Here is a 56737-nt window from a genome sequence, read left to right as displayed (position 1 = left end):
TCACAGTATTGTCAAGCTCAAATATCACTCCTTCATCACCGTCTCTAACTATTCCATTCGAATAAACCACCACAAAAAATTATTGATTGTTCTCCATCAGAGCAAAATCGAAAGAAGACAGAAAAAAAAGAATGATTTGTGAATTGTGTGAGGAGAGGTATTAGGATGGTCTCTATAAATAGATTTATTGTACAACATATCTTGGGTGCTGAGACCCTAATTATAATCTTGACTATATCTCAGATGCAGTGTCCCTGTTTTGCTTCCTTACACATATCTCGGACGCAGTGCCCCATGTCAAAATATGAGCATGTCTCGGATGCAGTGTATCCGATATGCTCTCTTGTTCATATCTCGGGTGCACCCAAGATATGACCAGCGAGTCCTGTTACACATAACGGGGTCAATGCATCCGAGATACGTTTGATTTTCGGTTTCTCCCACTGCATCCGAAATATGACTCTAAATGTATTTCAATAAATACTTATACATTTATTTAAATCGGTAAATATTATATTTTTTAATTTAAATAAAAAAATCCCAAAGAAAAATCTACAAAAAATATGAAAAATAAAATTTTCGTGCTATAACATAAAAAATTATTATAGTTCAAATTATAAAAAATTTATTATTCTGACTATTATAGATGTTATTGAACATCTATATGCACTAAGAGAAGAAAAACAAGTCGATGTCAAAAAAAAATCTACAAAAAATATGAACAACATGAAAAAATTGTGCAGATTTAAATTATAAAAAATTCTATCAAATTCCATCAATTATACTTATTATAAAAAATTCTATCAAATTATAAATTACTAACTCGATAATTATTATATATTCAAAATTAAATTAAAAGCTGCAAATTAAAGTGCTACAATAACTTTTGTACTATTTGATAAAAAATAAATAAAAAAATTATTAAACGTTACTGCCTTAAATCTAATTACTCTTCAAGTCATCAATAACACTAAAACATCATCTTAATAGAAAAATTTATACAACCTTACATTTATATTAGAAGTCAAAGTAAATGATTCTAACTTTAAAAAATGGCTCTCAATAATATACTGCTATTAAGATATTTGTCCCAATAAAAATACTAAAACTCAACTCCTACTCAATAAATCTAACAGGTAAACTACAAAAATTGTATTTATTCAAAACATAATTTATATTGCTCATTTATATTTTTTATTAATTACAGGAACCAACTTACCAATACTAATATCATCAGATTTAAATAACATACCAAACAAGAGATTAAGGAGAAAAAAAAAACAAATCTAAAGCACTTCTTCAGATGAAGAATATACATGCAAAGATGGAATAAAAAAGACAATAAAAAATGCATATAAGTTAACCATTTAAAAAGAACATATCTTCATAAAAATATAAAAAAAGAAATTAAATAAGTCTAACAACAACCAAAAATAAAAAAAATAGGACAAACACTATATAAAAAGACTAAGTCTGTTAATTAAAACGAAGGCAAAAAATAAAAATAACGAATAAAGATGTAATTTTGTACAACTTCAATATAAAAATTTTTTTATTATAAAAGATTTCAAATAAAAAACACATCAAATTTAATATTAATTTTATATCTTTTAATTAATTTTAAATAATATAATATTTATTAAAATATATTTTATACTATCATTAATTTACTATTCTGCCGATACATTAGCAAAAATCTTAAACCCCTTATATATAGTATTTTGGGGAGGTGTATTTAGTTTATAAGTTGATCGAGTTGTGCACAAATTATACAAGTGTGTGTACTAAAATCTTTTTTCACATTTATCTTTGTCAAATTGTATGACAAGTTGATAATTATCAACTTTATGTAACAACCCATTTTTTAATTAAGTTAAATATTACAACTAAGCTAACTTATTTTTTAAGTTATAAATTTTGACTAAAATTTTGATTATACAAATTAAACAATTTACAAATAATTTTATGAATCTTCTAATTTAATTTGAACCATTTATATTATATTTGATTCTAGATCAAATTTAAATTCTATAATATTCTTTAATTTTTTAAAAAATTTATCATACTATACTTATTTTATTTATAACCTCTAATTATTTTTATTGACTTTAAACAAAAAAAAAATTTGCTGCTTCTTTTTACATAATATCCCAAACCAATTTTGTAAGACGACTTTCACAAATCATTTTAGCTAAGTCCATGTGGAGAAGAATTAAAAGAGAAATTTCATATACACAAAAAATATTATTAAGATATTGTATTAAAATTTAAAAGCTAAGTAGTCTTGTTTGCAAAGGCACAAACAACATAAGATTTTTTTTTTTTTTTTGTCGATGGATTGGACAACCCCTAATTTTAGGTACACAATACACACCTACACACTTCTCACATACTTACCAATTTTTCTCCTCAAATGCAGGAGGTAGAACTCGAACCCGAGACCTGTGAGGTAGGGAGGGGACGGAATGCCATGTGAGCTATGGCTCATTGGCATAAGATATTATATTTAAAGCTTCTAGCTAGCTACTACCTCACTTACTAAGCCCATGTCAAAAAAATTATTAAATAAAATTTTGACATATGGTATAAAATTAATTTTAAAATAAATTTTTTGGATATATAAATAAGATCAATTTATCATATTTTAATAATTTACCGTCAAAAACCTAATTTTTACTTGGGGTATAAACATGTAAGATTGGTTTGGATTTAGAAAAAGAGGCCTGCTATATATACAAATTTTTTTGTCTTATAAATTATACAAGTCGCTCTAAATCCAAGAAAAAAATACGTGCACCACTCCTTTAAAATCGAGTGTCCAACGCACGCGTTCATTATGCCGCACTCTTCCTCTTCTTCCTCAATCAAAACGCCGTCAAGATTCGCACTTTTCCTCAATCAAAATACAAACCGTCAAAATTCAAGGGACATTCGAAACAAAAGACATGTTCCAACTCCCCGCGAAGAGGAGAAGAAATCAAGAAGAAAAGATACAAATCTCCATAAAAAAATCACCAGAAAAACAAAGAAACGTTATTCAAGGTACTATTTTACTGTTCTTTTAGGTTTTTTTTCTAGACTGTCTCTACCATGTGTCTCATCCTTAACCAGCAAAACATTAAAAGATTTCAAGAAGAAATATACTGTCTCCCCCATATTTTGGGTGTATTTCTTAAATTCTTTGGGTGTATTTCTGTAATCTTTTGGGTGTATTTCTGTAACCGTTTTGGTGTATTTTTGAAGTTCCAGTATCTTCAAAATAATTTCAAAGCTTGATTTCAAAAACCATGAAAATCGAAAAAAAACGAAGCAAGAAGGAGATCCAACAAATTTGGCAAAAAATTCGAATAAAGAAACGAAATCTTTTGAAAAATGAAAGTTATATATTTCCACGTTAATTGATTTGAATTGATTTAAAAGTCTGTTAAAGAGGTACGTAACATAAGCAGCGCGTTTAGTGGGTTTTGTTTTCTTCAAACTTGTAAAACTTGTAAGCGCAAAACACTTGTATGTAGAGATTAATTCTTAGAAAAAAAACGAAAACTAAATCAATAAAATATAGGACAATTTACTCAATTAAAATGGGTGTAAAGATTCTTTATTCAAATGCAAACCATATGAATGCAAAAAATATATACTCCATTTACTCAATCTTTCTTTGACTGTGCCTTAATCCAGTATAAATAAACATCTTTTATACTATCTTAAATTGTTAAAAAAGTTATAACCACTTTTCTTATAGTTATCATAAAAATGGAAAAATTTTTGGCATGATTAATTATGAGTCATTTTTTTTCAATTTTTTAGAGAAAAAAATAAAAATAATACATAATTAATTTAATAAATAAAAAAAAGATGCAAAGAGATAAAAAAAATTAATAAAAGTAGACAGATAGCTAAAAAAAGAGAATGGAATAAGAAAGAAAACGAAGTGATTGAAAGTTATGCGAAATATGAATAAGAAAAGCATAAACCGTGGTAGCCAACCAGGTTTTATGCTCATAGCTTTTTTTCATAAACCGTGGTGACCAAGTACGGTTTCTAGTAGCATTTTTCCTTCATAATCCGTGGTAAGTAGCCGCAGTTTATGTACAATGTTTCTTAAGTGTAAACCGTGCCAACTTCTCACGGTTTATGCACAAATTAAAAACCGTGGTTACCTATCACTGTTTACATAATAACCAAAAAAGACACTCACCTAAATGAATTGAAAATGTTGCATTTGAGTAAAGAATCTTCACACCCATTTTAATTGAGTAAATTACCCTAAAATATAATTATTAAATTCGAAATGAATCAATTTAGGAAATTGAATATCTATTAAAAATTAAATTTAAAAAATAAATAAAATGATGAAAAAAATTAATAAAAAAAAGAGAATAGATAGATTATAAATTACAATACATTATTAAATTCATATTTAATTCAGGTTTAGGTTAGATTAAAATAAATATATAAATTAATAGTCAAATTCGCTTTTAAAAGATGATACAATCTCTATTTTTAGAGTTAAGCCTTAAAGTGGTCCTTAAAATTACACTTAAGACTTAAAGTGGTCCTGAAGTTAATAATTACTCAATTTTATTCTTAAAGTTACACTCCAGAACTCATAGTAGTCTGTCAGACAATTTTTGTCCATCACTAGTCGTCGGAAAGTCGAGGTGGACTGGTTCGTGCCACGTGGCAAACGAAACTTTCTTATTTGCAATTTGGTCCCTTTTTCTTTTTAAAATCTTAATCCCCAATTTTTTTCCTGAATTCTCTTTCTCATTATCTTCTTCTTCAATCTCATTCTCTCCTCTTACTCTTCTAAATTCAATCGTCAATAACCTCTAGAGTTAAGTTTTAAAGTAGCATCTGAACTTGCACTTAAAAAAAAAGCGTCGTCATTTTATATTTAAAAAAAACCTCCTTCTTCTTCTTCAACTCTGATATTCTTCTTCTTCAATAAATCACAAAAATAAAAACTAACAATACAAAATATCACAAAAAAAATTAGCATTAATCAGAAAAGATCAATCAACATAAATGGTAAGCATCAATTAACCTAAACAGCAACAAGCATAAAAGATAACAACAATAAAAAAAATCGGTAATAATTATAGAATAGAAAATAACTAAAATTAATCATTGTTATTATATTAAAATAGGATCAGCAGCAACAATCACCCAGAGTATTAAAGAACAATGATTGAATAACTAAAAAAATTAAAGAAAAAAATTACCATGACTGAGAGAGAGAACCGTGTCAGAGGAGAGAAGAGGAAGACCGAGCAGAGATAGAGGCTGGCTGGCGAGCGGCAGCGGCAGCGAAACGGAGGCTGGCGAGAGGCGACGGTAGCAAAGGTTGAGGAGAGCTCTTGTGAGTGTGGGAGTATGATTGGAAAGGGCGAGGGCATCAAATTAGAAAGGAGAAGAGGAAGGAAAAGGATCTTAGGTTGGAGAAGCAGAAGAGGAAGGAGAAGGAAAAGGGCGTCAGGTTGGGGAAGCAGAAGGGGAAGAGGAAGGGTTGGAGGAGAGAAAGGGGACGGGTTGGGGATGGAGAAGGGAAAGGGAAAGGTTGGAGGAGGAAAAGGGGTTGGGGATGGGATGGGGAAGGGAACAGATTGGGAATTGAGAGGGGGTGGGCTGGGGGTTCTACGCTACGCTTTTTTCTTTTTTCTTTTTTTTTTTTTCGAATTGGGGCGTTCTATGCTATGTTTTTTTTCTTTTTTCTTTTGTTTTTTTTATGTTCAAAATGACGTTGTTTCAAGGTTCTGATGAACGGAAAATACTTGAGGGACTACTAAGTCTCGGAGTGCAACTTCGAGGATAAATTTAAATAATTATTAACTTCAAAAATTATTTTGAGACTCGATTGTAACTTTAGAGACTATTTTTGAAATCCAATACATACCTTCTCGACGATGGTGAGTGCAAAGACGATGATGATGAGCGTAGAGACCACGATGGTGACAGCGCGGTGACGGTGAGCACAGAGACAACGATGGTGAGAGACAACAGTGAGAACAGAGACGACAAAGTTGAGCGGTGATGGTGTGCACAGATACGATGCGGGTGAGTAGTGACAGTGAGTTCAAAGACGACGAAGATGTGGTGACGATGAATACAGCGGTGAACAAAGGTGAAGAAGATGAGGAGCGGCGAGTGGTGAGCGAAAGTGAAGTGGTGGTGGAGAAGAGGGGCGACGGGGAATGGAGAAGGGCGAAGGTGAGTGGTAAAGGGTGAAGTGGCAAAACCCTTTCTTCTCTGATGTAGGGTGAAACTGTGAATGGTGAAGCGCAGGTGTGCACTGTACAGGGTACGACAAAAAATGAAACCAAAAATTCACTAAGTGTATGGGTTTGAACCGCATCCAAAATATAAGGAACAGATTATTCTTCAAAAGCGCACTCTTTAATTAAAAAATGTATTAATAGATATTAAGATAAGGCTACGTTTTATAAATAATCTTTATAATATTTAAGGAGAGTTACAATTATATTTTTTATTCTCCTATAAAAAAAATGTGATTGAATGAATATTTTTTTTGTAGTTATTTTTCTCTTTCTCTTCACAAATTTTGGTTCTTTCTTTATTAAAATAAATTAGAGGTGACGGATTGAGAATAATTGAGAGGATTGGGATTAAGGGTGCTTATGAGAGAGGTGAGGAAAAAATTAACTTTATCTCAAGATAATTTTAAAACAAAATTTAGCATTAGAATAAATTATAATCATATCCTAACATTTTATTAATATTTAAAATAAACTAAGTTTTTTAAATGTTTTCATGTGTTTTTTATTTATATAAAATATATTATATATTTTATATTAATAAATTAATAACAATTTTTTAAAATTCATTTAAAATATAAAAATAAAAAATATAATTAGATACACCGACACAATCGTTTAAGAAATAAAGTAACTAAGAGTTTAAATAAAGTCAGAATAATATTAAGACTGAGCACATATGAAAAATATTTATAGAATTAATTCTTAAAGTTAATAATTTTCTATAAATGAGTAATTTCAATTCTCAACAAGAAAGTATTTTCAACTTTAATTCTCTAATAATCTAATCAAATAATAAAATAATAAAGAGTTATATTCTATCTAAAATGAGGTTGAAATTATTGATAATGTTGTTGTTCTTTTTAAAACCGTTGGTTGTGATGAAGTCATTCTTCAAAGTCTATATAAAATTCATACTTGTCATCGTATTAATCGTCTCTAAATCCAATCTTGTAATCCAATTTACTCGTTTAGAGGTATCAGAACCTGGTCCAAAATTACCATACTCTGCAAACATAATATTATTCCTACAAAAAATTTAAATATTTTATACAATCAGAATCATGTGTTTACATAACAATTTAATACATAATTATAATTCTTAAAATATTATGAACTAAATCACATTGACATTGTTGCTTTGAATTTAACATGAGTTAATAATGTTGTTAATAAGATTATTAGTATAGTAATAGAGTCTTACTGAGAGTAATCCCATGGGTCCCAAATAGAGGGTTGAATAATGTTTGCCATGTTTGTGTTGTAGAAAAAAACTCTAGTATAAGGTCTTCAAGGCCTTCCCAAAAAAGTAGAACCATTTTCAAAGACATTGCAATTCTTGAATACAAACCTATTTGAATCCATTAAATTTGTTCTCTCTTGTGCTGTTTTTTTTAATGCCCCTCAAATCACATTTATGCTACATCTTACACTGTTAGTAGAACCGGACTCTATACCGGTCCGGTCCGATGAGTGGACCGGAAAACCGGTGAACCGGTACAAACCCGCAAAGAACCGGTTCGACCGAACCGGAACAATTTAAAATTTTCTCAAAATGGATCAGCTGAGGTTCGAACCCCACCCCTCCAGGAAATAAAAGGAAGCTGCTTCCACCAGGCTAGCTTATCTATTACTAATATTTATGCAAATTAAAATATATATTAATATTATTTAGTAAATAATTTATTTTTATTTAATTTATTTTAATTTTAATTATAAGTTCACTCATTTTTAAATTAATTATATTTTTATTTAACAGTAATTATAAACTCACTTATTATTTTTTTCATAATTATATAATATCTATTAATATTATTTTTCAATAAATACTTGTAGTATATAATAGTATAATAGATATAAACTAATTAATAAATTATTAAAATTAAAAAAATACTTATTTTAACATAAAAATAAAATAAAAATATTTATGATAGAGTAAAATTAATAAAATACTTATTGTTTCTGTTCCATATTGTTTAGAATAGCTAGATATTTTTAAAATATTAGTAAAAATATGTATTTTAAATTTTTAATTCTAAATTTTTTACTATATTTTATTTTTTATTTACATAGGACCGGGTTAACCGGTTCAACCAGTGACCCATCGATTGAACCAGTAACCCAGTGACCCAGTAGCCTGACCGGTTCGATCATCGATTCGGTTCTGACAACTATGATAATACATTTAAATAATCAGCAATTCTCGTTCAATCCATTTTTATTTTAGTGAAGTTTTGGATAATTGTAGTTATAGTAATTACTATGGCTAAACAATTTTAACATTATTTAAAAAATATTATTAAAATTAAATTTATATATTTTTTTATATGAATTTTATATTAAATTTTAAATTAATTTTTATGATATATAATTCTATAAACATTTATGTGATATTTTATAAGACTTAACATAAAATTAAACTAAAACTAAGTATTAAAAATGTTCTTACGATAAAAAAAATGTTATTTTAACTGAAATCATAGACACGATAGCATGCACCTTTTATATTTCAATAAAATTCAATTACCTCAAACAATGATTAAAACTAAGTATTAAAGATGTTTTTGCGACCAAAAAATGTTATTTTAACTGAAATCATAGACACGATAGCATGCATATTTTATATTTCAATAAAATTCAATTACCTCAATAATGACTGCCATCACCAAAAATAAAATCAATAACACTTTGAATGGTATAAAATTTGTAGTAATGTCTTCTTTGATTATTTCATAAAGTGTCTTGCAATATAAAGAATCCAACTTTACAAAAAGAGAATTGTCTCTACTTATCAATGCAGTTACAACAAAAACCCTGAAATTTATATTTATTGAATTGTTGTATGTATTATGTTTCAAAAAAAGATAAATATAAAATTTCTCAAAATATTTAAATTTATTTTTTGAGAAATTAGTTTATGAATTAGACAATATCTTATTAATTTTTAAGATATTTATTTTTAGCTTCCCATTATCTTTTGAGCCTAAAAAAATTGCCGTAAAGTATGAGATATTTAAGTAGGTGCCTTCTATGGTACCTATTGTTTTATTGTACCTATGGTGACTACAAAGAAGTTTTCCAATTAATTGTGGACATCTGGTCACTTTTTTTTTTTTTTTAAACGTATCACTAAAAATGTTGCTTAAAGAGAAAGTGTTACCCTTAATCGTAAACTTGGCTCTGATACCAAATTTTAAACTTTGAATAAAAATAATTTGTAAATTCTATAGTATTGACCATTTCTACTACTTTGATGTATATTTATAACTTTTTAATCTTGTTTTAGTTTATAATATTCTTTTTTGCATGGATTACTGTATATAAAATCTTTTATCTGTTTGTCTTTTTCTTTAATATAATTTCTCAAATCCTCAATTACTTCTTTTATTTCTACACTTTCTCTTATTTCTAAATATCTGTTTAATTTTTCAATTTCATTCTCCATTTTTTCTTTCAGCAGCTTTAATTCTTTTAAGTCGTAATATGGTTTTCCAGGCATTTATAAATTTTTTAAGTTTAATTCCAACTTGTTTATAGTTATTCTTATTTCTATCCTTTTTATTATAAGATCTTCAATTTCAATCTGAAGATTATTTAATTCCCTTTTATACTCCTTTATTTTACTTTTTAATTTTCTCGTCCTATTTCTTCTTATTTTATTTTCTGGTTTTTCAATCTTTTTATGCTTCATTATTTAAGATTTCTGCAAACTTTATCATCGATTCATCACTATTTTCTAGAGATTCTATTAATTTTTCTAGCTCTTCAACTTCTCTTTTTAACTTGTCATAAATTATTTTTAGGGCTTCAAATGCTCTTTGATTTATTTCAGAAAACTGTAAATAATTCAAACGATTTTCTCTTTCAAAGAGCTCTTGTTTTTTGTCTTGATAAGTTACATATATTTCTTCTTTATTTATTGTCATAGTTTAGTGTTTAGGGTCTCATTTAATTTTTCGACCTTTTTTGTTAGTTCTTTTATTTCAGAACTTTCTTCTTTAATTTTTAACTTAGATAAACTTAAAGGGCTATTAATTTTAGATTCTCTTATTTGAAAATTCGATGAAACTAATTTTCCTGATGGTTCTTTTAGTAATAGAAATGGGTTTTCAATAGCTTTATATTTTGGTATTTCTGTTTTTACAATTTTCTGAAATAATTCATCAACATAAATCCTTTCTCTGTTTTTAAATATTATACTATGATGGCTGTTTGTTAAAGCATAATTTATTGCATATGTAATTGAAAAAGGTTCATCGTCTTGTTCCATTAGATTCTTTCTATGAAATTTATAAGCCAAACTTATAGATCTTCCAAGGTTTTCAGTTGATAAAGGTATAGCATATCCAAGATGGGCATTGAATTTAACATTTACGTTTGCCAAGTTTCCATGAACAATTCCAATGATTTGATCTATTGGGTCATCAGTAATTCTTTTATCACAGATTGCTAAGCTTATTGGTGAATTAATTCCTTTCATATATGTAGATTTGATTAAGACTTGTATAGTACTAATATGAATCCATCCAATTTTAGATCTTTTTTGTTGATCCTTAATTTTCTCAATCTGTTTACTCAATTCTTCATCATTTATCAGAGCTATTTCAAGTTCTCCATTGGCAGATTTTATCTTTATAGGGGTTTCAAGTTGAATTTTTCCATAGTATATTATATTTTTTCTATTAAAAACTTCTTTTAAAAGATTTTGTTTATTGAAATTTTCATTTGATTTGAGATTTAATTCTGTTTTTAGAACAGCCTGTTTTTCATTATCTAATAAAGCAGTTAATCTATAATAATCAGATTCTTCTGTTAATTCTAGGCTTTCTAAATAATTCATAACTAAGAAATTAGGATAAAGGCGTACCTTTCTGGAGAAAAACTTCCTTTATTTAGTATATTTTACATAAGATGTTTTTATCTCCAGAGGGGAGATTGTAGATACTAACTCCAGAGGGGAGTTTAGAATTGGTTTTTCCTAAAGGAATTCTTCTTCAAACTATAGAATCGCCTCGGCAGCTTCCTCCTTGCTCTCCTAGCATATGAGTACTCGTAGCCTCCTGCTTTCTATGGTTTGATGCCTTCTACAATTGCCTAAGCAACCTATTTATAATGGTTGGGTCTGATGGACAATTCCCATCCTTACCCTTCTTATGACGTCATTGCTTACGTCATTGATTATTATCTTGCACCAGCTACATTGTTGGTGCTCTATGACCTAAGCGCTTACGTCACTATGCAATAATGTTGAGAGATGCTTCAGATGTGCTGTCCTCCTCTTTCATTATGTGACCTTCAGATGCGTTGTCTTCTTCCTTTATCATGTGGGTTGATTCTGTTTTATTATTGCTTTCTTCAGATGACTCTGAGACACATAGCTGGCACTTGTGGTCTTCTCTGTCTTTTATCAAATAGCAGAAATTCCTCTTTATCCCTTTGGAGAGCTTTTCTAAGAGTCCAGATAAGTTGTAGAATGCTGATTCAAATTTCACTAAGAGTCTCATCTCTCTTTCTTCAATTTCATTCCTTTTACTGGACACAAGCAAAGTATTTCTGCTTTTATAATTGATTCTTGTGTGAGATTCCCTTGTTATCTTTTGAGTTCTTTCGAAGACCCTTGCTAGTGTGCTGGCTAGTCTTCCTTCATGACTGTAGATTGTTAAATCTTGAACTTGATCAATTGGTTGAAAATTTTCTGGGAAGACGGACATGAAGATTACTTGATGTGCTGGAACCAAGCATTCTTCTTCTTCATTAAAAATAGGTTGACTATTCGTAAATTTTAGGGATATATCCCTTGGATTTACGTTGTCAATCATATTTTTAAATCTCTTTACTGCATCAATGAATCCTGCAGGAAACTCACTAATAATTTTCAAATCATTAAAAATTAAAATTGTATCAATTAATCCATACTGGAAAAACTGATTGGTGTCAGATGGGGAAGCATCTGGAAATATAACCAGCTTTGTTAGCTGTTCTTTGGCAATAGGATAATATCCCAAGATTGCCCTTTTTTCTTCAGTCCAATTCAGTACTATGTTAAGGGTTTCTCTGAGATTTGATCTACAGACCCTTTTCTTTTCCTTGATTTCAGCCCTTGTAGGAATGTTTCTTATTATTCCTGTTCTCTGGATTTGAATTGGAGCTTTATCTGCTCTTTTTAGGGTTTGCTCTGGATGAAGAGCTTCATATTCCCTGAAAGATTCCTTTGCTTCTTCCAGTGTTAAAAATCCTCCTTTATGAATTATCCTTGATTGATGTGTAAATGGTGCTGCTTTTTCCCAGGCATCATATATTCCTTTCATGGGGCCATTATAAATTACATAATATTTTTTATCTTGGGTGGATTTTTTGATAATTTCGGCAATTGTTTTATTTTCTAAAATTTTTTCTTCACCTGATTTGTCCACCACGCTTAGCTGGCTGAACTCTGATGGTTTTGGTTGTTGTGTTGATTTCATTGCTTCGATGGCCTTCTTGAGGGATTGGATCTGTGTCCTTATTTGCTTACAATGCTTGCATTTTTCGAGTTCTTGTTCGTATTTCTGGATTTCTTGATCTAATGCGTTGTAGACGAACTCCATTCTCTTGTTAATGTATCAATCGTCCATGATTATAATCAACTTTTAAATTATATCGTATGAACCCTGTTAGGTAACTTGAATCTGTCCTTAATGTAAAATCTCTGGGTAGTAAATCAATTTTCTATTTCTTAAGAGATTTAATTGCTGCTAGAGTTTCCTTTTCATGAGTGGTATATCTCTGTTCTGTTGGAGTAAAAGTCCCTGAAATATACCTGCAAAGTAATTTCTTTGGGGAATATTTAGAATCTAGTGATTCTTTTTCTTGTTCCAAACTTTTTATAGCTTTCTTAGCTTTTAGACATCCTGACCAGGTTATGTCTGAAGCATCTGTTTCTACTATTAAGTAGTCATTTTCTTCTGGAATATAAAGTTCTGGAAGTTTTTCACAAAGTTCTTTAATTCTTTGAATTTGCATACTATCTTTTTCATCCCATTTCCATTCTTTTTTAGTACTTATTTTTGGAAATAAGCTTTTAGTGTATTCTGTTATATTCTTTAAAAATCCTTGATCAGAAATATAATTTATACACCCTAAAAATCTTTGTAATTGTTTTCTATCTTCTATTTTATTAGGAAATAAATTTACCTTTTCTAGAATATTTGGTTGAAGTTTTAGCTTACCTTGAGTAGATAGAATTAATCCAAGAAACTCTATTTCTTGTTTTGCTATTCTTGCTTTCTTTTTGCTAAGAACTAATCCTTTCTGTTTACATCTTTCTAAAACTATTAATAATTTTTGAAGATGATCTTCTTTATCCTGTTTTGTAAAAATTAATATATCATCAATGTATACTAAAACAAATTCATTTAATTCTTTTAGATTTTCTTCCATAAATCTTTGATAAATACCTGGGGCTTGCTTTAATCCGAATGGTAATACATTCCATTCATAAAGCAACACACTTGTTGATTCTTTTGTTGGGCAAGTAAAAGCAGTTAATTTCTTTGTTTCTTCGTCTAAACGAAGTTGCCAATATCCTGATTTTGCATCAAGAGATGAAAACCAAGTTGCTCCCTTGATTTTTTCTAAAATAGAATCTTTTCTTGGAAGTTTATGAGCATCACCAATAGTTGCTTCATTCATTTTCTTATAGTTTATTACCATTCTTCGTTTTCCCCTTTTAATTTCATTATTGTTTTCAACGTAAAAAGCTGGAGCCGCATGAGGACTTTTACTTAATCTTATAATTCCTTTTTCCAAAAGATCTTTACATTCTAATGAGAACTCTTCTCTATCTCTTGCGGAATAAGGAATTTTATTTGGAACATTTATCTCTTTTGTGGGATCTTTTAATTTAATGCTTACTAATTCGTTATTTGTATTTTTAATATCTAAAGGATTTTCAGCACAAATTTCATCCAAAAGTTCTTCTATCTTTATTTCAAGATTATTTTTTGGAATATTTATCTGAAAGTATAAATTTAAATAACATGTTTCTAATATAGAAAATATTTTAAATTTTAAGATCTTATCTATAGTAGTAGTTGGTATTTTTATACGTTTTGATTTTTGATTTATTGAAGAATCGTGTGGGGCTTTTAGAACTATATATGTTAATTCTTGAATGAATGGATGATATAGCTTTAAAAAGTTATTTCCTATGATAAAATCCATTCCAGAATCTAACATATATAGATGGAACAATGAACCTATAATTTTGAATAAAAATTTCAACCATCTCTGCTTTTTGGTCAATTTTATGTATTGATTTGTCAGCTATTCTAACTCTTAATGGTTTCTTTAATTTTTTCCAATCAAGTTTTATATTTGAACTAGCAAAGCATTGTGTTGCCCCAGAATCTATGAAAGCATTTATAAACTTTTCTGTTATTTTTATAGTAATAAATGTAGCATTATTACTCAGTCTCTGAGTCTGTTTCCGAGACATATTCAAAAATATAGTCTAAGTTATCATCAGATTCTTCTAATGGTTCCATGAAACAAGACTTAGCAATTTCTATTTGTTTAGTAAGATCCTTTTTATCCTTCTTTTTCGGGCATTCATTTGCGTAGTGTCCTTCTTCTTGGCAATACCAACATTTACAATTTTCTTTTTTATTCGGGCAATAGTTATTTCTTTGTCTTTTGTTTTTATTATTATTTTCTTTCTAAAATATCTCTTTTTTCTCCAGTTTGGATAGTATTTTCTTTTTCTAAATTGATATTTTCTTTTTCTTTGAAGATTTTTATTAAGACCATATTTTTGAGGTATCTCTTCATTATCCTGACAGCAAATTCTGATTATATTTGCAAATCTTTTTTGAGTTGCTTCTTGCATACAACGTTCTTTTATTTCCTCTTTTATTGCAGAGGTTGCTCCACCAAAATTATTTTCAATTGTTCCTCTATTTATTTCTCTTATAAATCTTCCCATTATAAATTCATTAGCAGGATATGGAAGTTTTGTTATGTACATACTAAGATAATGATTTTTATCTTCTTCTTTTAATTTGTAATAATGTATTCTATATTCACATATATAAGATTCCACATTACATAAATCATATATCTGGATATTAGCTAAATGGTTTTTTGCTTCTTGATATTCTTTATTATAGACTTCTTGTCTATGATCTATAATATTTTTTCTAAAAAATTCTTTATATAGAATCATCATTATATATAATATCTTATCATAAGCTGTTGTTTTTGTTTCTAATTCTTCTATTATTTGGTTTTCTATTGATGTCATATAATCTCTTATAGTTCCTTTAGTATGAAACCCTATGTAATTCCAAATGTCTCTTCCAGATAATTTACTAAGTTTTGGATTAGTAAAGGCTTCTAATAAGAAGGAATTTAACTAGTTTTCGAAAATTTCTTTTTCGTTCTTTTTGCAGTCTAAATCGAGCATTCTTTCTCCTTCCATTTCCTGGATTTTAGAAACGTATTTTGATGGTATTTTTGTATATTTTGAATCTTTATTTATAAACCCTTTTTTAAAAGCATAATTATCAAAACCTGTTTCCCATTTAAATTGAGATTGATTATCCTTAGATGTTCCAACTTCATTTTTTACTTGTATTGGAATTGCTGGTTCTTCGTCACTTGAATAATCTAGAATGTGTTCTTCATTTTCTATATTTTCAGAATTTACTAATTCCTCTTCTATTTGAAATTCCTGTTCCATAATATTATTTTCTTGAGCCATTTTTAATTGTTTAAAAAGCATTGTAACTTCTTCTAATTTTTCTTCAATATTTATAATTTTAGTGGTGGTTTTACTTTTAAATCTGTTATGTTAATTATGTTTTGAAATTTTTTTTCCTTGGGATTCTCTTTTTCCTTATTTCTTTGAAATTTTATGGATATTAATATTTCTTCAAGCATATCTACTATAAAATTTAATTGTGGGTTAAAAGTATGATATAGATGTGGGGAATCATTTCCATGATAACATTTTTTAGAAATTCTGTGTGAAAAATAAGTTTTTTTCAGGTTTTTGAAGTCCTTCAATAAAACTTATAGTAAAATAAAGATTTTGAGAAAAATCATTTTGTATTGATTTTAAGAATTCGGTGTCATTACAGTTAACATTAGTTAAAATCATTAATTTTTGATCTATTAATTTTGATAACTTAATTATTTCTTCTCTTAAATCTTCTAATTTACTTTTTTCCATTAGGTGACGCTTTTCTTTGTGAAGAGCTACACTTTTAAGTTAAAAGTGTGGCTCTAGCCACCACTAATTACCATAGACATAGCCACCAGAGACTTGGCTATTTAAGTATTGGGTAAGTTGGGTCAATTCTCAATTACATTAATTATGTGATATAATAAAATATGGTGATAATGAATCATTTAAATTAGACTTGTTTTAATTTCAAGGTACGTGACATTAAATAAATCTTATTAGTTATTTGTCCACTGAAATTTTGGGGTTTGAAAACCATATTAAATATAATTAAATAAATAAAAAGAATTAAAAAATATTTTTTTTATAATTTAATAAGAAATTGGTTATCCACTAAGATCTATCATCGTAACGTAATAAGAAGGTCACTTATGTCATATATATTAGAGATGGAAGATTTTCAAACATTAAATAATATTTAAAGATGAAATAAAAATAGGCAGAGAATGATATAATAATTATAAATGGTTAGTTACCTTGAAAGAGATGGATTTGACGACGATATTATCAGCCATGGATTGGAACGTGGGACTCTGAGCGGTTGTATTATGGTCACCCCATTCAACCCACGTTTTCTTCTTTCCTGTTCCCTTCAATATTATGTATGGTTTATCACTTGGAATCGTCACTTTCTTCCTGTAATACCAAATTTCTTAAGTCAAATTAAATAAAAGAGTTACATGCCACAACTCAAAATAATAGTAAATAAAATTCGGTCTAAAAATATTACTATTTACATAAAAATATTCTGTGAAAATAACGGTGAATTAAGTAGAAATTCGGTCTTAAAATATTACTATTTACATAAAAATATTATGTGAAAATAACAGTGAATTAAGTAGAAATTCAGAGACAGTTAATTATATTTGAATTTTCACTTATAGTTGTTATTTTCACGTAAAACATTTGAAGTGAATAATTATCTAAAAAAAGTTACTATTTCTTTGCAGAGCAAAAGAATATTGAATTTATTACCTGTAAATACCAGCCTTGACATTGATTGAAATTCAATACTTATTGTTGGAAGAGACAGAATCAATGACAGATTGAATTGTAGAGAAATTGTTATGTTCGAAAGAATCGACAACAATTTTGCTGAATGAAAGGATTTTGTCTCTAACAGTTCGATAATACTGAGCATTAACAACTCCTGAATTTAGCAGCACAAACACACAACTCCACTAATGAAAAAGAAATAGCAACCTCGTCAATTAATTCAACACCTGTGTTAATAGTCGGGATCAAATTCAAGTTTTTTGTATATAGATATAAGAAGCAGAAAAAGTAACATTACACGCAAGAGAAAGAGGTGACAACAATATATTTGGCAGTGAAATTAAGAAATAATGAAGTGATGATTGTGTATTTATGGACATAACTTTCTCTGTGTGGATTTTGGAGAAAAATTTTTATTTTTCAATTTAACATGTAAGTTTTTTGTATTAAAAACAATTTTATTCTGATTGTATGAGATTTTATAGGAGGTTTAATAAAAAGAATGATACAACACAACTTAGACCAAAATGTATGAGAGAGAGAACCGTGTCAAAGGAGAGAAGAGGGGGATTGAGCAGAGATAGAGGCTGGCGAGCGGCGGCAGTAGCGAAAAGGAGGCCGACGAGAGGCGACGGCAGCAAAGGTTGAGGAGAGTTCTTGTGAGTGTGAGAGTATAATTGGGGAGGGGGAGGACATCAAATTAAAAAGGAGAAAAAGAAGGGAAAGGATCTCAGGTTGGAGAAGCAGAAGAGGAAGGTGAAGTAAAAAGGACATCAGGTTGGGGAAGCATAAGGAGAAGAGGAAGGATTGGAGAAGAGAAAGGGGACGGGTTGGGGATGGAGAAGGAGAAGGGAAAGGTTGGAAAGGGAAAAGGGGTTGGGGATGGGGATAGGAAGGGAACATATTGGAAATTGGGAGGGGAGCTAGGGTTCTACGCTACGCTTCTTTCTTTTTTCTTTCTTTTTTCTTTTTTGAATTGGGGTGTTCTATGTTTCTTTTTTTTTCTGTTTAAAACGACGTCGTTTCAAGGTTCTGATGAACGAAAAATGCTTGAGGGACTACTAAGCCTCGAAGTGCAACTTCGAGGATAAATTTGAATAATTATTAAGTTCAGGAATTATTTTGAGACTCGAGTACAACTTCAAAGACTATTTTAAGACTTAACTCTAATATTTATTATATAATCTGTATTCCAAGTCATCATCTAAGGGACCAGTGATGGACAAAAATTAGCTAAAAGACTACTATAAATTTCGGAGTGTAATTTTGAGGATGAAATTGAGTAATTATTTTAGAGACCGCTTTGAGCTTCAAGTGTAATTTTAGAAACCATTTTAAGGCTTAACTCCTATTTTTATCCTGAAAAAATAATCGAATTAGTCCTTCCGTCATATTAGTTGCTGATGTGTTTAATGCTAGTTGACGTGTAATTTTAACTAACAACATAGTACACCCCAAATAATATAGATTTGTTAGATAAATAATACGACATATTTAAATTTTTTTGTTAACTAAGTCTAACCAAATTAATTTAACATAACAAAAGAAATTATAGCTAAAATTATTATAAATTTTATTATTTAATTTAGTTAGATTTAATTTATAAAAATACTTTAATGCATAACATTATTTATATTTGGCTCCAAAATAAACCCTCACTTTTTCATGTTTAGAAGGAATATTCAAATGTTACTTTCCTTTACCAACTCTCGTAACCATCTCTAAAACTTCTTGTCTACTCTCTTCTCTCTAAGTTCTGTCCTAAGACTTTTATCCAAGCTCTAAACCCCCTGATCAGTATATCATTGTTTTGCAACGATAATATTTGTAGAAGAGTTGGCGCTACTAATTAAAGTGCAGAGTTGAAGTGAAAAGAATTATCATGAGTTTATATGATTGACAAACATGTAGAAGTTGATCAATTACCAATTAACTCGGATCGGGTCGATATTGATCAGGTTTCGGATTATCTGTACTCGTTTATATCCCTTGTTTTCCCTGCAAATTTTTTTTTTCATGCATTTATAAATGTCACTGAGCCGATATATAGCGTGAAGCATGTGGTACATTTTTTAATGGTTTGGTGTTAAAGAAAAGGGGTGAAATTTTATTGATTAGGCAAACCATGGTAAGGGAGTTGGGGAGTAGTTGGATGTACAGGAATCTTTATTGACTAATCAATCGGGTGAATTATGAATAAGAATTAAAATATATATAAAACATATGACATAGAATAGAATATTAATATAAATCAAGACTTGGTGTTTCTAGCTCTTTGCCCTTGTTTAAGCGTTATTTTCAAAACCCACAACTTGCATTACATAAAAATAGACTAAATTAATTTTGTAAGACGACTTGAGAGTCGTTTCAGGTAAAATCCAAATAGAGAAGAAATTAGAAAAAAAAAAGATTATTCGTAGACTAAAATTAATTACTAAAATTAGTTATAATATATTTATATATAAATATATATAATTTAATTTATTTTTAACATATATTTATATTTTAATATATATTTTATATTAATAATTAATTTTAATATACACTTGACATAATCAATTAAAGATATACGTCACTTTTTGCAAACGCACACAAGACACCAAATATGTCCAAAGCTTCCAGGCAGGAGCAACACCACGTCAAAAAAAATAGTATTAGTCTATTAGATAATAATGACACTGGCAATTGACATATATAATATAATTTTTATTGGAGCGTCGTCACACTGTAAACAACACTAATTAACAACTTATTTTATTCGAAAACTTTAGTTTAAAACTCGCGTTTTGGAAAAAAATGCCAGATCAATAACGGAACTAATAGTCGATAATTTGTTAATAAAAAAAATTTAAGTACAATATTTTTTACAATAAAATGAGAGGGGAGAGTTTAGAGTGACAAAAGAGCAAAGTTGGCTAAAGAAATAATTTTAAAATAAATAGACTGAAATTAATAATGTTGGCTTATGAATATTATTTCTCGTGGAATTGTGCAAAAGATATAAACTCAAATTATAAGAAATAGTGAAGATTTGTGTGTAATTATTTTTATATAAAATTAATAATTAAAAATTATTAAATAATAATTTAATTAAATTTATTAAATTATTTTATGATTTTTAAATATTAACTTCGTATAGAGATATAAAATATATAAGATGGCCTCCCACCAATCTCATATCGCTTTTTATGTTTTGTGTTGATCTTCTGATGATATTTTTTAAAATAGGTTAATAGTTAAATTTGTTTTTAAAAGATCATTAATTTTTTAAATTAGTTCTCAAATAATCTTTTTAGTCATGTTAGTCCTTATTAAAAGATTAAACGTAAGTCAAATTAGTCTCTCCGTTAGTTAGATAATGACGTGTTACGTTAAGTGATCCCATCAATTGGTTGTTCAATTTTGAGTTTTGTCATATAAATTAACAATAATATAAATTATATTTTTAAAAAATTTAAAAGATTTAAATTTTAAAAATATATAATCAACCATAATTTTATAAACTCATTTAAATAAAAAAATTTCACTATAAAAAAACTTACAATTTGAAAATGTAAGATTTTAAAATACAATGACAAAATAATTTTATAATAATTTAATTATTTTTATTATTTTATTTTAAGAGAATTTTGTTTATTAATGTCTAAAAATAATATTAAAATTAGTACTATCAAAAAAGATTTTAAATTTAATATATATATATATAAGGACTAATTTGACTAATTTTTAAAATTTTACGGATGAAAATAATTTAAGTGTGAACTTTCAAGGATTATTTTTATTATAAATAATTTTTTTACATGTCAAGTGATACGTGGCATGCTAGATGTTACCGACTTGACACGTTAATCAATCATCTGGTGACACGTGGCACTTAACATGACACGTCATTATCTAACGAATAGAAGGACCAATTTGACTCACATTTTATTTTTCAAGAACTAATATGACTAAAAAAATCATTTGAGGACTAATTTAAAAAATTGATGATCTTTCATGAACGAATTTAACTATTAACTCAAAATATAATACGGAGATTTGATGTATTTTTTATGTGGAGAGTATAAATTAAGTTAGATTTGTAATTTTTAATTTTTCTTTAAAAAAATATAAATTTAAAAATTAAATTTGTATTTAAATATACAAATTAAACTCTAAATTTTGTATCTAAACAAAATTAAACCTTCTATTTATTCATCATTTTTATCACATCACAAATAGAATTCTAAATTTTGTATTGCAGACAATACTAAACTTTCAATTTTACAAATTTTAAATAAAAAAAGTGTTATTTCTATATTTATAAAAAAATACGCTAAAATTTATAACTGTGCACAATGGCGGATTTACGGAAGCCTAAGGTGGCCATGGTCCCCAATTTTTTTAAAAAAATTTTACTATTAGTTTATTATTAATTTATTATTATATAATTAATATATATATATATATATATATAGATTAAATATATTTTTGTATATTACACACTAAAAAAAATTTACATGTTAGTAATTTAATATGTATAAATTATAACGTGTATTATAATATATCAATAGCAATTAATAAATAGGTTTAAAAAATAATAAAAGCGTATAACTCTTTCTATGACAACAGTAACAATTGAATAGATTTTTTAAACAATAAAAATTATAAAAATAATACTTTAAAACAAGATGAAAGACGAACTTTTAATAGATTATATGATTGTATATATTAAAAAAGAGAATACTACAAAATTTATTTCAGATGATAAATTGATAATTTTAGTTATATGAAATATCGTAAAATAAATTCAAAAATACCAAAATCTTAAAGTATGTAATTAAATATTAATTATTATATAATATAATTATTAATTTTAACCTATATACTATAAATAATATTTTGTTGGTTTTTTGTTATATTATATTTTAATTTATTTTATATTTAATTTGCCTCCTCTTATAAAATTTCTGGATCCGCCACTAACTGTGCATAACACATACTAAATCTTTATGGCTAAAAAATTAGCCACCGCATATGGCCTGGCTGAAACAAAGTTTCGTTAAAACTTATGGAATAAAACCCCGAGTTAATTATTAGATTAGTGATAGTTGTATATTTATGATACGTGTATGTATACGAAATTATTATGGTATAAAAATATATATTTGGTGTTTTAAATATATGAACACTATATATTATACACAAATATATATAATTAATTTAGTGATTAATTTTTTATGAACACATAAAATTTTTTCTTATAAAATAATAATGATAATGAAGGGTACTAATATGATTCCTAAGAGAAACCCCTACTAGTTTTGGTAAAATATATGGTAAAAATGTTGTTTTAAAGATGTGTTTACGTGGCAAAATCTAAACCACACATTTTAAAACCACACTTTTAACTTAAAACCGTAACTCTTCACAAAGAAAAACGTCACCTAATGGAAAAAAGTAAATTAGAAGATTTAAGAGAAGAAATAATTAAATTGTCAAAACTAATAGATCAAAAATTAATGATTTTAACCAATGTTAATTATAATGACACTGAATTCTTAAAATCAATACAAAATGATTTTTCTCAAAATCTTTATTTTACTATAAATTTTATTGAAGGACTTCAAAAACCTGAAAAAACTTATTTTTCACATGGAATTTCTAAAAAATGCTACCATGGAAATGATTCCCCACATCTTCATCATACTTTTAACCCACAATTAAATTCTATAGTAGACATGCTTGAAGAAATTTTAGTATCTATAAAATTTCAAAGAAATAAGGAAAAAGAGAATCTCAAAGAAGAAAAATTTCAAAATATAATCAACATAACAGACTTAAAAGTAAAACCACCATTGAAATTATGAATATTGAAGAAAAATTAGAAGAAGTTACAATGCTTTTTAAACAATTAAAAATGGCTCAAGAAAATAATATTATGGAACATGGTTTTCAAATAGAAGAAGAATTAGTAAATGCTGAAAATATAGAAAATGAAGAACACATTCTAGATTATTCAAGTGACGAAGAACCAGCAATTCCAATACAAGTAAAAAATGAAGCTGGAACATCTAAGGATAATCAATCTCAATTTAAATGGGAAACAGGTTTTGATAATTATGCTTTTAAAAAAGGATTTATAAATAAAGATTCAAAATATACAAAAATACCATCAAAATACGTTCCTAAAATTCAGGAAATGGAAGGAGAAAGAATGCTCGATTTAGACTGCAAAAAGAACGAAAAAGAAATTTTCGAAAACTGGTTGAATTCCTTCTTATTAGAAGCCTTTACTAATCCAAAACTTAGTGAATTGTCTGGAAGAGACATTTGGAATTACATAGGATTTCATACTAAAAGAACTATAAGAGATTATATGACATCAATAGAAAACCAATAATAGAAGAATTAGAAACAAAACAACAGCTTATGATAAGATATTATATATAATGATGATTCTATATAAAGAATTTTTTGGAAAAAATATTATAGATCATAGACAAGAAGTCTATAATAAAGAATATCAAGAAGCAAAAAACCATTTAGCTAATATTCAGATATATGATTTATGTAATGTGGAGTCTTATATATGTGAATATAGAATACATTATTACAAATTAAAAGAAGAAGATAAAAATCATTATCTCAGTATGTATATAACAAAACTTCCATATCCTGCTAATGAATTTATAATGGGAAGATTTATAAGAGAAATAAATAGAGGAACAATTGAAAATAATTTTGGTGGAGCAACCTCTGCAATAAGAGAGGAAATAAAAGAACGTTGTATGCAAGAAGCAACTCAAAAAAGATTTGCAAATATAATTAGAATTTGCTGTCAGGATAATGAAGAGATACCTCAAAAATATGGTCTTAATAAAAATTTTCAAAGAAAAAGAAAATATCAATTTAGAAGAAGAAAATGCTATCCAAACTGGAGAAAAAAGAGATATTTTAGGAAAGAAAATAACAATAAAAACAAAAGACAAAGAAATAACTATTGCCCGAATAAAAAAGAAAATTGTAAATGTTGGTATTGCCAAGAAGAAGGACACTACGCAAATGAATGCCCAAAAAAGAAGGATAAAAAGGATCTTACTAAACAAATAGAAATTGCTAAGTCTTGTTTCATGGAACCATTAGAAGAATCTGATGATAACTTAGACTATATTTTTGAATATGTCTCAGAAACAGACTCAGAGACTGAGTAATAATGCTACATTTATTACTATAAAAATAACAGAAAAATTTATAAATGCTTTCATAGATTCTGGAGCAACACAATGCTTTGCTAGTTCAAATATAAAACTTGATTGGAAAAAATTAAAGAAACCATTAAGAGTTAGAATAGCTGACAAATCAATACATAAAATTGACCAAAAAGCAGAGATGGTTGAAATTTTTATTCAAAATTATAGGTTCATTGTTCCATCTATATATATGTTAGATTCTGGAATGGATTTTATCATAGGAAATAACTTTTTAAAGCTATATCATCCATTCATTCAAGAATTAACATACATAGTTTTAAAAGCTCCACACGATTCTTCAATAAATCAAAAATCAAAACGCATAAAAATACCAACTACTACTATAGATAAGATCTTAAAATTTAAAATATTTTCTATATTAGAAACATGTTATTTAAATCTATACTTTCAGATAAATATTCCAAAAAATAATCTTGAAATAAAGATAGAAGAACTTTTGGATGAAATTTGTGCTGAAAATCCTTTAGATATTAAAAATACAAATAACGAATTAGTAAGCATTAAATTAAAAGATCCCACAAAAGAGATAAATATTCCAAATAAAATTCCTTATTCCGCAAGAGATAGAGAAGAGTTCTCACTAGAATGTAAAGATCTTTTGAAAAAGGGAATTATAAGATTAAGTAAAAGTCCTCATGCGGCTCTAGCTTTTTACGTTGAAAACAATAATGAAATTAAAAGGGGAAAACGAAGAATGGTAATAAACTATAAGAAAATGAATGAAGCAACTATTGGTGATGCTCATAAACTTCCAAGAAAAGATTCTATTTTAGAAAAAATTAAAGGAGCAACTTGGTTTTCATCTCTTGATGCAAAATCAGGATATTGGCAACTTCGTTTAGACGAAGAAACAAAGAAATTAACTGCTTTTACTTGCCCAACAAAAGAATCAACAAGTGTGTTGCTCTATGAATGGAATGTATTACCATTCGGATTAAAACAAGCCCCAGGTATTTATCAAAGATTTATGGAAGAAAATCTAAAGGAGTTAAATGAATTTGTTTTAGTGTACATTGATGATATACTAATTTTTACGAAACATGATAAAGAAGATCATCTTCAAAAATTATTAATAGTTTTAGAAAGATGTAAAGAAAAAGGATTAGTTCTTAGCAAAAAGAAAGCAAGAATAGCAAAACAAGAAATAGAGTTTCTTGGATTAATTCTATCCACTCAAGGAAAGTTAAAACTTCAACCAAATGTTCTAGAAAAAGTAAATTTATTTCCTAATAAAATAGAAGATAGAAAATAATTACAAAGATTTTTAGGGTGTATAAATTATATTTCTGATCAAGGATTTTTAAAGAATATAACAGAATACACTAAAAGCTTATTTCCAAAAATAAGTACTAAAAAAGAATGGAAATGGAATGAAAAAGATAGTATGCAAATTCAAAGAATTAAAGAATTATGTGAAAAACTTCCAGAACTTTATATTCCAGAAGAAAATGACTACTTAATAGTAGAAACAGATGCCTCAGACATAACCTGGTCAGGATGTCTAAAAGCTAAGAAAGCTATAAAAAGCTTGGAACAAGAAAAAGAATCACTAGATTCTAAATATCCCCCAAAGGAATTACTTTGTAGGTATATTTCAGGAACTTTTACTCCAACAGAACAGAGATATACCACTCATGAAAAGGAAACTTTGGCAGCAATTAAATCTCTTAAGAAATGGAAAATTGATTTACTACCCAAAGAATTTACATTAAGGACAGATTCAAGTTACCTAACAGGTTTTATACGATATAATTTGAAAGTTGATTATAATCATGGACGATTGGTAAGATGGCAATTATTTTTGTTACAATATCCAATAAAAATTGAATATATTAAGGGTGACAAAAATGTTATTGCAGATACATTAACAAGAGAATGGAGTTCGTCTACAACGCATTAGATCAAGAAATTCAAAAATACGAACAAGAACTCGAAAAATGCAAGCATTGTCAGCAAATAAGGATACAGATCCAATCCCTCAAGAAGGCCATCGAAGCAATGAAATCAACACAACAACCAAAACCATCAGAGTTCAGCCAGCTAAGCGTGGTGGACAAATCAGGTGAAGAAAAAATTCCAGAAAATAAAACAATTGCTGAAATTATCAAAAAATCCACCCAAGATAAAAAATATTATGTAATTTATAATGGCCCCATGAAAGGAGTATATGATGCCTGGGAAAAAGCAGCACCATTTACCCATCAATCAAGGATAATTCATAAAGGAGGGTTTTTAACACTGGAAGAAGCAAAAGAATCCTTCAGGAAATATGAAGCTCTTCATCCAGAGCAAACCCTAAAAAGAGCAGATAAAGCTCCAATTCAAACCCAGAGAACAGGGATAATAAGAAACATTCCTACAAGGGCTGAAATCAAGGAAAAGAAAAGGGTCTGTAGATCAAATCTCAGAGAAACCCTTAACATAGTCCTAAATTGGACTGAAGAAAAAAGGGCAATCTTGGGATATTATCCTATTGCCAAAGAACAGCTAACAAAGCTGGTTATATTTCCAGATGCTTCCCCATCTGACACCAATCAGTTTTTCCAGTATGGATTAATTGATACAATTTTAATTTTTAATGATTTAAAAATTATTAGTGAGTTTCCTACAGGATTCGTTGATGCAGTAAAGAGATTTAAAAATTTGATTGACAACGTAAATCCAAGGGATATATCCCTAAAATTTACGAATAGTCAACCTATTTTTAATGAAGAAGAAGAATGCTTGGTTCCAGCACATCAAGTAATCTTCATGTCCGTCTTTCCAGGAAATTTTCAACCAATTGATCAAGTTCAAGATTTAACAATCTACAGTCATGAAGGAAGACTAGCCAGCACACTAGCAAGGGTCTTCGAAAGAACTCAAAAGATAACAAGGGAATCTCACACAAGAATCAATTATAAAAGCAGAAATACTTTGCTTGTGTCCAATAAAAGGAATGAAATTGAAGAAAGAGAGATGAGACTCTTAGTGGAATTTGAATCAGCATTCTACAACTTATCTGGACTCTTAGAAAAGCTCCCCGAAGGGATAAAGAGGAATCTCTGCTATTTGATAAAAGACAGAGAAGACCACAAGTGCCAGCTATGTGTCTCAGAGTTATCTGAAGAAAGCAATAATGAAACGGAATCAACCCACATGATAAAGGAAGGAGACAACGCATCTGAAGGCCACATAATGAAAGAGGAGGACAGCACATCTGAAGCATCTCTCAACATTATTGCATAATGACGTAAGCGCTTAGGTCATAGAGCACCAACAATGTAGCTGGTGCAAGATAATAAACAATGACGTAAGCAATGACGTCATAAGAAGGGTAAGGATGGGAATTGTCCATCAGACCCAACCATTATAAATAGGTTGCTTAGGCAATTGTAGAAAGCATCAAACCATAGAAAGCAGGAGGCTAAGAGTACTCATATGCTAGGAGAGCAAGGAGGAAGCTGCCGAGGCGATTCTATAGTTTGAAGAAGAATTCCCTTAGAAAAAAAACCAATTCTAAACTCCCCTCTGGAGTTAGTATCTACAATCTCCCCTCTGGAGATAAAAACATCTTATGTAAAATATTCTAAATAAAGGAAGTTTTTCTCCAGAAAGGTACGCCTTTAACCTAATCTCTTAGTTATGAATTATTTAGAAAGTTTAGAATTAACGGAAGAATCTGACTATTATAAATTATCTGCATTATTAGATAATGAAAGACAGGCTGTTCTAAAAACAGAATTAAATCTCAAATCAAATGAAAATTTTAATAAACAAAATCTTTTAAAAGAAGTTTTTAATAGAAAAAATATAATATACTATGGAAAAATTCAACTTGAAGCCCCTATAAAGATAAAATCTGCCAATGGAGAACTTGAAATAGCTTTAATAAATGATGAAGAATTGAGTAAACAGATTGAGAAAATTAAGGATCAACAAAAAAGATCTAAAATTGGATGGATCCATATTAGTACTATACAAGTCTTAATCAAATCTACATATATGAAAGGAATTAATTCACCAATAAGCTTAGCAATCTGTGACAAAAGAATTACTGATGACCCAATAGATCAAATAATTGGAATTGTTCATGGAAACTTGGCAAACGTAAATGTTAAATTCAATGCCCATCTTGGATATGCTATACCTTTGTCAACTGAAAACCTTGGAAGATCTATAAGTTTGCCTTATAAATTTCACAGAAAGAATCTAATGGAACAAGATGATGAACCATTTTCAATTACATATGCAATAAATTATGCTTTAACAAATAGCCATCATAGTATAATATTTAAAAACAGAGAAAGAATTTATGTTGATGAATTATTTCAGAAAATTGTAAAGACAGAGATACCAAAATATAAAACTATTGAAAACCCAGTTCTTTTACTAAAAGAACCATCAGAAAAATTAGTTTCATCGAATTTTCAAATAAGAGAATCCAAAATTAATAGCCCTTTAAGTTTATCTAAGTTAAAGACTAAAGAAGAAAATTCTGAAATAAAAGAATTAACAAAAAAGGTCGAAAAATTAAATGAAACCCTAAACACTAAGTTATGACAATAAATAAAGAAAAAATATATGTAACCTATCAAGACAAGAAACAAGAGCTCTTTGAAAGAGAAAATCGGTTGAATTATTTACAGTTTTCTGAAATAAATCAAAGAGCATTTAAAACTCTAAAAATAATCTATGACAAATTGAAAGGAGAAGTTGAAGAGTTAGAAAAAATAATAGAATCTCTAGAAAATAGTGATGAATCGATGATAGAATTTGCAGAAATTCTAAGATAAATAATGAAGTTTACAAAGATTGAAAGACCAGAAAACAAAATAAAAAGAAAAAGGGCGAAAAAATTAAAAAGTAAAATAAAGGAGTATAAAAGGGAATTAAATAAGCTTCAGTTCGAAATTAATGACCTTATAATAAAAAGGATAGAAATAAGAACAAATATAAATAAGTTGGAGCTAAACTTAAAAAATTTATAAATGCCTGGAAAACCATATTATGATTTAAAAGAATTAAAACTGTTGAAAGAAAAAATGGAAAATGAAGTTGAAAAATTAAAAAGATATTCAGAAACAACAGAAAGTGTAGAAATAAAAGAAGTGTTTGAGGATTTGAAAAATTATATTAAAGAAAAGGACAAACAGATAAAAGATTTTATATACAATAATCCATGCAAAAAAGAATATTATAAACTAAAACAAGATTGAAAGCAGAATTAGTAATAGTAGAAATGGTCAATACTTTTGATTATGAAACTACAAATTATAAAGTGCCACCAACCAAATCCATACAAATTATAAAAGCAAAATACGTAGAGTTAATAGAAATTACATTTTAAAAATTGGTATTAGAGCCAAGTTAACGATTAAGGGTAACACTTTCTCTTTAAGCAACACTTTTAGTGATACGCTTTTAAAATCAACAAATAACCATAAAAGACAAAAATCTTTACAAATGCATCTGTACACTAGATGCCCCACTAGTTTTTAATCTTTACCATATCCACTGTTAAATATTGATATACCATATTATTGATACTTAAAAAATGCACAACCCTCACCCTCACCGCCACATCTCCTGTAATTGTTTTTGAGAATAAAATAAGATAAAATATAAAAAAAAAGACATAAATAACAAAAATATAAAATTTAGTATTTTTATATTTTATTTTATAATAAAATAGAATAAATTATAAAAATTTAATTTATTTTTATTTTTTTATTCAAAAAATTTTAAAAAAATATTTATGATAATAAAAAATATCATTATAAAAAACTAACAAAAATAATAAAAAAATAAAAAATAAATTATATCTCTTATTAGTATTTTTGTATTTTTTTTATCAAGATGAACATAAAATACTTCAGTATTTCTAGACACAATATCTGTATCTATATTCAAACACGATTTTATATCTTAATGTCTAATATCTTGTCAGAACATAACTATACAGATCCACAATTTAACCATAAAGATTAATAATTAATAGAGCATATTTTAGTGCTTTGGATGCTATATATTATGTACCACTTGGTAATCTCCCTCTGCAACTTCATTATTTTCAGAGCAATCTCAATATTCTGGTCTTCCACTCAAACCACCCACCCCCCGGCCACCCCAAGAAAAAAAAAAAGATTAAGATAGAGAGTAGAAAAGCCTCCGTTTGCATCAATCAGAAGAGCATATTACAGCTTCTTGTTTGTTCTATATTCTTGTAAAGGTCAAACAACGACTCATCAAAGCTTGATCCAAACCACTACTCGAATCGGAGGTTTGTTTGCTCACTATAAAATACTTATTATGCAGTTTCTTTCTATGCTTGCAAAGTTAGCAATGTAACAATTTTATAATTTTTTTTCTTAATACACTTTTTAACGAAAACTCTTTATACATTTATTGTTATTGGAAAACTAAATTTCTCACCTTTCTTTTTTGTTAATGATGTCTCTAATTTTGGATCTTTAAAAAGATATCTATCAACAAAATTTTAAAATAGTGTATATTTTCAGATAATAAAATTGAGACGAAAAGATAGAGACTAATATTGTATTTAGTTATTAGAAATTAGAAGTAAAATTTTAAAATTGGAATACAAAATTTTTTTCTCTTTATTATCTATCGAAAGTGAGAATAGAAGGGACTGAAATTTTTGGAATTGGAGATTGAAACTTTAATAATATTTTTTTAAATATATTTTTATTTAACTCTTCAAACTTTAATTTACCTTCAATCCTTACATTTATCTTCAATTAAATATAATATTTAGACATAATTTAATTCAGTATATTTTACACTAAATACAGTATAAACACTTAATTTAGTCTCAATTTTTCGTTCTAGACACAATCTAAATATAATGTGATTTATTAGGGTTGTTGAGGTATGTGTACTAGTAGCAAAATTAATTCTCCTAAAGAGTCACACAAGGTTCAATCACTATAAATAACTGGGTTTAACTGTATTTAAGTGAGTGAAAACGTGTATGACAAAAAAAAAAGATTTATTATGTATAAAAATATAAATTAACTAAAACATATAGGTATAATTTTGTAAAGTTTTTATTTTTTAAAAATTGCAGCAATTATATTTAGAAAAATTAAACTGAAAAATAAAATTAATTTTTGATAAATACAATTAACAATAATTGTATTTATAGTAAAATAATTTTAAAATTTAAAAAGCTACAATAAACATAATTATAAGAATAAATTTGAATATTTTTAATATAAAAATTATATTAGACTTTTTAATTTTGATAAGCACAAGTTAAATTTAAAAAATTCTTTATTAAATACTTTTAAAATAAAACACTCCTAATTTCTCAAAATTATAAATACAAACATGTGATTTTTTCTTTATTTGTCAAACATAAACCAAGCGTATTTTTTTTTTTAAAAATATCAAACCAATTCATAGTCTAGTGTGCTGTAAATTAACTTTTAGTGTCAGTTTAAACATTTGAAAGACCAATTAAACATTGAAGTGCAAAATTCACAAAATGACCAATATAACAATTTATGACTGGGTGACTCAGTAAACTGTTTTATGGTTAGGGTATTCAAATGAAATCAAAATAATACAATTCTCACCAAGAAAGTATATTTTCTTTTAATTTACACTTTTTAAATAATTAATTCGAAAGTCTGGAACTGTTGAAGAAAAAACAAGCAACAAGTGCAGGACTGCTAATGTATAATTTTATAAATTTTTAATATATATCAATAAACTTTTTGAAAAATCAACTCAATAATTAAATGTTATGTCTAAATTGCTTTTATAGAGTGAAAAATATAATAAAAAATTTGTTTAAAATTAACCCTCCATATTAAAATTTTTGAATTCATATCTGAATGCGAGACGGATTGATAATTCTACCTAAATAGATTAAACCGAATTTGCTACTTCCGAATAAATCAGAACGAAATTAGAGCAATTTTTAAAAAGAGACCAATATAAAAATATAACTCTAAAAAAATATATATATATAAATTAAAGATATTTACACATTAAAATTAAAAAAATAACTATTTTTATCTATAAATATTTAAAACGCTAACAAAATTACTCACAAAAGAATAAAACTAAGCTTTTATCCATAAAAAAAATGAATTTCCAATAACAAAAATACCCAACTCATAAAATTTTGTTTACTTCCTCCCAAAATTAACGAGAAGTCTTAAATTAGGAGTGAACTACCAATCCGATCCTTGTTCCATTTTTCAAAATGACAATGTGACCTCTCAAGATAAAAACGATTCACTTCGATTCCTATCCTCTACTTTCGTGACATAACGCGGTTCCTATGAATGTTTTTCCGTCAACTCTGTTACCTGACTTATAAGGAAACTAGTTAACCAAACTAACTCCTTACACATTGTAGAAGAAAAGGAGTAGGAGTAGAATCTTTTCTGTTAGAATTAATTTCTGTTAGTAATTGGTAGTTAGTTAGAAGCCAACTAATGCGGTACCTATCTATGTATCTATATAAGAAAGGTAATTCTAATAGTGTAACTGAGTTTTGTCATTCAATACATCTAAGTTTCTTATCTTCACTCTCCTCTTTCTGTTACAACATTCCACACGCTGTTGCTACAAACACTGCACCATTTATCAAATTCCAAACGAAAAAAAACTGATGTGTCAAGTTTAGAAATTGACAAAAGCCTAATTGTCTCTAAATTCAAATTAATTAACGGTTTGTTTGTCTTTATTTTTTAAACAATATATTTTTCAAATTATTTTTTATTCGTTATATTAATATTTTTTTAATAAAATATTAAATATATGGTATAATAAGTACCAACTAATTAATAAATTATTTAAATTTAAAATATCATTTATTATGAAACTAAATAAATAATTTTTAAATATAATTTTTAAATATATAAATAATAAATATAAAAATACGATTAATACATTAATAATAATAACCCTATGATATACTATTAGTATTATGATTTAGATAATTTTTACAATAAAATAAAAATTAATGAACACATTATTTGATATATAGTAAAAAATTTTTGAATAACAATAAATTTAATTTTTTCTCTCTTTAAACTAAATTAATAATTTTATTTGATATCTTTGTACTAAAATACACTATGAGTAGGCTACTAATATTAAAAAAAATAAAACAAAACATAATATATATATTATGAAGACCATTTATAAACTCAACAAACTCAAAGCATCAATAATATTATTAATCTATTAATAATACGTATTCTCATAAGGCTACAGATTGGTAAATATTTATCAATATAAGAATAATGTGGATTAACTAAAATTTTATGTATACTAAAATTCAATTAACTTTACATATATTTTACTCAAAATATTATTAATAGATTAATAATATTATTGATACTTTGAGTTTGTTGAATTTATAAATAGTCTCCATATATATATATATATATATATTTATTTATTATTAATAGATTAATAATATATATAATGTTTTAGTTCATTTAGTATTAATAGTCTACTCATAGTATATTTTAGTGCAAATATATCAAATAAAATTATTAATTTAGTTTAAAAAGATAAAAAAAATTAAATTCGTTATTACTCAAAATTTTTTTACTATATATCAAATAATGTGTTTATTAGTTTTTATTTTATTGTGAAAAATATCTAGATCATAATACTAATAATATATCATAGTGTTATTATTATTAATATATTAATCATATTTTAATATTTATTATTTATATATATTTAAAAATTATTTGTTTAGTTTCATAATAATTGATATTTTTAAATTTAAATAATTTATTAATTAATTTGTATTTATTATATCATATATTTAATAATTTATTAAAAAAATTAATATAATAAATAAAAAATTTTAAAAAATATTATTTAAAGAATAAAAATAAATAAACTCCTAATATAACTAATTTGAATTTAGAGACAATTAAATCATTGTCCATTTCTAAACCTGATGTTAGCATTTTCTATTTAGAATGGATAGAAAAACATCTACAAAGATCGGATTTTTTTATTTTAATAAATAAAATAAATGTAATAATTACCAAAATAAATAATTTAAAAAATATTTACTAATTTAAATTTTTCAGTCTTATATTGTTTACAGTGTAAACGAGATGACATTTCATGTATTTGTAAACGAGATACATGAATTGTCCATCTCGTTTACGGTGTAAACAAGATATACAGAAGACAATGGCAATAGCTATAAAAGGGTGTGTAACTCTTGGTATTCTTCACAAATTTTTTCTATCATTTTTTTGTCTCGTATTTCTCACGAAAATAAGGCATCAATGGCCAGTAATAGTCCATACATAGTTGTGCTTGTTTATTCTAATTGTTGTATGAGAAATGACGACAACATGGTGATATTTGAGTGTGAGGATCCGATATTGTTTCGCACTCAGCGTGTGAATACGTTGTTAGATTTGAAGAGTTTGATATTGAGCAAATTCGGTGGTACTAGATTCCAGAATGATATGGATGAGATCGAGCGACTGGAAGGCCTGTGTCCACTAGATTCCTCCTAGAAACCTATCACTAAATCATCTAACTACGTTCTTGTCACTTCAGGAGTATCCTAACAATGACCACATACTTAGATTAAACAAAAAGAATGCAATTAACCTCGAAGTCAGTCACCTCAGCGTCTCGTTCAGTTTGTTGATGTCTCCGTCGTTCTCCGCCTAGGTCTAAAATAGGGTAGGAAAAGGTTAAAAAAGAGGAGAAAGAGGTTGACTAAGTCAAATTGGATCCCACATTACTATAAACGACTTTTACTTATAGGCATGCACATGGTTTATCTCGTTTATCGTGTAAACGAGATAGCCACGTTGTAGCTAACATGTCTCATCTCGTTTACCATATAAATGAGATACATAAAATGTAATATCATTTGCACCCTAAATGAGATACGTTTACACCGTAAACAAGATAAGACTAAAAAAATTAAATCGATAAATATTTTTTAAATAATTTATTTTAGTAATTATTATATTTATTTTATTTATTAAAATAAAAAATTCCATAAAAATCACGTTAGGTCGCAGAAATAGAAAAAGTGAACCATTTTTATTTTAAAGAATGGCATTATCATTCTAAAAAATGGTGAGGAACCGGATTCATAATTCATTCCCTAAATTAGTAAATTTACTATACCCTTTATCCCCAACCTCCATCTCTCTTTTTCCAATCCCAAAATTTTCAAAATCCTTCATCACCACCACCGCTACCACCCGGCTGCCATCACCACCATCAACACACAAAATCCGGCAGCCACGGACTCTCTCCAACGGTGACTCCAGGCTCTGCTCAGCACCGTCGGTCAGTTGGAAAAGGGCCTGCTGTTGGAGTATCTCCATGCCATTTGGTGGGCGGGGAACCGACTTCCCTTCGACGAAGCAAACTTGCCGCGCGCAGGCCATGGAGCAGGCGACGTCAAGATCGCGCCTTCCTCCGGTGAGCCAATCTCCCCCTCCGCGCGCAGGCAATGGATGCAGTTTGGAGGCTCCCATCTACCTAAATGTGAGAGAGGCAGAGGCAAGAGCATGTACATTGGGCTTGGAGAGGAACAAGAGTTGTTTCAATTCTTCAGGTGCAATAGAGTTCTTAGCTCTTTTTTTTGGTTTCCCTGGAGTTCTTAGCTACAACCATGATTAACTATTGATAATAGTACCAAAGACGGATAAAATCTGACTAAAAACTGCAATTGAGATTTTGTTTCATCTTGACCAAAATAATATTTTAATTAAAAAAGAGGTCAGAATTTGAGTGAGGAAGCTATTTGGTTTGTGTGTTGATGATGGTAATGGCAATGCTAGTGGTAGTAGTGGTGGTGTGGATGGTTAACGCGGTGGTGATGAAGGATTTTGAAAATTTTGGGAACGGAAGAAGAGAGATGGAGGTTGGGGATAAAGAGAGGGGTTAAGTTAGGGATTTTGGTTAATTTTTTTAAAAAGTCAACAAAAATTATGGGTTGGGTACTTTTGTCATACGGAGTTCATTTTTATGGATATAAGTTTAGTTTGGATCTTTTTTAAGTAATTTTGCCCGCATGCTAAACATTTATGGGTAGAAATGGTTGTTTTTCCAAAATTTTAAATTTGAGGGAGGGGGACCAGGGGGTAATGCCTCCCTTAGCATACACTAGTCTCCATCTCTGTGAACAAGATTAGTATTGCCATGAAGAGTATTGAATATTAAAGTAATATGATTGAAACCTTGTGTGCTTCCATCGAATAGCTATGAAGGCGTAATCAAGGCCTTGAAAAGCTCATTCTTCGTTCTTATTTTCTTACTCAATGTATTATATACTAGTCTTGACCGTAGTACTTTAGTCGTTGTGAACAATAACAAAATTGGAATTAGAGCAAACAAAAATGAACAATCAAAGCAGAATTTATGAATATTAATCTCAACTATACTTTTATGCTCAAATACACATATGTATTTTTTCATTATGTGCTTAAAATATACAAATTTTTCATCACGCAAAAGTAAAAATACTCTTATGTTGTACAAAAGTACACAAAAGTAGTTAGATATCATGAAGGCATTTAACTAGACACTAATTTCAAAAAGCATGCAAATGACCTTTTTTTCTATTGTTGAATTTACAGTTTCATGTGCATATATATATGCAGAAAGAAGATGTAGCGACCGTAGAAGATCAAGAATGAAGCATGGCTCTTCCTACACCTCCTTTGCCAGATTGGCTAGTCAAATGGGTAAAAGAGACCGTAAAGCAAGAGCTGAGCTACCTCGTGTACTATGAAAGTAACATTATTGATCTAAAAAATCAAGTTGACAAGCTCAAGCTAGAACAACGGAACTTGCGTTATAAGGTTGGAGAGGACGAAGACCGGCATGGGAGAGAAATATACGATGATGTGTCAAAATGGTTGGACAGGGCTGATACAATCATTTCTGATTATGAAAAGTTCCTTAAAGAAGAAGACCATGCCCATGCAGTATGTTTCACTGGCCTTCCTCCTAATTTGCTAGCGAGATATTTGCTTAGCAAAAAATCAATACAACTTAAAAAAGAAGCTGAGAGTCAGGTACAGAAGGCAAAGTTTGCTTGTATATCACATGGAGGACCACCTTCAGTGGGTCTTGTTTTGTCTAATGTTGATTATCAAAGCCTTCCTTCCAGAGCCACAGCCATGGAAGACATTATGGATGCATTGAAAGACTCGAGTGCTAGAATGATCGGTGTTCATGGGCCATCTGGTGTGGGGAAGACCACTCTAGTCATGGAAGCGGTTAACAGAATTCAAAATGATAAAGAAAAGCCCAAGTTATTCGATGTACTGATCATGGCAAACGTGACAAAAACTCCAGACATAAGAAAGATTCAAGGGCAGATTGCTGACATGCTGTGGATGAAATTAGAAGAGGAGAGTGAGGAAGGAAGAGCAGGTCGAATAAGAGACAGATTGAAGAAAGAGAAGGAGAGCACTCTTATAATCCTCGATGATCTTAGCGCTAAAGTGGATTTGAATATATTGGGGATTCCTTGGCACACTGGCGATGACAACCAGAAGAATTTCAAAGGAGGGAAGTCCCTTGGCTCAAGGGTTCCCGAGGAGAAAAAGACAGAGCAACAAGACATTGCGCATGGTGTGATGAAAGAGAAGAAGGACCCTGATGGTTCTTCACCTTTGCTAATGTTGACAACAGAAGAGCGTTATAAAGGTTGCAAGGTTTTGCTGATCTCTGAGGTGGGACAAGTGTTGAACCAAATGGACGTGAGGCCGGACATAGTTGTCCCTGTGAACCTTTTAAATGAGAAGGATGCAAGGACCTTGTTCAATAAAATGGCTGGTATAGGTGACAAGAGCCTTGAACTTGGAGAATTACCAGCTCAAATTGTCAAAAAGTGTGATGGATTGCCAATGTCGATAGTTACAACTGCAAAGGCATTGAAAGACCGGAGCCCCTTGGTGTGGGAGGAAACTCATCACAAGCTTGAAACGCAGGCATTGACAGGAACACCCGAGCATTCTACACGGGTGATTTACGATCTATTGGAAAACGAGGAGCTCAAGATAACCTTCTTGCTTTGTGCTTGTATGGATCATGATGCATTAGTTTCAGATTTGGTGAGACTATGCATTGGATTGGGTTTTCTTCAAGGCATCTACACAGTAAAGGACGCCAGAACCAGAGTGCAAGTCATGCTTATGAAGCTCAGAGAGTCGGGTTTGTTGTCTAACAGCTATTCAAGTGATCGTTTCACAATGCAGAATCTTGTTCGCAATGCTGCATTGTCGATAGCATTCAAGGAGAGGCACATGCTCATGTTGACCAAAGGAAAAATAGATGAATGGCCAGATGATGATGAGCTTAGAAGGTACGTTGCTATTTCTTTGCGGCATTGTGATGTCAATGAGGCGATTACTAAGAGGATGCAATGTGATAGACTTAAAATCTTGGAAATTAACAATGATGATCCACAATTACAACTTCCAAATGATTTTTTTAAACAAATGAAAGAGCTCAAAGTGTTGATCTTAACTGGTGTTCATGTGTCACTGTTGGATTCATCCATTGGTTGTCTAACCAAATTAAGAATGCTTTGTTTGGAGCATTGCACGTTAAATTCCTCAAGTGAGGAATTACGCGTCATAGAAAACCTGAAGAATCTAAGAATTCTTAGCTTTTCAGGGTCTAATATTGATTGCTTGCCTGTTGAATTAGGGAAATTGTCTAAGCTGCAAACTCTAGACATAAGTAATTGCCCTAAACTTAGAGTCATTCCACCCAATGTAATCTCATGTCTTACTTCTTTGGAGGAATTGTACATGAGAAAGACTCCAATTCAATGGCCAAAGGTTATCAATGGAGCTGAAAATGATGAGAGGAGAAATGCTAGCCTATTAGAATTGGGGGGTTTAAATCAACTGACAAATCTTGACATACAAATACAAAATGTGGATCATTTGCCGGAGAACTTGTTCTTTGACAAGTTATCTAGTTACAAAATTGTCATTGGCTCTTTGAGTAGATATTTAGAAAAAGATTTCAAAATACCAGAAAAGCATGAATTGTCGAGATTTTTGGCAATACATCAAAAAGGTGGCATTCACATTCATTCTCAGAAGGGAATCAAAATGCTGTTCGAAAGAGTTGAATATCTGTTGCTAGGAAAACTCACTGATGTTGAAGATCTGTTCTATGATTTGAATTTGAAAGGATTTCCCCATCTCAAATATCTGGCCATTCAGAATAATCATGACATCCAATTTCTTATTCACCCCAAGGACAGGCAGCAGCATCATGAGAAGGCTTTTGAGAAACTGGAGACTCTTGAACTCTATAAAGTGACGCAAATTGAGGAAATATGCTTCTCTTCATGTTTACTTTCCAAGCCCTCCTTTGCAAACTTGAAAACCATCAAAGTCAATTTCTGTGAAAAATTAAAGCATCTTTTCTCTACTCCTATGCTTGAGCTTCTATATGCTCTTGAGACAATAGAAGCCTCTGATTGTGACTCTTTAAAGGAGATTGTCCCCGTAGGGAGCACTCATGAAAATAAGATGCTTAAGCTCCCTAAATTGCGCACTTTGACACTACAATCTTTACCTGAGTTCAGTGGATTCGATCCCATACCAACAACAGAAGGCAACAAAATTCTATTTCATGAAAAGGTACGATCTAATCCCTTTTTTAGTTATCTCCCTCACACTTAAATAAATAAACATTTTAAAATATTTTTAAAACATAAAAAAATCAAAACTTCCTTTTTTTAAAGTTAGAAAGATAAATTACTTACCTCCAATTATTTTTCTTTGTGAAAGAGTTATATTGTGCCAACAAATAGTTAAGAGTCCTAATTCATCCTCTTAATACTTAAAAAAGTTAAAATTTAAATATATATGTTAATTTTTGAAAACATAAGATTCAAAATTTTCCTTATTTAAAAATTAAAAGTGTATGTGTATATATATTTGATTTATTTTTTGTATTTTTAAAAAATTGGCAGGTTGAAGTTTCAAAATTAGAGAGAATAGAGCTGAAGTTTATCCAAATTGACCAAATATGGATTGGTCAGAGTCCAAATTTTGGAAATTTGATCCATTTGGATGTGATTGGTTGTCACAATTTGAAATATTTGTTGCCATTCTCGTTGGCCACGAATCTGAAGAAGCTTCAAAGCCTTTATGTTGGTGAATGCTACAAGATGGAGAACATCTTCCTTGATGGACCCGTAAAAGTCGCTAAGGTCTGTAGGTAACATTTGTGGTTTTTTTTTCCTTAAAAAAAATATCATTTCTATTTTTTATAATGTCACTTTTATATGATTTTTTAATATTACATGTATGAATTAAAAAAAAGTGATATTATTAAAATAAGACTTGGTTTGGTAAAGTTTTTCGAAAAGGTGCCTCATTTTGTATTTGGTAAATAAAAAAATTCATGTGCTATTAAAAGTTAGGAGTGCTTTTGAAAGCACCTAAGGGGAGAGCTTTTTAAAGTTGGCTTGTGCTTATCAAAATTAAAATATCTAATATAACCTCACACATTAATTAACATTCAAAATTAATTCTTACATTAATATCTATTATAGTATTTTTAAATTTTAAAAGCTACTTTACTAAACGCACTGTTGCTTGTGCTTATTAAAAGTCATTTTTAATTTAATTTACTAAACACAGATACTACAATTTTTAAAAAGGCATGTTGAGACCGTTGTCAAAAGACACCACCGCTCACACTTGTTTTTCCATTTAACCCCTTATTTACCCATCTTTCATGATCATGTAATGATTTTCAACTATCAACTTCATAAATGCACGTGAGTTTCTATTTAAAGAAAGCCTAAAAATCCGTTTCCCTTCTCTCTCCAAAAATTGTTGACCCTTCTTTGATTGAGGACCACTTTGAAAAATTAAGGACCATCTTCACCCATCACTTCAATTTTGATTGACCAAAGTCAACATTACTCATTTTATAATAATTAATCAAGTTACCCTCTTTTTTCAGTGAATTCGCTCTTTTGTAGTTCGTGCAATTCATTTTTGCACCACCTAGCAGTGTTATTCACTTCTTTTAATTTGATTATTATCTTCTTACGGTAAATCAATGCAGGGTGTTTCTTTTCCAAATTTGAAGAATATCAAACTGAGCAGGATGAGCAGTTTGAGAAAGATTTGGAATCTTAATGTCCCGGTTGGGAAACTGGACACACTGGTCATTGAAAAGTGCAATCAATTGGTGAGTGTTTTCAGTCATGACATGGAGGGAATATTTCAAGGACTAAGCAGCTTGACAGTTACTAATTGCAAGTCAATGGAAACTATATTTGACTTAGCCGCCGATCAGAACCGATATGCTACCGTACTGCGAGATGTTCATTTGGAATCACTACCAAAACTGGAAACTATATTGAGATGCAAGGAAGATCAAGAAGGGACACTTCAATTGAAATCTCTGCAGAATGTAACTGTTCATGATTGTGACAAGTTGGAAAATATATTTCCATTTTCCATTGCTGAACATCAGCTTGAAAAACTGCAATGTTTAGTGGTATCGGATTGCTCCAAATTAAATGAAATTGTAGCAGCCCAAAAAGGTACCAGCAACAACAGCAGCAGCAGCTCAAGTAATCTTGTTCCATTGGAGTTTCCTGAGCTAACCACCATTAAATTTTCTAAGCTACCAAAGTTCCAGAATTTCTGTCCAGGACATTGTGAATTGAAGTGTAGAAAGTTACATGACGTGTCTATTGAATTTTGTGGCAACCTTGAACTATTTAGAGAAGAAACCAGTCAAGCCATAACATCTGCACAAGGAAAGCCTCTCTTTCATGAAAAGGTAATATCAAGCAGCCTTTCAATTCATAGAAAAATTCATTTAATTTTACACAAATATCTTGGTCGGATCAAGTTTATCTAAAGTGAGAAAGTAAAAGTCTAATCACCTTTGAATTAAGGCATGGTGACTCACATGATAGAGACTACAAATTCAATGATGATTAATCCCTTACTTTGTTACTTTACAAATCTCCACTTTAGAAGATCTTTTTCCATCCTAGTCAATGGATTAGGTGAGAAACAAAAATACATGTACATAAAACACCAGTTACCAAATCAGTCACTATATATTTTTTATAAATATGTGTTGTTTAACTCATTTTCAATGTGTATTTTATATTTTAACGTGTATTTTATACCAGTGTCTGATTTTTGGTGTACAAGTAGCATGGTTTGATAAGAAATTATATTAACTTGTATGTTAGATGTCATGTGTTGATCCAAACCTTACAACAATTCATTTGAACCGATGTGAGAAACATTTTAACTACTCACCAAACACTTGAAATCAGAAGAATTTATAGTAAAAGAAAACTGTCAAATTTATACATTTGCTTCATTGTTTTCTATATAGGTAATGAATAAGTTGAGGTCGATGCATATTGAGTTACAGCATACAAGTTCGTCAAGTCACTATCGACGAGACAAGTTAGAAGTTCTTCGCTTGTCCTGGTTAGAGGACACCAATATTCTATACCGTTTCCTTCACAGCAATCCTTATTTGAAGAGCCTATGGCTAGACAACTGTCGCTTTCCCAGGTTGGTGGAGCCAAAGTCTGATGGAATTGAAAACATAGGAGTTGTTCCAAAGCTGAAAACCTTGAAGTTAACCAACTTACCATCTCTCAATGATATTGGCTTTGAACAAGACGCAATTCTACAAAGAATAGAATCTTTGACTTTAGAGAATTGTCCTAGTTTGGAGACTATAGTGCCTTCAAAGGAGAGAGTATGTTTCAATTTCTTGACCAGTTTGGAAGTTGTAGATTGTAAATGTATGAAATATGTAATGCCACTATCAACAGCTGAAAGCTTGGGTCAACTCGTCACAATGAAGGTAACCAATTGTGAATCTCTGAAGGAAATTGTATCAGATAATCATCACGGAGGTGAAGAACACAAAGAAGAGTCCATCATAGTTTTCAAACAAATGAAAGCTCTAGAGCTTGTATCTTTGAATAATCTTGTTAGTTTCTGCAGTTCCAAAAGTTGTTCCTTCGAGTTTCCATCATTGGAGAAATTTGTGGTGAGTGCTTGCCCCAAAATGGAAACGTTCTCTGAAAAAGAAATCAAAACCACGCCAACAATTATGCAGAAAGTGTACATTGTAGGTGATGAAGAGAAGAGAATCTGCTGGGATTGTAATTTGCAAGATACAATAAAATATATATACAATAAGAAGGTAAATTGTGTTTCAATTCAGCTTCTTTTTTCTTTTCCACTTGAATAATGTAAAATCGAGTTACTTTCATCACACTTCATTTTTGTTTATTGCACTCTATTAGTGCTTTACATATATCCTTATAAGTTTTTGAGATTTATTTATATATCCTTATATGCTTGGATCATGGCTTTATTTGCAATATGTTGGCAGAAATATTATGAAGGTATGGACAAAATAAGTGTTTCCGAGCATTTGGTACTTGCAGAAGGCTGGAAAAATGAAAAAGCTCTTGACAGAGATTGGTTTTACAGTTTGAAGACTTTGACGTTGGAAAGGTGTAAATTCGAATCATGTGCAATTCCATCATTTGTTCTTCGATGTTTGAAGAACCTAAAGGAATTGGAAGTGCGAAATTGCGAAAGCATCACATTCATTTTTGAAATGAATGACATCAAGGGAACATTCCAGTTGGAGAAGCTCACTCTGGAAGAGCTACCAAATGTGACTCATGTGTGGACCCAACAGGATAAACAAAAGGACAGCCGCTTTCGAAATCTGCAGCAGGTGACTGTCAAGTTTTGTAGAAAACTGAAAGCCTTGTTTCCGGTGGCCATAGCTAGAAATCTTAAGATGCTTGAGCAACTTGAAGTACGTTCTTGTGATGAGTTGCTAGAAATTGTTGAGAAAGATAGGAGTGGAGGTGGCAACACGGAGATTTTTGTGTTTCCTTATCTAATGCAGTTGCAATTGTATAACTTGCCACAACTAGCTCACTTTTATGATGGAAAGTTCACATTGGAGTGTCCAGAGTTAAACAATTTGTATCCATTCAACTGCAACAAATTTGAACTATTTCATACACCGCAAGAAATTAGTCCTTCAACTAATAGATCAGCCCTTTTCTCGAAGATAAAGGTAATTAATTATTCTCTAAAAATCCAAATCAACACAAACTAAAACAAGCAAATAAGCATGTCCTTTATTTTTCTTCTTGTTTTTCCTTTACCAGGACATTTCCAAGGTGGCAACTCTATACATGAGGTCGAAGGATACTTCCGTGCTAAAGTTATGGTTGCAGCAGTCCAGGGATCTTGAATATTTAACAGGACTAATGTTAGCATTTGATGATGATGTGAATAATGAGTACTCTACTTTGCCCTTTGAAATACTTGAGAGGACACCCATGTTACAAAGAATGGCAATGATCAATTCCACAAGCTTCAAGAAGATATTGTTCCCCTCTCAAAATCCCAAGTTCCTTGAACACTTAGAGTACTTGGCCCTAAGCTGCCTATTTGAGCTAAGCTCCATTGGCGGGTTAGACTACTTGGCAAAGCTCCAGGAATTAATTGTTTGGCATTGTCCACTTTTGAGGGCAATAGAGCAATATCCTCCCAATCTGAAAAAATTGAATGTGAGTGGATGTCATGGTTTACAGTGTTTGCTCACATCCTCTGCAGCAAGAAGCTTAAAGCACCTTGAGGAGTTGGACGTTCATGATTGTAAATCATTGAAAGACATAGTGCAAAAAGAGCAAGATGAGGAAACAGCCACAGAAGAGATCATCTTTGAGCAGCTAAAAAGCATAAGTCTTCAACATTTGAGAAGCCTGGAATGCTTTTATCAAGGCAATGCTGCCTTGAAGTTACCCTCTCTGGCTTGGGTGAATATACGGATGTGCTCCAAGATGACCATCTTCTCTCAACAATTGAGAGATGAAGATCCTTCAAGAAAAATCAAAGCTTCTTTCTCCAACCCAGATGTTTCGGTCTTCGAATTTTCTCAAGAGGTTCTCAACGTTGTACTCGGAAAGCAGTTCTTATATCAGGTGCGGATTTTTATAAATTAATTAACGAATTTAATCATGGAATGACTGAGATGTGGACGATTATTTCCAACTTAAAAGAACCAAACCAAGATGTGTTACTTCAAAGATGTACTTTGCTTACTAAATTTTTGCCAAATATTATCTCATTTTAAGATGCTGAATTAATGGTTAAAATTCTGAATATGTTTCCGTGATAAATATAACATTGTGAATAAAAAGATAATACATGCTTAGTATTACAGTGCAAATTAAAACTGTTTATACCATAAAAGTAGTTGATAAGAAAAGGGATCAGATTTCATAAATTATAGTTATTGGTTACATATAGTTAAGGATTTATTTTTTTTAGAAATCGTAAATTTCCCTTTTGGTGAATAAATTAAGTTTAAATTCTAATATTGTTTCAGTTTCCATTATGCAATTATTTCGCCTCTACAACTCCTTGGTAGTATTTCATCAATTACTTTTCTATGAATCAGCTGATTGATAATAATATTAATAATAATTTTCTTCAATTATTTCAGATATATTTAACTCTGAATGATTATCCTGAATTGGAAGGAAAATGGGTTGGCTCACCAGAAGTCCCAGTTGAGTGGGGTTACCCTTTTCTTGGATTAAAAACTATGGAGGTGGAAGGTTGTGACTTTTTAACAAATGCAGTTCTCCCATCTCATTTACTTCCTCTTCTAAGTAATTTGGAACAGCTGCAAGTGAGTAAATGTAAACATGTTGAGGCAATATTTGACGTGAAAGATACATCAGCAAAACATGATGATCCTGTTACATTTCGCCTGAGTAAAATCATTTTGAAGGAGCTTCCAACCCTGACGCATGTTTGGAACAATGATCCCAAAGCAAGTCTCTTCAACTTTCCATTTCTGGAGGCAGTTAGTGTTGATGAATGTAAAGGAATAAAAAGTCTATTTCCAGCATCAGTTCCCAAAGATAACCTAAAGCAATTAGTTGTTAGAAACTGTGGGGAGTTAGAGGAGATTGTCGCAAAAGATGAAGCACTTGCTCAAGATGCAAATAACAAAGAGGCTATTGTTCTGTTCCCCATATTGACCATTCTGGTGCTATGGGGTTTGCCAAAGTTGAGGTGCATTTGTTCTGGAATTGACAGTTTGTTAGAATGGTCTGATGACTTCAAAAGTTTGTTAGTTTTTCGTTGTCCAATGCTCAACATCTTTCCAGCAGTCATTCAGAATTCTCCAAAATCATATCCTGGGGATCAAGATTGTTTTGCAAGTGATCATGACAACCATGGCTCTGTTTCTTCACCACAAAAGGTATGGAATTCGGATTGAGCTATCTCGTATTTTGTTCATCTTATGTATTATTTGCATCATTTATGCTAGCTAATCAACTAGGATATGAGCCAACAACAACCAACTATTAGTTAGGCTGCACATAAGCCAAAAAAAATTTAAAACTAAATGAAAAAAAACATCCAAAATCTAAATAGAAAGAGTATCGGTAACCAACATCCAAACCCACTTTAGGAAGAAACCCAAGAGGCCAAGATGTGTTTAGTGACAACAATATATGTGTAACATAATATTTGATATTTGTTTATAATTTTAGAACATGTTATATGTTAATATAAAGTAAGATAATCAAGTATTCTAATTATTCGAATTAACTTTTACCAATTTGATTTTTATAAGGAAACTTTTAAATCAATAGTAGAATTGGTGAAACTCTTACGTAAAATAGTTACAAACTAATTCTTTTAAAAAGAAACTTAATTTGCCTAAAATAAAATTAAAACAATTTTAAATTCTTTAAAATTGAAACAGTGTAAGTGAGAATAATAAAAAGAGATTTTTTTTTAAGTGTCCAATAATTTTCTTTATTTTCTCTTATATTTGGATCAACATTACCTAAACCCAGCATTTTGGCAATTAAGCCAAATATAATGTAAACAACTTTCATTAGGTATTATTTGTATCCGTTCTAAAATTCAGTTACTAAGGCTTTGTTTGTTTGAGTGGAAAATGAAATGAAAGAAAATGGAGGGAAAGAAGTTGGAAGGAAAATGATTATTTTTCTTTATCTGGTTGAAGAGAAAAATTAGAAGGGAAAAGTTAAATAGTATAAAAGGCTGATGGGACCCATCATTTTTTTTCTCCAATATTGGATAGAAAATTTACTATGTTATTTTATTTCAATATTGTTCTTATTCTTTTTTCAATACATTTTATAATATAAGGGTAAAATTATCTTTTTGTAATATTTTTTTTTTTATCCAAATATATCTAAAGAAAATAAAAATTCACTTAATTTCTTTTTTTTTTTTTTTCTATTTCTTTCATCTTTATTTCTTTCCTTCCAACCAAACAAGCTGCCTTAGCGTTTGAAAAATTCACCCTATTCGAGGTAAAGCAAATCGAATCGGCTGACATTGTCATTCCTAACATTTAGTTAATAAAAAGGTAGATGAATAGGCATGTTAGCCTGTTAATGCACTAGTAATATCTACTTCTACTAATATAAAAAATAGAAATATGGAAGAGAATTGGTATACAACTATTTTGTTAAAAATACTCTTTATCATATAGAATTTATGAGAGTTGAACCTATGACTTTAATTTTTTATTTTAGTGTAACATACTTTTTATCATAACTAATTTTAAATTTGATATTATTATTCACATTCATTTCATAAAAAAATAAATTAATGGACATGTTAATATCTAATACACTACTTTAGTATAAAGAGAAAAAGAGAAATGCTAGCTAATTAACAAATATTAATTTCTAGTCTTTTCTGCTTTCTAATCCCACAAACACGGTCAATGTAATATGTATGATCACTAGTTTATTTCATATCTTAAAGTAAGAAAGAAAGATTCCCAATTACTTACCTTATCTTCATTTGATGTCTTATTGATTTCACATCCTAGGTTATGACCTCCGATTTGGAGAAATTAGTGCTGACTAAGGAAGTTGTTATATGGATTGAGAAAGAACAACTTCATGTGGACTTCCAAGAAGCAAAATACTTGGGACTGGATAATTTCAACGATAATGAGTCAGATGTATTTCCAGATTGTTTATTCCGCAAGATGTTAGTACCGAAGTTAGTGACGATTGAGCTAGTAGATTGCGCCTTCAAAGATATATTCCACTCAAAAAGCTCTGACCTTGATTATTCCAAAATCCTCTCGCAGCTTACAACGTTGATTCTTACCAATCTACACAAGCTCAATTCCATGGGGTTTGAGCAGCCCTGGATGGCCCCTCTTCTTGAAAACCTAAAAAGATTAACAATTTCGGAATGCAACTGTTTGACAAACTTAGCATCTTCATCTGTAGTGTCTTTCTTCTATCTAACTGTGCTAAGTGTAGATAATTGTGCTGAATTGAAATATTTGTTCAAATCTTCAACTGCCAAAAGTTTGGGTGCACTGCGAGAATTGTCCATTACCAAGTGTGAATCATTGGAGACAGTAGTGGCTCATGAAGAGGGAGATAAACCAGATGATATGATACTATTAAGTAGCCTTGGTACTTTGTCTCTCGACGAGTTACCAAAACTTGAAAGCTTTTACACGGGGAATTCAACTTTGTGTTTCCCAAAAATGGGCAGCTCTGGAGTTTCATTCACCATCACTAAGTCCAATAAGATGAAGACTTTCTCTCATGGTGACGTGCTGCCCAGGTTCTTGCAAGGGAAAATAGATGAAGAGCGTTGCTATGGTGAAATGAATAGCCTTGTCCACAAACAGTTTGAGAAAGCAACTTCTGCGAACATGACTTACACGTAAGTGTGTTTAACTAATGCACGCATGCGCACACCAAGCGTATGCACACACACGTACACACATTTGCACACGCAGGTATAAAAATGGACCAGGTGTAACACCAAAATTAGTCACTAGTATAAAATAGAGCTAATGTCCTGTTTGATCCTTGAAATTCCCAACCCTAATCAAAATAATCCTCGACTTTTGGAAATGACAAATTTGGTCTCTGAATTTACAAATTGTAAATCTTTGATAGTCTCTAATTCAACTGTCGCCAACATAGTGCTGACATGAAACATTACAGTGCCAGTGTGGCATTCCTACAACAACGTGACTAAGACTTCAATATGATCAAATAAATGTTCCAAATTGGTTAATTGGACTCATTTTAGTCTCTGCACTAATATAAAATCAATCAATTAAAATGAGTCTAATTAACTAATTTAGGACTCCAATTTGATCATATTGAAATTTTAGTCACGCCACCTTATTGTTAGGAGATGCCATATTGGCACTTTAACGCTCGTATTATGTTAACAACAGTTGAATTAGGGATGAAGGAGATTCAAGATTTGTAAATGTAAGGACCAAGGAATTTTAGAGGTGAAACTGGATATTACCTCGTAAGATATATCTTGAAATACAAAATACACAATGAAAATAATTTAAACAACATATATTTATACACAAATACATAATGCCTGATTTTGGTGTATACATAGTACTTTTGTATACAAATATATTCTACTGTAGCTATCATTATAATGAATATGATTACTGTGGCACACACTTATAAAAAGTAAATTTTTTATATGATTATAAAACTTTTAATAACATTTAAGAAGTGTAACTAAAATTAAGATTATATTTTTTATTATTTGATAATATATTTTAGTTTCATCACACTTTTTGCTACTTTATTTTGAAATAAAAAAAATATTACAAAATAGTGTAAAAATCTTAATTTTAGCTTTATTTTCTTCAAATTATCAAAATTTTAATAACGATCGTCATCATAACATTCATATGTATAATATGATGAGCTGAATTAGTTAATTTTCATGCACAAGCATATAATGCTGATTAAATCACGATTTCATCCATTTTAACATCTTGGGTCATTTTCATGTTCTGTATGTACTTAACTGTTTGAAAGTTCTTTTTTTCTTTTTTCTTTTCATTCTATATAAATATTTATAACAATGATGGGATTTTGTTTTTCTTGGGATGGGAACAATGTTGGGATTTTTTTTTTTTTTTGGTCGGTGGATTGGACAACCCCCAATCCTAGGTACACAACACACCCATACACTCCTCACACATTTTATCACATTTTCTTCAATTGCATTATCTAGGGTTTGAACCCTAGACCTTTGAGGGGGAGGGGGAGATATGCCATTAGAGCAAAGGCTCATTGGCAACAATGTTGGGATTTGAACTTGGTCTTCACGCATCTTACTAAAACCTCTTGTCACTGGCCCAACCCAATCCTAGTGGCTTACTATTTGGAAGATAAACACCTGAAAAACTGATAACAAATTAAAAAATATGCATTTTATTAATATTCTTTTAAGTCAAGTCTGTTTGGATAAATAAGAAAGAGCAAGAAAGAAATCATAAAAATGTACTCTTTTTAAGTTTTTATAATGAAAAAAGAAGGCAATCCATACGAGCTTATATCATTTGCTTAATTGCTTATATTAATTGACAGTCATTTCACCTAAATTCACTGTTTAACAATTGTCCTTTTAAAAAATTTGGGAACTGCCAGTGATAGGCTAGAATGCTAATGCTCAAGAAGAAACAGCGCAGCAAATTTAAAATGCCGGTGAGTACTATAATTTTCCTGCTATTTTTTTTTTCCATTTTATGGAAATAGTGCATAAATATATATAGCATATATAATATGTTAGTTTTGTGATATAGGAAAGTGAGTTCGGAACATGATATAATAGGTAAACTTTTATTTTTGGGTGGAAAATAAGAGGTCTAACCTTGGCACAATATGGTAAGGTTGTTGTCTTGAGTTTCAGTCCTTTCCTTAGGAGAGTGCTTGTAAGAAGATTTGAACACTAATGCAAGAATCAAGATAATTTTAGGTTCGTAAACTAACTTGAAAATGCTACTCCAAGCCACCTCAGTGACGAAGATATTGGTTTTTCAATGCTCTTGGGTGTGTCCTTGCCTAAGGTTCTTGTGTGTGAGTTGGGGTAGAAAGCCATCTTATATATTATAGACAATAAGGGGTGCAACTTAGTTTGTAATTGGTCCATGTTATAACATGACGAGGACAGTAAGGAAGGAAAGCTTTCGAGTGCTTAAAAATAGAAGTTCCATGTTGTTTCTAAGAATATTATATTTGTCTTTTATAATAAGAGACAGAACTAGGAAATGTTTGACATAATTGTCTTCTTTTTCTTTTTTTTTTCTACTTTTCTTCTTTCGTATTACATAATTGTCTTTAATTTTCTTCCAATCTCTAATTGCTTCCAAAAAAAATTTTTCAGTGTCTCCAGAATACAATGAAAATATAAGTGGATAGCACCATCGCAACAACTATTAATGGATGGATTTTCTTTTTTCGCTGGAGTGTAGTAGTGTGCATGAATAAATTGCCTATATTTCTGCAGTAAGTGTGGAAGGTTGTTTTATGAATAAACCTATATTATAGGAGACAGATGTGTGTGGTTTTCTTTAATTGCAGAAAGGATTTTTCATGAATAAAGTTGAACCTGTAAATTACCGGTGTGTATGGTTTTATTATTTATTATTATCTTTCAAGTTGCAGGAGTGTTTTCAGAATAACATGATACTATTGTACATATACCAAAAGTTTGTATTGTTTCAAAACTGGAGAAGTGTCTTAATGTCAATAGTAAATTTCATGCTAGTTCCTCAACCTATGCGTATTCTTTTATTTTTGCTGCTGTGTTTTTAACTTAATTCTTCAAAATTAAAAATGGTGTTGATGAAGAAACTGGACAAGAGGAGGTGCTCCTGAGATGTTTAAGCCTCTTATGTACCAAAATTAGATGAATGAGTAAAATAAAAATAAGAGACACCACCATATAGACTTTGATACCAGTAGTCTATTTTTAAAGTTTGTTAATGACTTAAATGGTGCTTTAGCATCAATATTATCTTCTATTTCTATCAAATAAGTGTAAAATACATCTTTGTTATGTTAGGATTAAGTAACATTTTTCATTAACTTATAACTTAAGTATCATCCCAATAAAATTTTATGTCAATAATGATAATTAACATAAGTGGCTTACTTATAACATGCTAAGGTAGTTTTACCTAGGTTTTCGACCATTCAAACACAGAGAGAATTGGGGGAGAGGAGGGAATGGAGCCCTTGTCCATAGTTTGAGTTGACCGACATAGTTGAAGATCCACCTATAACCTTTCCACCCCTTATTCCACTAATTTCAAATCAATGGTACTTCTTTTCTACCTAATCGCTCTAAATTTGCAATCAATGATGCAATAGGAAACTACAGAAAGATCATGAAAGGACCAACCACATTTACCTAACTGCCATCGGAATATAATTTTTGAAAAGCTAAGGGGTGATTTCTATAGATAGAGTGTCTAATGAATGTATGTTACTCGAGATAACCTCTTTATCTCTTTCAACTGAGAAATCTTGTTTTGTTTGTCCTAATCTATATATACAGATACAGACCAGGGTACTTACAGGAAACTAAAATGCTAAATCAACTCCTGAAACAATTTGTTTCAACTAAATGCAGTTTATCAAAATCATTTTATGTATCTTACTTAGTCACATAGATCATATGATCTAGATATACTGTCCTAGTAACAAAATTTGTTTCAACTGAATGCATTTTATTAAACAAAATGGGGGAAAATGTGACATCACCATTTAACTGTTTGTATTTCAGGATATATTTTGTAGAAAGAACACAAAACTAATGGATCACAAAAACAGACAGTAGTTTGATGAACCATAAAAACAAAAAATTGAGGTTCATTCAAGTCAGTTAGAACATATGCAGTCAAGAATTAATATAGACACCCTTCATAAAACTCATGGTAATAAAAGCACAACATAATCAACTTTTATACGAAACACCACAGCTGACCATATAGAACAACTTTAGTGACAAAATTGTCAAAACCCATGGCATAAATAAGTGAATGAAAATATAGAAAAAGAAACACTCACAAGTCACAACTCTATAGGTGCCAGGCTTCACTGCTCCATGAATGTCTACGAAATCGAAAAGAGACTACAAGGTAGAAATATGAAATTTAGTCCATGCAAGGAGAAAAATGATTGGTGCCAAATTGATTATATGATTGTAGAGTATATATGTTCATATTTGGAGATAAGCAGAATGTATGATAGTGAAGGAATAATCTCCAAAGTTACATCCAGAATGAGCATATCCTCACTAAACTGCTTATCTCGCACACTGCACACCCTACTTCATCTGTATATTGATGTCACCCATTATTAAAAAAAAACTAGGAATATCCACCGAAACAGGATGCATGATAGCCATGGTAACAGAGACTCAAAAATCAGCCAATAACACAAGTGTAAAATTAATTCAATAATAGTGAGATAACCAAAATCAAGGTGATAGTGAGTTTCATGGCATCTTCCAAATCCTCCAACCCAATAGGTATAAAATTTACCAAGTTCTGTACAAATTTCCACAACAACAGAAAATTTCTTAATTTGAGTTGATTTATTTCTCCTATTGCCTTTTCAATAAGCCTCTAACAATCATTTCACGAACATGTTTCAGCGCTAGATCATTTTCACCTTTTTCCATCAGAGCACGAATAATTATTTCATAAGTTACAGCATCCGGAGAGCAACCATGGTCTTCCATTTCAGACATTAAAGCCAATGCTTCATCAAGTAGGCCCTCATTGCAGAGCCCGTTTATCATAATAGTGTATGTTCTTGTGTTCAAATGATAGCCTTTAATGGAAAGATCTTGAAAAATCTCTTTTGCATTTTCAAATTTTCCACTTTTGCACAGGCCATCTATAAGTACGTTGTATGTATCTATATTTGGATCAATGCAACTCTCTTTCATTCGATTGAATAACATAAGTGCCTTGTCAAGTTGTTTGGCATTGAACATCCCATCCAACAAGGAAGTGTAAGTGACTATGTCAGCAGGTTGACCTCTATCATGCATCTTTTCAAAAAGCTCCACAGCACAATTGATCCTCTTTGATTTGCTCAAGCCATCAATAATAGTGGTGTAAGTTACCGTATTTGGAACCAAGTACTTACTACGCATTTCTTCAAAGAGATTCAAGGCTGCATCAATCATTTTACTTTTGCACAAGCCATTAATCATGATACTGTAACTCTGAACATCAAGTGACACTCCACTTAGGGGCATTGTGTTGAATACATATTTTGCCTTATTTACCTGATTAACCAAACAATATCCATCCATTAAGCTGTTATAAGTAACCACATCTGGTTTCACACCATCTTTTGCCATTACAGCCAACACACTCTTAGCATCTTTGATCTTTCCTTCCTTGCATAGCCCATCAATCAAAGTATTATAAGTATAAACATTAGGAGTAATGTTTTTAAGCACCATATCACTTAGCAAATCAATGGCTTCCTTAAATTGACCCACAAGACACAATCCAAAAATGAGAGAACTGTATGTGATAACATCGGGAGAAATTCCCTTAGCAAGCATTTCAGAGTATAAATGAAAAGCATCACTTACAAGTGTAACCTTGCAGAGGCTATCAATAATTGCGTTGTACATGACGACATTAGGAACAATCCCATGCCGTGGGATCTTCCTCAGCACTTGAATAGCAGCTGATGTGTGTCCGGTCTTACAGAGCCCATTGATCAACGTCCCATAAGTGACTTGATTAAACTGAAATCCTTGAGCCAGCATTGTGTCGTGAAGGTGCAGTGCTTTTTCAACCTTACCACAGAGGAAGAGACCTTTAATGAGGGTAGTCAATGTTATGGTATCAGGCTGAAAATTCATCTTGAGAATCTTGGCGAATACAGAGAAAGCGAGAGTGATCCGACCCATGCCGCAGCAACAATTGATTAAGATATTCAAAGTAAATAAGTTGGGAGCAATTCCCCTGGCTTGCAATTGCTGAAAAAGGGAAATGGCGGTGGGGAAATGGTTGGTCTTGGCAAGAGATCCCAAAATCTTGGTGAATTGAATGATGGATGAAGGGTGACGCTTAGAAAGCATGCGAGTGAAGGAATCAACAGCTTCGTCAAGCGATTGGGGCTGAGAGTGAGAGTGTAGGGATGAAGTTGAAGGGAAGCAAAGACGGAGAGCGGAGTGGAGAACACAATAAGGAGAGAGATTTGGGATTTGAAGAGCATACCTTAACAATGACACCATTCTTGCAATCAAGAGGAGTATGGTAAAAATGGAATGCGCTGAGTTGAAGAATGAAGAGTGCTTCCACAGTTCCACCCGAGTAAGAGTAGCATCAATTATTCAAAGAACCGTTAAAGACGTCTGAAACATTTTTTTTAGATGTTTTTTAATAATTAAAATTATATTATTTTTATTAAAATTAGATTAGATAAATTAATTTGATCGAAAAATTAGTATAAATCAAATTTTAAATTGATTTAAATTAAAAATTTTTATAAAAAATATTATAATATTTTTATTATAAAAATAATTAAAATATTTTTTATATATATATATATATATATATATATATATATATATATATATATATTAATTTTCATAATTTTTAACCCTAACCTTTTTTTTCTATCTCGTCAGTCATCACAGAGTTAGAATGAGTATTTATTTTTTCTAAATGACTTTCATTATTCAATTATTAATTTATCGAGTGAGGATAGAATCAAGCTTGTTCGAGGCCGAAGTAAATTAATTATAGTATATTAGTATAAATTTAAAAGTGTGATATTATTTTTGAGTTAATATATAAATTTTACAAAGCATTAATTTGACAATTATATATAATTTAAAATTATTTAAGTAAAAGGTAATATAAAGTGAAGTATTATTTATTTTAAAAAATATAAATATTTGATATTAGAGTTATATAAAATTATATTTTTTATTTATTATTTTTATTTTTTGAAATTTTTTTGTTCTCAGAATTAATCTTTTATGTGGTGATTGTTCTTCTTTTATTTTTTTCTTTTGTTTGAAATTGATTATTTGTTCTTCCTCTTATATGTTTTTATGAGTTTT

At 29.8% G+C, this 56737-nt stretch overlaps 2 protein-coding genes across 3 annotated transcripts; one reads left to right on the top strand and one right to left on the bottom strand.

Moving 5' to 3' along the window:
- The first annotated feature begins 30775 nt into the window (after nucleotides 1-30775).
- Nucleotides 30776-52410, top strand: LOC130957322 (uncharacterized). Of its 2 annotated transcripts, none has more exons than XM_057884198.1 (11): nucleotides 30776-31008; nucleotides 37373-40381; nucleotides 40717-40956; nucleotides 41823-42548; nucleotides 43122-43949; nucleotides 44142-44846; nucleotides 44941-45759; nucleotides 46284-47051; nucleotides 48669-49528; nucleotides 51283-51339; nucleotides 52019-52410. In XM_057884198.1, the coding sequence occupies exons 2-10, from the start codon at nucleotides 37412-37414 to the stop codon at nucleotides 51299-51301; spliced, it is 7935 nt and encodes a 2644-aa protein (XP_057740181.1). In that variant the 5' UTR covers nucleotides 30776-31008; nucleotides 37373-37411; the 3' UTR covers nucleotides 51302-51339; nucleotides 52019-52410. The 2 variants fall into 2 exon arrangements, with proteins under 2 accessions (XP_057740181.1, XP_057740175.1); XM_057884192.1 differs by having other exon boundaries at nucleotides 37349-40381.
- Nucleotides 52411-53658: 1248 nt separating this feature from the next.
- LOC130962527 (pentatricopeptide repeat-containing protein At1g63130, mitochondrial-like) lies at nucleotides 53659-55903 on the bottom strand. The gene is made up of 2 exons (XM_057888732.1): nucleotides 54313-55903; nucleotides 53659-53770 (listed from the first exon to the last, which is right to left on the bottom strand). The coding sequence occupies exons 1-2, from the start codon at nucleotides 55901-55903 to the stop codon at nucleotides 53718-53720; spliced, it is 1644 nt and encodes a 547-aa protein (XP_057744715.1). The 3' UTR covers nucleotides 53659-53717.
- Nucleotides 55904-56737: the final 834 nt, after the last annotated feature.

Source organism: Arachis stenosperma, chromosome 2 (assembly GCF_014773155.1).
Source record: "Arachis stenosperma cultivar V10309 chromosome 2, arast.V10309.gnm1.PFL2, whole genome shotgun sequence".
Lineage (NCBI taxonomy): Eukaryota > Viridiplantae > Streptophyta > Magnoliopsida > Fabales > Fabaceae > Arachis > Arachis stenosperma.
This window is presented reverse-complemented; position numbering and strand designations above follow the sequence as displayed.

Bases quoted from the DNA above. Each gene is read 5' to 3' on its own strand.
- LOC130957322 (XM_057884198.1), top strand. From the start codon at position 37,412: ATGGCTCTTCCTACACCTCCTTTGCCAGATTGGCTAGTCAAATGGGTA. The intron at 40,957-41,822 runs GTCTGTAGGTAA...AAATCAATGCAG, and splicing joins GACCCGTAAAAGTCGCTAAG to GGTGTTTCTTTTCCAAATTT. The intron at 42,549-43,121 runs GTAATATCAAGC...TTTTCTATATAG, and splicing joins AGCCTCTCTTTCATGAAAAG to GTAATGAATAAGTTGAGGTC.
- LOC130962527 (XM_057888732.1), bottom strand. From the start codon at position 55,903: ATGGTGTCATTGTTAAGGTATGCTCTTCAAATCCCAAATCTCTCTCCT. The intron at 53,771-54,312 runs GTGAAAATGATC...TCTACCTTGTAG, and splicing joins TCGTGCTCTGATGGAAAAAG to TCTCTTTTCGATTTCGTAGA.